Here is a 72,089-nt window from a genome sequence, read left to right on the forward strand (position 1 = left end):
TGTGGCCTTCTGTTAGTGTCTGTGAATTTTAAGATGTAGACACCTCTTTTAGTTTTATGAACTGGCTTCATTAGGGAAATCCCCTCAACAGTCAGCCAGCCCAGAGATTCTCAGCAGCCTGTCTGAAAGGGTTTGTTGATGGGATTGCTGCTGGAATACTCAGGCAGGCTGATCTAGTGTCTGGGTCAGTGAGTGTGCCAGATTGGGGCCAGGGTCCATAGGGCCAAGCCTGGATCCTGAGTCCATAAGTAAGGGTTCTGGCCTGCAGCCTGGAGATATAAGGGCTAACCTGGAGCCTGAGGCTGTGGGGACTAGCCTAGTGCTGAATTTTGCTAGTGTTCCACAGTGAAGTTAGATACTTACTTCATTCTTACTTCATTCTCTTTTTTCTAGGTGAAGAGTATCTTCCTTGTGCTACCTGGGTTCAGGGACTTGGTGATGTGATAATGTGAAACTGTTCTTACTTCCATCAATGCCACTTTTTTTTTTTCATTTCTGTGCTCCACTGAAGCAATCTAACCTCTCACCTGGATTCTTTAGCTGCTATGAAAGCATTTTCATGCATGGATAGTTGTTTGAATTTATGTTTCTGCAAGGGGATGAGTGCTAGAAAGTCTTTCCTCTCCATCTTGCTGATGTCGCTCCATCCTAATAGCCTTTAATAAGATGTTTATTTATTCCATTTATCGTGTCAGAAGTACCTCTATGGTTTGCTCCTTTGTAGATAATTTATCTAGTTTTAAATGCCCCTAAATGGTCTTACAACGTTCTGGTCACTATAGGGAAAGATAATGTCATATTTCTTGATATCTATGTTTTCTTCAGTTGAACATATGATTTTCATGCCTATCAGGAAACTGTATTTCTCAGTCTACCCCATAGTTAGTTGTGATCTTGAGACTAAGTTCTGGCCAAGGGAATGTGGAAGACAACAATAGGTGCGGTTTCTGAACTTTCTTCTTAGTGAAAGTCACATGGTTCTCCTTCCACCATTTAACTTTTATGAGCTGGATCCACATCTTGGACCATGAGGCTGAGGGGCCTATCCTAGAGATAGAAGAGCAGAAGCACAAATGTTGCCTGAGTCCAAGATGACTGTTGAGCTGCCATACCAATGGTGAAATATTTACATCAAGACTTTTAAGTGAGAAAGAAATAGATGTTTATCTTATTTAACCCATTTTATTTTGGGTATCTATTACATATGACTATGTATTATAACACAGTCACTTAGCATTATTAATTCCACTATAATGTAGTATATGTATATATACACATATTAGATACAACCCTGAACAAATGGTATTGATTCCAAAAACCATAAATAAAATTGAATCCAATTTATTCTTTCTCACAACGTGTGGGACTCACTGTATGTGAGTATGTTACTGTATTTATATTTTCTAAGGCTGTACTCAAGACTGTTTTGAAATCATGGATAACAGAATACAGAAATTAGCCTTAACATTTTTAAACTGCAGTGTTTTATTCCTTAAGAATTATATTTTAAAGCACATTACTCCTTTGATATGAAAGATCACCTTAACAGACTATTTCTGCAGAGAAAATTGCAATCCTAGGTTTTGTTACAGAGGTTTAACTCCATGGTGAAAAAACTGCTTTGCATAATACTGAAGTGGTCTTCAGTTTGAGTGAAATTGCATCCATGGAGATTATGTTTCACTAGAGAAATGGTTTCTAAACATAAATACGTGTGTACCCGTGTTTAATCACTTACCATCTACAAACCTAGGCAGAAACCTGATGATGAAAAAAAAAAATGAATTTTAATATTTCTCTCATGGTGGCAGAGATTCTAAAGTGGATAAGAGTGACAGTGTTAGAGCTCAATTTGTACTATTCTGATAAACACATTCTTCAAGACCAGGAATCGGCAAACTATGTCTTGCTGGCCAAATCCAACCCAACACCTGTTTTTGTATTGCTCATGAGCTATGAATAATTTTTAAATCTCTAAAGGATCGAGAAGAAGAAGAAACCCAGAGAGTACAAAAAATATTTGCAAACCATACATCTGGTAAGGAGCTAATATCCAAAATATATAAGGAATTTTAATAACTTAAGAACAAGAAAGCAACTTGATTAAAAAATGAGCAAAGGACCTGAACAGACATTTCTTAAAAGAAGACATACAGATGACCAATAGATTAATTAAAAAATGCTCAGTATTCCTAATTATTAGGAAAATGCAAATTAAAACCACAACAAAATATCATCTGCACAGTTAGAATGGATTTTATTTAAAAAAATGAAATATGACAAGTGTTGGCAAGGATGTAGAGAAAAGGGGATCCTTATACACTACTAGTGGAAATGTAAAGTAGTACAGCCATTATGGAAAACGATATGGGGGTAGAATTACCATATGATCCAGCAATCTCACTTCTGGGAATATATCCAAAGAATTGAAATAGATATGTTGAAGGGATGTGTAAATTTTCATGTACATTGCAACATTATTTACAACAGCCAAGATATGGAATTAACCCAAATGTCCATCTAACTGATGAATAAAGAAAATATTTTTAAAAAAAGTACACTATAGAATACTATTTAGCCTTTAAAAAAAGAACAAAATCATGTCATTTGGAACAAACTAGACACAGAAAGACAAATACGTACTTTCCACTTATCTCCAGTTTTGCTTTTCAAAATTTCAGTTATCTAGGCTCAACCATGGTCTAAAAATATTAATGAAAAATTTCAGAAATAAACAGTTGATAATTTGTAAATTGCATGCCATTCTGGGTAACATGATGAAATCTCTTGTCTTCCTGCTTCGTTCCACCTGGGATATCAACCATCCTTTTGTCCAGCAAATTCACTTTGTATACACTACTTGCCCATTAGTCACTTAGTAGCCATTTTGGTTACTAGACTTAAATAACTTAGCACACATAAGGTTCAGCAATATCTGCAGTTTCAGGCATCAACTGGGGGCCTTGAAACATATCTTTTATGCATAAGGGCGGACTGCTGTACTGGATGATCTCACTTACATGTAGACTATTAAAAAAGTTGAATTCACCAAAGTAGAGAGTAGAATGATGGTTACCAGAAGCCTGGTGTGGGGGTGGGGAGGTGGGTGGGAAGGCAAGGTGGTTTGAGGGCTGCTGGTCAAAGGGGACAACGTTTCAGCTAGACAAGAGGAATGTTTTAAGTTTTGGTCACACAGGGTGACCATAGTTAATAGTAATGTATTATATATTTCAAAATACATGAGTAAATATCAAATGTATCATCACAAAAAATGTTAAATAAGTAGGTGATGAATATATTAATTAGCTTGATTTACTCATTCCACATTACATATACATACCAAAATACCACATTGTACTCCATAAATGTAATATATTATGGTTTGGCAGTTAAAAATAATACAAATTTTAAAAAGCAGCAGCAAGAGAGATACATGTGGCCCCTAATGTCTAAAATATTTACTGCCTAGTCCTTTACAAATAAATCTGCTAATCCCGCAGACTCAATAACCCAACAATATGGAATACGCTGAAGTTAGTGTATATTATATAGATCGTCCTTGCATATAGTAGAATCGTAATAAATGAATTAATTAGTGGAGGGACGCTATTTTTCAATGATAGTAAAGGCTATGGAATACATATCATTTATTCACCAGTGTACGCCATGATTTGGTGTGTGTGTAGCAGGTAAAAGCAATGGAGGTTTAAGACATACTTGAAAATGGAGGGAGTTGTTTTGTTTACATTTAAAGCTATAGCATAGGGTTTATATAATTTCATCAAATAGCATTGTTTTATGGTTTATATTCTGATTGGTGGTTGACATTGTGTCTATAGCAAATTTGGGCCAAATTTGTAAATTCACTTGGCATTTTGCAGTGTCTGGTATATAGCACATTTTAATGTTTGTTCAATAGGTAAGTGAATATTTAATACTGTTATCATACACATCATTCATTCAAAGATTACTGGTGTTTTTTCCAGTGAAATATTAACCTTGGAAGTCAGTCATTTTATGCCAGATAGTTGCTTTTTCTTGTCTTCATCTAACAAATATTTTTCTCATATATTTTCTTAATTTCAAAATTCCTTTAAAAAGATGACAACAACAATCAATTATAATTGACTTAAGAATAATTTCTCTGTTGTGTGAGCCATAAGGCCTATGTGACTTAAGGGAGAAATGTCTAAAAATGATCAAGACCATAGGTGTTGGCATTTCTTAGGGTGATAATGAGACATGCCTTTTCTTTCCCTATGTTGGTGCAATTGTCTAGTGCATACTCTTTTTTCAGAGGGATTTCAAGAGATGATGTAACACAAAACTCAGCCTCATAGGCAAGCTTTGTTCACAGACTTCTCATTTATGATAAACTTTAAATATTCATGATCCTTTTCCCTTTCCCAGTGATATTTCCCACTTTAACCTATAAAGTAAAGGGAGGCTGCACCTGGAATGGAATTTAAATAAGTTTTTAAAAAAATTTGTTATGACCAAAGCATTCCCTAAGAGATACTTCAGTCAATTTCAGGAGTTTGAGCCTAAAGGAGTACTTTCTTCAGAGTAAGGTCAAGGCAGAGAAAAAAGAAACATCACAGCTGTGCACTGCTCTGCTGTCCAGATAGAGTCTTTGAACATTTTCTTCTCTTCATCAAAGAACAACTAGGAAGGCAACACACAGAAAATAAAATCCATTAGACCTTGGCAAATGTTATGAAAAATGAAGATTAGGATCAAAAGTTTAAAAGGACAATCCAGGCTTAAAAGAAAAATATAAAAAAACTTTCACTGCCTTCTGTAGCACATGAGAAGGTGTTAAAATTGTTTGGTCTATTGGTCTACAGACACCTGGATGATACTTGTATTATGAGTTCAGCATAGCAGAAACACACCTGACCGATACAGATCATTTATAATCTGCTTCTAAAATAGACTCAATGGCAAACACAGCTTACTGAAAAGGAGAAATACAAGTGGCTCTTAAAAAATTAGTGGATTTTTAAAACATTTTTGAAGATTTGGTAAGTGGAAATCTGAATAAAGAAGTACTTGTGAAAAGACAACTTTAGATAATCAATAGTAATAAAGAAGGTAAAAATGAATTATTTCTTTAGTCATTTAGCGAACACCGATTGTCTCTTATTAATCAAAAACAGAGCTAGGTGCTGACATAAAGAGATGAACAAAACAAAAAATAACTGGTTTCAAAGGAGTTAAAAACATATTAACATGGATATGGAAAATCTACAGATTCAGGTCTCATTTGCAATAGCTAAACTTCTTCCCCCTGCCATGGGTCTTTAGAAATAAATTTTCATTTCATCTCATTGAGTTAACAATTTTGGATGTATGCAATTAATTTTGCATTTATCCACCAATGCAATAGATACCCTGTGTGGGAATAGCTCAAGGCTGGGGACTAAAGATGAGGAAGACATTTCCGTCTATCAGGGAATCTAGTCAGGTACTTATGTGCTTAAATAACAAAGTTTTTAATAAAAAATGCCATCATATTACTAAAACTATTACCAAAAATATCTAACCCTTATGGAATGCTTATGTGATTTATATCTATTATCTCATTTAATCCTTATATCAATACTGTGACATAAGTACAAATATTATCTCAATCTTATAAGAAAACTGAGGCAAAAGGAAGTTAGGTAACTTGTCTAAAGTCATGGTGAAGGTTGATTCTAAAAACGCCATATTCTGTGCTCTTAATCACTACATTCAGAAGAATTTAGTTGAGATAGTGATTTTTCCTGATGAAATAATAAGAAAAAAAGCTTTATGGAGGAGTTATTATTAACATAGGAATATAAAAAATATCTTGAACTTTATATTCCCAGCTAAAAAGAAATAGATCGTAGCAGACCACCTTCTCAATGATAGCAAAAATAAAAGCTAGATAAAAACTTAAACTTGTTTGAACCCACCAGAAAGTAATCAAGGCAACCAAACTTGGAGACCCAGGATTCCAGAGAGAAGGAAAATTTGCTAAGAGTATTTTTCTTGGCAGCTTTTCCCTTTGAGTCATTAGTTAGTGCATATACAATGTGGGTAGAAAGGCTCAGAAGCTAAAAGAAGGCAAATGCTAAGAGGCAGAGAATTTCAGTGCTGTTTGGAGATTTTTAAATGAAGTTCAAAGCCCAGCAAGGGGGAAAACCACAATAAACTTTCTAGGTATTTCTCTAACTCTCCTGAAATAGCATATACTAGGAATAATAGCAAATTAGAAGACCAGGCCTAAAACCAGTTATAAATAGCGTAATATCTAATTGCATTAAAGTGACTGACTTTTATACTAACTGGCTATCAGAGAGTTGCAAGACAGAGGATTAGTGATTTTGAAAGATAAGTTAGTAAAAAAAATACAAAATAGGATGGCAAACACAAAAAGGATAATATGACTTGTATAATACATAGAAAATACGTATATATGTGACAGACTCTCAGGACTGCAAAACAGACCGAATAAGGGGCAAAAATTACCCAGAACTGATGAAAGACATTAAGCCACATATTCAAGAAACACTATAAAGCCCAATCAGAATGAGAACAAAGAAATCATTTTCAGGCACATTATGGTAAAGTTAATGAAAACTAATGACAAAGAGCAAAATCTTAGAAACATCTAATAAAAAGATAAATTACTTTCAAAGAAACAATTTTATAATTATTAACTTGCTTCTCAATGAAGACAATAGCAGTTAGAAAAGACTGACATGGCATCTTTAAAATGCTGAAAAAAAATAGTTGTTATAGTAGAATTCTCCTCAGAGTAAATATTCTCCAAAAATGAGAGTAGAGAGATTTCCTTATAAACAAAAACAAAATATATATAAAACAACAATAATAATAATGTATTGTGACATGTAATCAAAACACATGACAAAATAACAAATGGAAAAGGGGTAACTGAAGTGTTCTAACATCCTTGCCTTACCTAGGGATGCTAATTTATATGAGATTTAGAAGTGAGAGATCTACAGAAGAGCCACCAAAAGGACAAACAAAATAGAATTTTAAAAGTGAATTAATATAACTTAAAAGTTAATAGAGGAGAAAATACGATAACAAAAAAATACTTGATAGGCCCAAAAAAAGAAAAGGAGAGAAAAGAAGTCTAGACCAAGTGGGAGAAATAAAATAAAGCATTAAGATGGTAGATTTAAATCCAAATGTATCAGTAATTACTTAAATTAATAATAGTTACTAAATGTCTATTAAATTATCCAATTAATAGTCAAGATTGTCAGAATAAAAACCACTGCCAATTATATACAGTGGTTTTTAAAAGAGATAAAAAATAACTACACAAAAATTGTAAAGTCAAATAAAAGAAAAAAGGTATAACATTCAAAGGATAATCAAAATAAACATGTAATTATGCTAAGATAAGAAATAGTAGACTTTAAGACAGGAAGTATATTGGAGGTAAAGAGGGGACATTTTGTAATGATAAAAAGATCAATTTAAAATTTAAAATTTGTATGCACCTAACTACATACCTTAGAAAGCAAAACTGAAAAAAATTAATGAATAAATAAGTACACAAATACAGTGAAAGATTTTTAACACAAAATTCACAAAAAGTCATAGGATAAGGCACATAAAAAAATCAGTAAAAATATAGAATACTCAAAAAGTAAGATTAATAAGCATTGGCCTAATCGATCATATAGAGCACTGCATTCAACTGTATAATATATAGGAGTACACATGCAATATTTCTCAAAATGTTTATATCCTGGACTATATGTACATGAGGCAAATCTCAACATATATCAAATAATTGAAATAATACAAAGTGTGTTTTTTTACTACTATGGAATTAAATTTAAAATTAGTGACTGTTAACCCCCTAAAGTTTGAAAATTAAATAATCCATAATTTTTTAAAGAATCAACAAAATAATAAAAATATTTTGAATCAAAATATAACCAAAAAAGAATATATAAAATTTGTGGTATGGAGTTACAGCCATTTTTAGAAAAAATTTTATAGCCTGCAAATTATATATTTAAAGATAAAAACCTGAAAATTGATGATCTGTATGTATCCATTTGAAGATGTTAGCAAAAGAGCATAAGTTTAAACCTAAATAAGGCAGAATGAAGAAAATAATAAGGAATCAAATTTAATAAAATAGAAAACAAGCACACAATAGAGAAAATCAGAAAAATCAGAAGTTGTTCATTTCAAAAGCCAAAATTTGATAAATACATATGAAGACTAACCAAGAAAATGGGGCAAAAAGTTACAAATTACCAATACTAAGTAATAAAAGGAGGGGCATAACGATAGAGCCTACAAACATTAAAAGATATTCAATGACTATCATGAACACCTTTTTTCCTCAAAATTAAAAATTTAGATAAAATAAATGAGAATCATATCTGTAATTTGTTTTCAAAATGTGCAAAAGGAAAAACAATTTTCAACTAATCTTTAAGGCCAGCATAACCTGATACAAAACTTGATAAAAACATAAGTTACTGGTCAATCTTTGTTATGAACATTGATTAAATATCTAAAAGTGATATTAGCATTCCAAACTCAACAATGTATATAAAGGATAATATATTACCACCATGTTGAACATTTTGTAGAAATGCAAATTTCATTTAATATAAAAAAAATCAAGAAATTGTAAGTCTACAGTGGAAAAGCTTGGGAGACCCCAGTTTAACCAAGTGATCAGAGTTAATGTTGCTATTATTGGGAAAAGATATACCATGTTCAGAGATTGAAAGATCCAATATTTTAAGATGTCAATTCTCTGTATATTGATATATAGACTAAAATTCCCCATTTGTGTAAAGTAAAATTATTATTCTAGAAATTATATGGAAAATTAAAGGACTCAAACTAGCCTCTCTAAGATGTAAAGTCGCAAAACATATTACCACATATGAACATTATAAGCCCATAGAGATTACGCAAGTGTTATTGAAATTAAGGACTGAAAAACAGATTAGTGGATCAGAACAATTTAGAAACGAAACTACATGGTCACTTGATTTATTACACATAACCCTGCAGAACAGAATCTTTTCAATACATGGTGCTGGATAAATTTAGTGTCCATATTAAAAAAATAAAACTGCCAGCCACTTCACAATTATAAATAAATTCCTCATATAGATTTAAATTCAAAAGATAAAAAAATTAAAGTATCTATATAAAGCTGTGCTAGTCAATAAGGTAGCCATTAGTCACATGGGTATTTAAATTTACATTTCAATTAATTAAAATTAAAAACAATTAAAAATTCAGTTCCTTAGTTGTATTAGTCACATTTCAAGTGTGCAATAGCTAGCTTTTGCCACAATCCTGTGGCTAGCAGCCACTGCATTGAGCAACAAAGATATGGAACATGTCCATCACTGTAGAAAGTTCTGTTGGGCAGTATCAGCAGAGGTTTACATAAGATACCATCTTTATGACTAGGGCTAGGAGAAAAGAAACTAACCGTAAAGGAAGAACTGACAATATATATAGAACTCTTAAAAACTGACAACAACAACAACAAAAAAGAAAAATGGACAAAATCATGAAATGTTTATAATAAATGATAGACAAATGGCTTTTTAATATATAAAAGAAACGCTTAATGTTACTCAGAATAAGAGAAAAAATGATAAAAGTACACTGATGTGTTATTTTTAACTGTCAAATTACTGGCCAAAACATTGGCCACAGGCTGTTCAACAGAGGTAGGGGAATGGGCACTCTCCTAGTGGGGGTGCAAAATGGTACAGCCACAGTAAAGGTAAACTTGGTAATATATATGGAAATTATATATTCATTGCCACATGACTCAGCAATCCCACTTCTAGGATTTTAGTCTGAAGATACAAAAAAAAAAAAAAAAAAAAAAAAAAAACCATAGGTACAAGATTACTCGCAAGTAAAAATTGGAAGCAACCTAAATACCACACAGAAAGTCGAATACGCTCTGGCACATTCACACATTGGAGTACTATGTAGCTGCCAAATATTAATTAGTAAAATAACTAATCAGTACAAGCAATGATAAAAAAACTCTTTAATGTCACATTAAAAATCTCTTTAATGTGAGTGATTTCTAGGATGCATTGTTATATGAAAAAAGCAAGATGCAAATGAAAAACCTATAATATGCTACCTTTCTTCTAAGAAGCGAGACGAAATTAGAATATGTATGTCTATACTTGTTTAATTTCACTGAAACAAACACAGGAATAATGAACTAGAAAGTAATAAAATTGATTACCTACAGGGTTGTGAGTTAGGTGGAAGGGGTATAGATGTGAGTGTGATTTTTTTTTTTGCATATATATTTTATATAGTTTTCATTGTGAACTATGCTTTTTTTTAAACAAATTTTAGAAAATTAAATCAACAAAGACGAAGAAAAGAAACTTCAAACTGGAGATAAGCAGAAACAAACTTAACTTTGTAGCTCACTAAAAAAAACTACAAAAAAGAAAAAAAAGAATTAATCCAGGTAATTTTGGAATGCTGTATTGTGACTATACAGCCTCAGAGGGATATATTCTAAGGACTAAAAAAATGCAAAGAAATTCCTTACTGTTATTAAAGGGTTTGTTTTGCTAGTAGTATGGATGTAGCAATTCTGAAATTATGTTTTACATATTATAGGATAGAGCAAATATGTTAATGTTGTGGGCGAGACAGGATGTACAAATGGTACAAGTCAGAAACACAGGGATGAAGTACAAAGTCATGAAGCAGATGAGATTGCCCAGGGTATAGTGAGAGGGAAAGACTGTTTTTAAGAGGTAGGAGAAATTCCTACATTTCAGCAGTGGACCGCTTTTGAGGAACTCATGGTGTGTTTTTTCTCTTCCCCTTTTTCTTGTCAGGTTGAATAAATGTGTTATAGACAACAAGATGACTCTTTAAAATGCAAAAAAGTCCAGGTGCAGTGGCTCACGCCTGTAACCCCAGCACTTTGGGAGGCTGAGGCAGGCGGATCACCTGAGGTCAGGAGTTTAACACCTGCCTGGCCAACATGGCGAAACCCTGTCTCTACTAAAAATACAAAAAAATTAGCTGGCTGTGGTAGTGGGCACCTGTAATCCCAGCTACTTAGGAGGCTGAGGCAGGAGAATTGCTTGAACCTGGGAGGCGGAGGCTGCAGTGAGCCGAGATCGTGCCACTGCACTCCAACCTGCGCAACAGTGTGAGACACCATCTCAAAAAAAAAGAAATTGCAAAAAAAAAAAAAAAAAAGAAACCTCTCAATGATGGTCAGGCAACGTCTTTTAATATAATGTGTAAGATACAAAAAAAATCTCAGTTCAGGGTTTTATTATGAATATTTTTGGAGATACTGAGCAGTTGCCTGAGGCAAGATTTTTTTTTTAATTAGACACTTCTGACAACTCACGTTTTAAAAATAAGCTGTACATTAAAAGATATGAATGAAGAATATTATTGATTTGAGTAAAAAAGTTCACTCAGGTTCATAAAATGGAACAAGATCATGTCCTTTGCAGGGACATGGATGGAGCTGGAAGCCATTATCCTCAGCAAACTAACAGAGGCACACAAAACCAAATACTACATGTTCTCACTTAAAAGTGGGAGCTGAACAATGAGAACACATGGACACAGGGAGGTGAACAACACACACTGGGGCCTGTCATGGGAGTTTGGGGGAGGGAGAGCATCAGGATAAAGAGCGAATACATGCATTAGCTATTGATAGGTGCAGCAAAACACCACGGCACATGTTTACCTCTGTAACAAACCTGCATATCCTGCACATGCAGCCCGGAACTTATAAAATAATAAAATAAAATAAAATATTTTAAAAAGTTCACTCAGGATCAAAACGTGCATACACATTGGCTTGATTGCAAATACAGAAAGCACATTTGCCTTTTCTGAAGTGCCCTGGGATCAGTGCATCATTCATTTTGTGGGGTTGTCAGGCTGCTTGGTGGGAAGTCAGTCACCACATCAACAGACACAAACATTTTGAAAAGAATTCTTGGGGTTTTAGAGAGTCAATGAATAACCATCTTCTCTCCTGTATTCTAGTTTTGAAAACAATGAGAAATAATTGACCAAAAACGAGATAAAATTTACACCTTTATCATTGGTAAACATTTGATTGGCAGTAATGGCCCTGCGGTAGGTCAATGGTCCTGCAGCACTCTCAGTCCTTGGTGGTCTAGACACTCACCTAAAGGAACGTGTGGAATGGAAGAGGTGACACACTCATTGCTGAGTTACTTCGGTCAGGGTTGGAGATGGAAGAAAATATATAAATAAATCCTTGGTCATTTTTTAATAGATTTCCCAATCATTAAATGTGGACACAACAGTCAGTAATTTCACTTTAATTTCATAAGAAACAATGAGTAAGAAAATGAGACAAGATACGAGGAATGTTAATCTAGAAGCAGTCCCTCTCCTTGGAAACATGAATAGGAACTAGAATCATATTTTAAATTCTTGTGGTTGCCTTTGGACTGCAAATATCAAGAATTAACAAGTATCTGTTTAATGAATGTGACCTAGTTTCAAGTAAAACTGATTTGGTTAGAAACCAAAACTATTCATTAAAAAGCGATGATATTTGATAAATACAAATATATTTCTTAGAATTACTGCAAAGTTTTTGGCCTTAGAATTATTGTAAAGTTACTGTAAGCAACTTTTACATCTCATGGGCTTTTGAAAAATACATTTTTTAACTATAAAACTGGTAAATTTGGCAGTATTAATGATGTAAAGAAGAGTCAGAATTGTGATATTCCAGGGCTAAATGTATCTTGCAAATTTTAAGAATGTTTGAGTAGTCATGTAGAATGACACCCTGCAATAATAAGCCTTGCCATAATATGAATTTGGAGATACAGTAGCACAATTGGAGCTTGACTCCTATTCTTCACAGTAAGCTCACCTAGGCCATTTCATTAGCCTTGTAATTTCATGATCCTGAATTTTTTGTAATCAAAAACGGTTCTGGTAGAATTTTATTATATATATTTATCAAAATTATATATTGACTAGCATAAGGCCTACAATTCTGCATCATTTATGGCTAAAATATATTTACTATTGTTTATTTGTTTTGTTTTTTGAGACAGAGTCTTGCTTTGTTGCCCAGGCTGGAGTGCAGTGGCATGATCTCGGCTCACTGCAACCTCCACCTCCTGGGTTCAAGGGATTCTCCTGCCTCAGCCTCCCGAGTAGCTGGGATTACAGGCACCTGACACCAAGCCCGGCTGATTTTTGTATTTTTAGTAGAGATAGGGCTTCACCATGTTGACCAGGCTGGTCTTGAACTCCCAACCTCAGGTGATCTACCTGCCTCGGCCTCCCAAAGTGCTGGGATTATAAGCATGAGCTACTGTGCCGGGGCATTATTAGATAGATTAACTAAGCTATATTTCTCTGTGATAGGTTTGCAGATTATACATTGTTTTCTGATAAAATAAATGATTAGTGAAAATATTTCAATGTCCCTAATCAAAATGGCAGTTGTTGATGATGACGTAGATTGAGCATTGTATCAGGATGTGTCTAATTATGCCTCATGTTAACAGAATAATAAGCCTACTTAAGGAAAAATATCTTAGTTTGGGATTTCTAGAAACAGTGCCTGAGATGGGGGTTCTTATGAAAGTGATTTACTAAGGAATACTCCCAGGGATTTATTGAAGGGAGTGAAGATAAAGAGGAAGAAACTAAGTAAAGATACAGTTTTAGGAGAAGTATAGACTCAATCAGATCACACTGCAAGTGCTGAAGAGTATATCACATTACAGAGTTTGGTCCACCCAGAGGCCAGGAACTGGGCTTTTAAAGACCCTGCCAAGCAGCGATCACGTGCCAGGGTAAATCCCAGGCTTCTTCCAGCAAGGCAGCGCCTATCAACTAAGGGCAATTTTCGGCAGAAGGTGCAAATGTGATGATCCTTCCCAGCCAATGCCTGCAGAAGTAGGGGTACAGACTTCACAGGCTGCTAAAGGGAATCTGGGTGAGTACCCAGGTAATTTTTAATTATTAATAATTATTAATTATCTTGACTGTATTATGTTATATAGCTAGAACTCAGCTCATCTCCCTTAGCCCCCAGTTGAATTTCTGAGCTTTGCTCTTGCTTAAGACTTATTTAGAAACACCTAGGCTTCCTTTTCTGTATCACATTCATGGGGCACAAAGTGCAATCTATTTTATCCACTAGTAAGGAGTTGCACGGCAACTATATTTTAAAGGTGCATGTCTCCTTTTGGATAATGTAAAGATAATACTTGAATATAAAAAGTTAAAGAGTTTTGAATCCACTTGGATAGTTTCTCCACTGATGGGAAACCTGCACCTCTTTTTACGGTTACTTTGGAAATCTGGAAGGTATGTGTTTAACAAAATGGATTTTTCACATAAGTGGAAATTTCATTATTTATTCAGGCTCACCACCTTCTCATTGGTTCATGGAATGTTAAAATTGTTCTCACACGTTTTTAGATGTTATCCATTCTGGATAGGAAATATAAGCTGAAATTTGGTGACGATGTATGCAGAATATGGCTGGTTATTTTCCAATTATCTACTCTTCCCTTTTTCTATTTTAATAGAGCTCCTGAATTTTAGCTGGATACATGACCACCCAGAATAAAGATTATATATTTCAAGTCTCTATTGCAGTTATATGTGGCCACATGACTAAATTGTGGTGAAAAGGATTTGATTGGAAATGATAATTTCAACTTCTGAGTCCTGACCTTCAAAGGATGAATGTCTCTCCCCCACCCCTTCCCTTATCCTTTCTCCCTCCTGCCAACTGGAACACAGATACAGTGGTGATTTGTCTTGGATCAATGAATATAAAGCAAGTTTCTAAGTATGGCATGGTAACAAGATAGAAGAAATCTGGTCCTAGACACAGCAGAGCCTGCATACCAGCCTGAGATACTTCAAACTAGTTTGTTACATGTGACAGAAGTGAACTTGTATGACATTAAGTCACTTCATTTTGGGTTTCTGTTTCAGAAGAATGTATCCTCTATCCAGCAAGCCTTTTTCAATAAAATCATTATGTACTCCACCTACAACAAGGTAGGAATGAATCCCTCTGATATTTTAAAAGAATAACTACAAGCAACATTTTGACCTATTGCTTTTATTTAAATGCTTTTTTATTACTAGAAAATTGGAGATAAAGCAATGACCCACAAAAATATTTTATTAACAGATATTTAATCCACAGTTTGAATGAGAATCAACTATTGTTATACTGTGTTACAAAGGGATATATATTAGTTCAGGTTTATGAAAAGCTCTGAAAATGGTACACACATAAAAGCACAAGGTATGTATCTTAAAAAAATGAATTATGCAGAGAAAGTTTATCTAGAAAGAAAGAAGAAAAACATATATATATATATAAAGAAAATAGAAGTGAATGTTAAATGCTATTTCTACAAATTATATCTACACACCTCAAAGTCACAAACTATTGTTAGGAAGCATTATGGTCTCATGCTTTATAAAATGAGTTGTTTGAATTTAGGATATCTATTAGACATCAATTCTCAATAGCAACAAGATCTTTGAAAAAGTAGTATTTATTTATGTTTATTGTCCTAAAGATAGGACATACACCAACACAGAGAAAGAAATTAACTTTCTCAGTAGAAACCTCAAGTTCGTTAAATTACAACATTTTAAAAGATGCTGTCAAGACTACAGGTTGCATTTTAAATAGGTTGAATTTAAAATATTTTTTGTTATACAACAACATAACCTCCTCTTTAATATACTTGGTTTCAGGAAAGAAAGCAAAGTTCTGTGAATAACTAAATCATCATAATGAAACAAAATAAGTAGAAAGCAAGAGTGTTTTGAAAGGTGAGCTGAATTATTAACTTCAGACTATTTTTTTTTAACAGCATATAACATGAACTAGGTATTTGTTGTATCAATAATTCACCCTAGAGCAATCCAACAGCGGAAAGAAAGCAATAGTTTTAGTAATTTCCCTGTATTAGAATGTGAGCTAAAACAAAATGATTAAGTGTAAAAAAGAAACTGCTCATACTATGTTCTCATTTTATGAAAATTGTTACTTAGGTATCAGATCATTCAAATATTTAGAAATTACTTTTTTTTTGCATTTCTGTGGACTGAGTTTCTGCTAAAGTTTATGAATGTTTTGAGCCATGACTATATTCCTGGAGCTGAGTAAATCGTAAGAGATAGAAAGATGAGTGGGACAAGATGCTTCCTTCAAATCTATTGGAGGGGTGAAGACACACAGTGGGGGTGTGTAGACTGGTACAGGTATTTGAGAGGGCACTATGTCGGTAGTCAGCCAAATTAAAAATGCAAGCATTATACAAACTAGGAATGTCTCTCCTCCTTACATGTTTCAGGGAAAATTTTATGTGCCCATTAGAAAACATGTAGTAGAGTATTCACTACAATATTTGTAGTAAAAGAAAGTTGGGGGCAATTTAAGTAACTGTCACTAATAGTGAGTGTTCACTATAAATGTTGTAAAGCAGTTGAAGGCAAAGGAACAGATGCGTATAGATAGATATATAGACCAAAATGATAGACCAAAGAAACACAACTTGGGTGAGAAAGTAAAAATCAAAAGTCTAAAGTATAATAACATTAATGTCAGGTAGAACATATACATGCAAAATAATATTTCATGTTTTACAAGGAAACCTAAAAATGAATGAAGAGACCTTAAACACTCAAATAAATGACCATTAGAAAAGAAGAAAAGTGAAGTGCAGAACGAGAATAAGAGGAGAGAAATAAATTAAACAAACAAAATAATTAATAAATGAAAAAGAATAAATAAGAAATTCAAAATGAGGGCCATTCATTGGAAAATGATGGTATTTGATCATGAGCTAGCTGAAGTGAATAAACTCTCCACCACTAATGTAAATATAACCCTGAAATTTAAACAACTATGAGTTGGGTTTCTGAAAATAAGTAGTCTAGATATTCGGAAAAAAATTTATTACCAAACAGTTGAAATTGCCAAACTTGAAAATCAAAACCCTAGATGAATTTGCAAGAAAAAGAAAAGTAGGAAAATACTTTTTATTTTATTTTATTTTATTACCAAATAGTTGAAATTGCCAAACTTGAAAATCAAAACCCTAGATGAATTTGCAAGAAAAAGAAAAGTAGGAAAATACCAATGTGATAAACAGAAACTGATGTTGAACTTACTTTGAGAAGCAGAAACCTGTTTGTTTTTGTTTTTGTTTTTAACGTAATAGCTATATGGGGAAGGAGGCAAGGCCTTGGACCCACCTGAGGTAGTGTTGGAACTGAGAATATCATTAAAAAGCCCATATCTTTTTTCTTTTTTAAATTTATTTATTTTTTTTAAATTATACTTTAAGTTCTGGGGTACATGTGCAGAATGTGCAGGTTTGTTACATAGGTATACATGTGCCATGGTGGTTTGCTGCACCAATCAACCCGTCATCTACATTAGGTATTTCTCCTAATGCTATCACTCCCCTAGCCCCCCCCAGCTCCCAACAGGCCCCAGTGTGTGATGTTCCCCTTCCTGTGTCCATGTGTTCTCATTGTTCAGCTCCCACTTATGAGTGAGAACATGCAGTGTTTGGTTTTCTGTTCTTGTGTTAGTTTGCTGAGAAAGATGGTTTCTAGCTTCATCCATGTCCCTGCAAAGGACGTGAACTCATCCTTTTTTATGGCTGCATAGCATTCCATGGTGTATATATGCCACATTTTCTTTATCCAGTCTATCATTGATGGGTATTTGCATTGGTTCTAAGTCTTTGCTATTGTGAACAATGCTGCAATAAACATAAGTGTGCATGTGTCTTTATAGTAGAATGATTTATAATCCTTTGGGTATATACATAGTAATGGGATTGCTGGATCAAATGGTATTTCTAGTTCTAGATCCTTGAAGAATCGCCAAACTGTCTTCCACAATGGTTGAACTAATTTACACTCCCACCAACAGTGTAAAAGCGTTCCTATTTCTCCACATCCTTTCCAGCATCTGTTGTTTCCTGACTTTTTAGTGATCACCATTCTAACTGGTGTGAGATGGTATCGCATTGTGGTTTTGATTTGCATTTCTCTAATGACCAGTGATGATAAATATTTTTTCATATGTTTGTTGGCTGCATAAATGTCTTCTTTTGAGAAGTGTCTGTTCATATCCTTCGCCCTCTTTTTGGTGGCTTTTTTTTTTCTTGTAAATTTATTTAAGTTCTTTGTAGATTCTGGATATTAGCCCTTTGTCAGATGAATAGATTGCAAAAATTTTCTCCCATTCTGTAGGTTGCCTGTTCAACCCGATGATGATAGTTTCTTTTGCTGTGCAGAAGCTCTTTAGTTTAATTAGATCCCATTTGTCAATTCTGGCTTTTGTTTCCACTGGCCTTGGTGTTTTAGTCATGAAGTCTTCACCCATGCCTATGTCCTGAATGGTATTGCCCAGGTTTTCTTCCAGGGTTTTTATGGTTTTAGGTCTTACGTTTAAGTCTTTAATCCATCTTGAGTTAATTTTTTAATAAGGTGTAAGGAAGGGATCCCGTTTTTGTTGTTGTTGTTGTTGTTTTGAGACAGTATCTCGTTCTGTCACCCGGCTGGAGTGTAGTGGCACAATCTCAGCTCACTGAAACCTCTGCCTCCCAGGTTCAAGCGATTCTCCTGCCTCAGCCTCTCAAGTAGCTGGGATTACAAGTGGGTGCCACCATGCCCAGATAATTTTTGTATTTTTAGTAGAAACGGGGCTTCACCATGTTGGCCAGGATGCTCTTGATCTCCTGACTTCGTGATCTGCCCACCTTGGCCTCCCAAAGTGTTGGGATTACAGGCGTTAGCCACTGCACCCGGCTGAAAGCCCATATCTTTAGGTAATAGAGAATTTGTAGCTATAGTGTTATCCTTATGTGGGTGTGCCTGAGTGATACAAAAATCTCAAGTGAAAACATTATTTTAAAGTAGAATTAGGTTTTTCATGCCCAGAGTGCCTGGCAGTAACAAGCACACACCCTCTCTAGAGCACTATACCTCAATTCACACTCCAAATATTTCACAGATTCAGTCACTTATACAAACCAAAATTAAAATCACATGAGGAAATAAGGTATGAGAAAGAATTGAAGAAAAAAATTTTACAAAGAATAAACTCCTCCAAAAGTTTTATATTTTAGAATAATTAAGCAAAGAATATAAAATGACTATATTAAAAATGATTAAAGAGACAAAACGTGGGTTCAAAGCATGAGTAATGAAAAAAAGACCATAAAAATGATCAGATAATAACTTCAGAAAAAGTACTGCATGTAACTCCTAGAAATGGAAATATATATAGAATGATTGGAAGAATCTGAAACCAATGTTGTAGATGAAAGAATACACGTGATTGAAGAGTAAATTTGTTAAGTGGTAGATTAATCAAAAGAAATTGTCAAATGAAGTACAGAAATAAAGGAAATGGAAAATTAGAAAGATGTTAACAGGCATGAAGATAAGAATAGTTATTCAAAGATACACCTAATTAAAATTTTAAAGGGAAAAAATAGGGAGAATGGAGGCAAGACAACAATGAGAATGAAGATTCTAGACTGATTAAGTGTAAGAATTATCAGATTCAAAAGGCAGAAATGAAACCTCAGTAGATGACTGAAGGAGACCAACCAGAAAATCTTAAATTTAGCCATAAACAATCAACTATACTAGAAGCTGACTTTCTCATAGTAATGATAAAAACCGCAAGAAAGAAAAATAATAGCTGATGGACAATGACTATCAACATAAAATTCTGTACCCTGTAAGATTATCAATCCGGGATATGGTTAAAATAAAGACATTTTCAGATGAGAATTTGTCAAGTATAGACTTAAGGAAATTCTCAAGGTGGTAGTTAAGGAAAAAAGGAAAATAATCAGGTTATAATGATGTGAGATATAAGAAAGCATGGTGAGCGAATAACTTTAAAAATCACATGTATCATTCTTAACAAATATTGGCTGTGTAAACAGTAATATTAATCTCTACGTAAAATGATAAAGATTAAAGATGATATTTACTACCCATGACAGACAATATGAAGTTGGAATTACTGGAGTTAAAAGAGTTCTGAAATATGTGTATTATACTGAAGTGTAGAAATGTTAACTGTAGATTTTAAGTATACTGTATTAAAGGTTTAGTAGTAAGAGAATATGAATACAGTAAATAATTTTCAAAAATAAAGAATAAAAATAAAATGAAACATCAATTTAAAGAATGCAGGAAAATTAGATAAAAGAAGCATAGAAACACAAGGGAAATATAAAGCTGAAAAAAGACGGCAAACTTAATTCTAAAGATATTATTAATCACATAAATGTAAAATGACTAAATTCATAGGTAATTTACCTCAGATCTCAGATTTCAAATATTTGATGATCTGTTTTATGAAATCAAGTTAACCTTATTCTTTAGCCTGTTAGGGCATGTTCTGACTCCAAGACTGGCGGAGAAAAGATGAATTAACAGAGAAAAAGATTTTGGTTTGATTTACAACAAACGACAAACAATAATATTTTCACAATTGTAAGCATTCAAGAATGGAGTGGTCTTCCTTTTGAGACAGTGAATGCCTCCTCCCTGAAAGTCACTTGTCAAGTATGTTAGAGAAACTGAGGTTTGTTTGGGAAGAATAAAATACAAATGGCCTCTGTGGCCTCTATAATCTTAAAAGCACATATAAAATTCTAACTATGCATTTATTCCAGGGAGATTTATGTACTGTGTGGGTTTTCTCACATAAAAGACAAATCCCAGAGTATCTCTCTTCTTGCAGAGTTCTAATCTGTACTTTCTTTTCATAACTCAGCCCCTCGGTCATTTACCATTCATTATGCTGCTATTTGGGATCTCTGAGAATTCCAACAGTTCCCTGGCCTCAAGTAGCTCACACTTTTGATGAAAAACTGACATATGTAGACAGTTGTTCTATAGTGCTGTGAGTTCCAAGACAGAAGTAGGAAAAAATTCTGAAAGAAGACAGTGGAGAGCTCATTAGTATCTCCCAGTAAGTAGGCTACAAGGAGGACAAATATTCACAGAGGAGAGTTTGAATTTATTATGGAAGGGGAGTAAAAAATTGCCAAGTGGAAAAAGAGAAATAAGGAATATCAGCCACACTTTAGCTTCTGGATGTGAAAACTGCATAGATTTAACAAACCGCAAATAATTTAGTATGACTGGAGGACAAAGACCTATGGAAACAGAGAGGTCACAGATCATAAGGGGCACATTAAGAATTATTGGACTTTATCCTATAGTTGATGGAAATAGTTGAAGAGTTTTTAAGGAGAGAAATTATTCAAAATTATGAAAGTACATACTCTGGAGACAAATCATAGAAGATATTTCTAAAGTCAAAAAATTATTATTTTATTACCATTCTCTCAATTTGGATTGTTTGCCCCATTGCTGTTCTCTGTTAGTGCATATAATTGAGAATCAACTTGAGTACATTTCTAGCTTCATGATCATCATTATTCTGAGGAACATCCATCATATGAGAAGTTTCAGAAAATTTCTTGTGACCCTACTTAATTTTGTTGCTAGTTATAGATGCTTATTGACAGCAAAGAAAGGAAAAAGGCAAAGTGTGTTTAACCAGGTTAAAATGTTAAACTTTGTAAATGTTATTATAGAAGCATGACTTCTTCAGAGGGGAAAAACCTTACAGACAACCTTTAGAAGTTTCAGTGTACATCATTTCCATAATAAGGCTCCACTGTCCTTGTTTGAAGTACTCATTCTGCCCACACTATAGCCTGCACACCAGGCAACCCAATAGGGCTTTGTTTTATCTGTGTTCTTGGCTCCCAGTTCCTAGGAGGCTCCTCAACTCATTGATCAAAGTGCTACCTATTTGTTTGCACTGCAGCACCACTAGGGAGTTTCCCAGTGACTTGCTGAGGATTGCACTGCAGTAAGCAGGGAAACTTTATGAGGCTGACCCTTCATGTAAACCTCTAACATAACATTAACCTGCCCACTGGCCCATATCACAGTGGTAAAAAAGAATAATATTCTTTTAGGCTTCTCAGAAGAAATTACTACTCATAATTTTCACAAAATGCACTCTGTCATCTAATCGTGCTCTTCTCCATGCTCCTGCCTTCCATGAGAAATATCAGAAAAGGAGAGAGAGCAGCATGGCCACTAGATGCAGACAAATGGAACAGCTCCCACACAGGACTGAGACAACTGGTGTACTCTGAACAGATGTTCAGAGGGAAGGTTCCAAGAGTGGACAGAGGGAAGACACAGAAAGTGGGCTGAAGCAGGAGAAAGCTGGGAACTCTGCATGGACTACCACACACCGGGACCCATTTTTGAACCACAACAGCTCCAGGGTAATGGGTGAGTTGAACTGGCAAGGAGCAACCTGCTCTTGCTACAGGCCTCTGGAAACCCAGCAAGAGGGGACCTCTCGACCACCATGGACAGTTTAGGTGGCAGGGAGAGCTGTTTAAAGAAATGGTAGCAACAGCAAGCCAGCTGATGTAGAGTCCAGAAGATTTGGTGCTGGAGCATCTATAGTAGAGACCAGCCAGGGAAGGCCATCCCCCTGGGCTCAACTTGCTCCTATAAGAGACTTCAGCCCTACGGGAATTGTTGGACCTGATTGCTGCAGAGCAGTCTTGCACATCAGATGGGGCTGGTTCAACCCATGTATCCTTTGGTCTGGTGACCTCTCCTGGGGCTCCAGCCTGGCCATGCCTGCTCACAGGGCAGTCTCAAGGGCCCTGGGGGCCCACATCATAGCTTCTGTGCTGGTGGACTGTGCCTGACCTGTGGGAGAGCTCCAGCAAGGTGGCTTCTATGGCCATGCACCAGATCTCACACTCCCTTCACATACTACAGCTTCCCCTGGGCCCGTGGCAACTCCCCACATCACTCTGTGGGCACATGTCTGCATGAGTAGGTTTTTCTTTACCTACCAACATGAGGGAGTACAGTTTACCACCCATCCCCCTCCGCTGACTGCCATTGCAGAAAGAGCTTTGGTAGCCACAGACCCAGCAAGCCGTGCCTCTACCAGTGCCCCACTCTGCACTAACAGTAGGCAGAGAACAGTGGATCCTCCCACACCCTAAGCAATCACTTCTGCTTGCAGGGCACAGAGAAGGCACCCAGACCTGCACCTACCAGTAATCTGTTCCCAAGCCAACACCACCTCCAGTGCAACTGCTCATGCAGTCTCCAACAGGGGCCCCCTACAGCCCCACTCTCACAGTTCTGTTGCCTCCACCACTGTGGTGAAAGTCCACAGGGAGGCAGGCACCCCTGCATCCACTAGCACTCTGCTGCAGCTGCTGCACCTCAGTCCACTACAGCGCAGCAGACTCCAAACCTTGAGGAGCCAGAGAACAAAGTCAGGGCTCAATGCAAGTCCCCCCATGCCAGAGTTAGAGTATGCAGTACAGGAACTGGAAGCTGAGTATTGAACCCCTAAAAATCTGCCAGAAACAAAGCCAGTTGACTGAATACACATTGCACCACAATCAAACCCTCAAGGTCATCAAATAGGATAAAAGAAAAAAAAATTATCCAAAGGTCAGCAATCTCAAAGATTGAGGGTAGGTAAGCCCATAAAGATGACAAAGAATCAGTGCAAGAATGCCAAAAGCTCAAAAAGCTGGAGTGTCTTCTATCATGCAAACCAGCATATCACCTCTCCAGCAAGGGTTTGGAAACTGGGATGAACTGGATGAAATGAGAGCAATAGAATTCAGAATATGGATAGAAAGGAAGATCATTGAGCTACAAAGATATATTGAAACCCAATGCAAGGAAGCTAAAAATCATGATAAAACAGTGCAGAAACTGACAGACAAAATAACCGATATAGAAAAGAATATAAACAACCTGATAGAGCTGAAAAATACACTATAAGAATTTCATAATGCAGTTACAAGTATTAATAGCAGGATAGACCAAGTGGAGGAAATAATCTCAGAGTTTGAAGATTGCCTTCTGAAATAAGACAAATAAGAATAGAGAAAACAAAGGAACGAAAATCAACTAACATACCTCTGAGAAATATGGGATTATGTAAAGAGAACCAAATCTATGACTGATTGGTATCTCTGAAAGAGAAGGGGAGAAGGGGATCAATTTGGAAAACGTATGTTAGGATATTATCCATGAGAACGTTCCCAGCCTAGCTAGAGAGGCCAACATTTAAATGCAGGAAATGCAGAGAACTTCAGTAAGATAATTCACAAGCAAATCAGCCCCAAGACACATAATCATCAGAAATCCCGAGGTCAAAATGAAAGACAAAATGTTAAAGGCAGCAAGAGAGAAAGGTCAGGTGACCTACAAAGGGAAGCTCATCTGACTAACAATGGGCCACTCAGCAGAAATCCTATAAGTCAGAAGAGACTGGGGACAAATATTCAACATTCTTAAAGAAAAGAAATTCCAACCAAGAATTTAATATCTGGCCAAACTAAGCTTTGTAAGCAAAAGGGAAATAAGATCCTTTCCAGACAAGCAAATGCTGAGGGAATTTGTTACCAACAGAGCTGTCTTACAAGAGTTCTTAAAGGAAGCACTAAATATGGAAAGGAAAGATGATTGCCAGCCACTAGAAAAATACACTGAAGCAGAGAGACCAATAACACTATAAAGCAACCACATAAACGAGTCTGTGTAATAATCAGCTAACATCATGATGACAGGATCAAATCTACACATATCAATACTCACTTTAAATGTAAGTGGGCTAAATGCCTCAGTTAAAAGAGACGGGTGGCAATCTGGATAAAGAATCAAGACCCAATGTTAATGCTGTCTACAAGAGATCCATCTCTCATGCAATGACACCCATAGGCTCAAAATAAAAGAATGGGGAAAAAAATCTACCAAGCAAATGGAAAACAGAAAAAAGCAGGGGTTGCAATCCTAATTTCAGACAAAACAGACTTTAAAGCAACAAAGACCAATGAAGACAAAGAAGGACTTTAAATAATGGCATAGGGTTCAATTCAACAAGAAGACCTAACTATCCTAAGTGTATATGCACCCAACACAGAAGCACCCAGATTCATAAAGCAAGTTCTTAGAGATCTTCAAAGAGACTTAGACTCCCACACAATTACAGTGGGTGACCTTAACACCCCACTGACAATATTAGACAGATCATTGAGACAGAAAATTAACAAATATATTCAGGGCCTGATCTCAGCACTGGATCAAATGTACCCAATAGATATCTGAAGAACTCTGTACCCCAAAAATACAGAATACACATTCTCATTGCCACGTGGCACTTACTCTAAAATCAACCATATGTTTGTACACACAACACTCCACAGCAAATGCAAAATAACTAAAATTATAACAAACAATCTCTTGGCCCACAGATAAATTAAATTAGAAATCAAGACTAAGAAATTCGCTCAAAACCATACAATTACATGAAAATCAAATAACCTGCTCCTGAATGACTTTTGGGTAAAAAAAGAAATTAAGGCAGAAATTAAGAAGTTCTTTTAAACTAATGAGAACAAAGATACAACATACCAGAATCTCTAGGACACAGTTAAAGCAATTAAGAGGGAAATTTCCCATTAAGATGGAAATTTATAGCACTAAATGGTCGCATCAAAAAGCTAGAAAGATCTCAAGTTAACAACTTAACATTACAACTAAAAAAACTAGAGAACCAAGAGCAAATGAACCCCAAAGCTAGCAGAAGACAAGAAATAACCAAAATTGAAGCTGAGCTAAAGGAGATAGAGACATAAAAAAACATTCAAAAGATCAACAAATCCAAGAGCTGGTTTTTTTGAAAAAATTAGTAAAATAGATAGACTGCTAGGTAGACTAATGAAGAAAAGAGAGAAGATCCAAACAAACACAATTAGAAATGACAAAGGAGATATATCACTGACCCCACAGAAATACAAAAAACCATCATAGAATATTATGACATGTCTATGCACATAAACTCAAAAATCTAGAAGAAACGGACAAATTTTTAGACTCATACACCCTCCCAAGACTGAACCAGTAAGACATTTAATCCTTGAACAGACCAAAAATGGGCTCTGAAACTGAGGCAGCAATAAATGGCCTACCAACCAAAAAAATGCCAAGTACCAGATGGATTCACAGCTGAATTCTACCAGATGTACAAAGAAGAGCTGACACTATTCCTATGAAAATATTCCAAAAAAATTGAGGAGGAGGTACTCCTCTCCAACTAATTCTATGAGGCCAGCACCATCCTGATATCAAAACCTGGCAGAGACAAACACAAAAAGAAAATTTTAGGTTAATATCATTGATGAATATCGATGCAAAAATCCTCAACAAAATACTGGCAAACCAAATCCAGCAGTGCATCAAAAAGCTTACCCACCACAATCAAGTAGGCTTTATCCCTGGGATACAAAATTGGTTCAACCTATACAAATCAATAAATGTGATTTATCACATAAACAGAACTAAGAACAAAAATCACATGATCATCTCCATAGATACAGAAAAAAAGTTTTATATAAAATTTATGTTATAAACTCTCAATAAACTAGGTATTGAAGAAACATACCTCAAAACAATAAGAACTATATATGACAAACCCACAGCCAACATTATATTGAATGGGCAAAAGCTGGAAGCATTCTCCTTGAAGACTGGCACAAGACAAGGATGCCCTCTTCTGCCACTCCTATTCAACATAGTTTTGGAAGCCCTGGCCAGGGGAATCAGGCAAGAGAAAGAAATAAAGGGAATCCAAATAAGACAGAAAGTCAAATTATCCCTGTTTGCAGACAATATGCGCTTCTATCTAGAAAACCTCATAGTCTCAGCCCAAAAGCTCCTTAAGCTGATACACAACTTCAGCAAAGTCTTAGAATACAAACTCAATGTGCAGAAATCAGTAGCATTTCTATATACCAACAACCATCAAGCTGAGAGCTAAATCAGGAATGTAATTCCATTCACAATTGCCATAAAAAATACTTAGGAATACAGCTAGCTAGGGAGGTAAACAATCTCTACAATGAGAGCTACAAAACACTGCTCAAAGAAATCAGAAATCAGAGATAACACAAACAAATGCAAAAACTTCCATGCTTATGGATAGGAAGAATCAATATTGTTAATACGGCCATAGCACCCAAATCAATGTATAAATTCATGCTATTCCCATTAAACTACCATTGAAATTCTTCACGGAACTAAAACCAACCAAGCAAACAAAAAGCAAAAAAAATCCCCTATTTTAAAATAGTTAAAATAGTTAAAAAAAACTATTTTAAAATTCATATGAAACGAAAAAAGAGCCTGAATACCCAAGGCAATACTAAGCAAAAAGAACAAAGCTGGAGGCATCACACTAACCGACTTCAAATTATATTACAGGGCTATGGTAATGAAAACAGCATGGTACTGGCATAAAAACAGACACGTAATAGAGAATTGAACAGAATAGAGAACCCAGAAATAAGGCCACATGCTTAGAACTATCTGATCTTTGACATATCTGACAAAAAACAAGCAATGGGGAAAGAATCCCTATTCAATAAATGGAGCTGGGATAAAAGACTAGCCATAGGCAAATGATTGAAACTGGACCCCTTTCCTACACCATATACGAAAATTAACTCAAGATGGATCAAAGACTTAAATGTAAAACCCAAAACTAAAAAACAAACAAACAAACAAACAAAAACCCTGGAAGACAGCCTAAGCAATACTATTTAGGATATAGGCACAGGCAAGCATTTCATGATGAAGACACCAAAAGCAATTGCAACAAAAGCAAAAATTGATGAATGAGTCTAATTGAAATAAACAGCTTCTGCACAGCAAAAGAAACTATAAACAATAAAAAACAGCCTACAGAATGGGAAAAAATTTTTGCAAACTATGCATCTGACAAAAGTGTAGTATCAAGCATCTATAAGGAACTGAAATTTACAAGAGAAAAACAAGTGAACCCATTAAAAAATGGGCAAAAGACATGAACAGACACTTTTCAAAAGAAGACATACATGTGGCCAAGAATCATGAAAAAAGCTCAATATCACTGATCACTAGAGAAATGCAAATCAAAACCACAATGAGATACCATCTCACACCAGTCAGAATGGCTACTATTAAAAAGTCAAAAAATAGCAGAGGCTGAAGAGGTTGTAGAGAAAAAGGAATGCTTATATACTTTTGGTGGGAGTGTAAATTAGTTCAACCATTGGAAGACAGTGTGATGATTCTTCAAAGACCTAGATAGAAATATATTTGACCCAACAATCCCATTACTGGGTATATACCTAAAGGAATGTAAATCATTCTATTATAAAGATACATGCATGCATATGTTCATTGCAGCACTATTCAGAATATCAAAGACATAGAATCAACCTAAATGCCCTTCAGTGATAGGCTGGATAATGAAAATGTGACATATATACACCATGCATACTATGCAGCCATAAAAACAAATGAGACCATGTTCTTTGAGGAGACATGGATGGAGCCGGAGGCTGTTATTCTTAGCAAGCTAATGTAGGAACAGAAAACCAAATACCACACGTTCTCACTTATAAGTGGGAGCTAAATGATAAGAACACATGAACACATAGAGGGAAACAACACACTGGGGCCTAACAGAGGATGGAGGGTAAGAGGAGGGAGAGGACAGGAAAAATAACTAATGGGTGATAGGCTTAGTACCTAGGTGATGAAATAATCTGTACAACAAACCCACGAGTTTACCTATGTAGCAAACCTGCACACATACCCCTCAACTTAAAATAAAAGTTAAAAAAATCAGAAAAAAAATCCATCCCTTTTGTTTTTTATTCCTAATTGACTTCCATATCATTTAGTTCCAGCCCGCTTAGACTGGCTCCTATATTTACAACAAAAAATTCTGCCATCAATACTGCCCTTGCTCTCTTGATTAAAATCTTTCCATTGATGCTTGAAAACAACTCGGTCACAATGTATATTTGATCCATATAACATTTCAACACCAGTGTTTCTGAATATAGAGTAGTTCTTTTGTTTGGATGCTTACCTGCCAAACCCACATTTACATGCTCGAGTTTGCTTTAAAATTTCCTACTATTTGTTTTACTTTTCTGCAAACTTCAGAACTATTCCTTAGAGACCACCAAACAACTATAATTAAAGAAAGGCTTTCAAATAAATACTTTTCCAGTTTCATTATTGGAAATGTGTGTGACAAGTCTCTAGCATCAGCAATAGTGAAACCAACCTTAGAGATGAACTTGTCAGGCCACCAATGGGGTGGGAAAAGGAAGACACCTTGGTTGGTGATATTTGTACTCAACATGGAAAACATTCAAGAACACTAACCAACATCATCTCTAATTACTGTTGTGATTAGTATCAAAGAACTGGGTCCCAGGAGGCTTGCTTTTCTGAAGAAAATACAGTGCCATATGTTGTGACTCTTTTTTTTTTGTACAGTTCTCTTATGTTAGTAAGGATTTCTCTGTCCTGCAATTGTCCTTTCAAATTTTTCTTTATTTGAAATATATTCTAAAGAAGCAAATTTTTCCGGTTGCTTAGAGTTGATCTTTTTAAAAAATAAATTGTCATTTCATTTTTTAAAAAAAATCTCAATTTTATCCTGGAGGTGTATAAGCAAAATGTAGCTCATTTAAAGACCAAATAGAAGAAAAAAGAGAGTTTGATAGAAGCCTCAAGGCCTTTTCTCAACATGGAGTCTGCTTGTCAAACAGTGTTTCAGTAATTAATAAAGTTTAGTCCTGCTGACCAAAATATTTTCTGCTGAAAAAAATATTTGTTGTAAGTCTTTCTATTTAAATATGAGATAAAAGTTTCTGAAACATGAGGCAGCATGACTTAGTAAAAAGCATACAGTATTGGATACTAGGTCTTCTGACAACTATCTTATAGATATGCTTTATCTTTTAAGTAAGATACCGTATATTAATAGTACAGTGTCCAGTATATATTAAGTGTAAGGATTTATCATGTTATTTCCTCTAGAATGTTGCTTTTACAAATATTACCCTATATAGACTCCTGAAATCAGATCCAGCATGAAAAAAAAAGCTTGGAAAACATCATTTCCATCCTTAAAATAAGAAGTTGATTATTCAATCCTCTATAATTTAAAGGAAAAAAGGTTGATCAAACTGAAAATTAATTACTTTCCTTAGACCCATCAGAGATGAAAGGTCACAGGGCACACTACTACCCTGAAATCTGGAGAGGCATGTGAAATTAAGGTCACAAATGAAATTTGTTTACTGAGCAGAGAAACCATTGGAATCATATTTTGGTGAATTATTGGAGGCTGAGTGTGTTTAAGTATTACAGTGAGAAAGTGCTACAGGCCACAGTCTCAGGGGAGGCCTACATTTTTATAGGTTTACTCTGAAAACCCTGTCAGGTCCTCATATTGAAGTTCTGAAAAAGATCTCATGACTGGCAAAAGGAGAGTTAGAGAAACCATTGTGAAATATCCCCAGCATGTTCTCCATTACAAAGACATACTTTTTAGAGAAAAAGACTTTACAGGAGCCTTATCCTACTTGAGGAAAATGCCTTTCTCTTGTTACAGCCGCCACACCCTCCCTCTTAACCTTCTTGTCTCATCTCATCAGTGAAAAGGGGTGTGGGGGGGACAAAAAACCTAAGAAGCACTTGGAATAGTCGCAGACCAGGGACACAGGCTGAGATTTAATCATAAGATTATTGAATGCTTCTCCTCCCCCACACTTTACCATTACACCAATGTAACAATGGATTATAGACGGAAGAACTGCAAGACACAGATTATCCTGGAGAAGTACTTAGTGAAGACTGAGGTCAAGAGGGGAGACAAAAACAAGGGCATTAGATTAATTTAAAGCCTCTGGAACCTACAGCTGTAGCCAGATTAAGATAAAATCTCACACTAAAGACATATTTACCTTAATTCCTATTACTCTTATTTTTGCAATCATTTTTATTATTCATTTATCATGCTCAACTTTCAAGAAAAATTATAAGGCATGCTAAAAGGAAGACAATACAAGGTATGAAGAGAAAAAGTACACATTGGGTTCAGGCTCAAATATGACACACATGTTGGAATTATTAAATACGGAATTTAAAGTAATTATAATTAATACATTAAAGGCTTTAATAACAAATATACAATGTACAAAAACAAATGGGAATGAAAGCAGATAGATGAGAACTCTAAGAATGTTAAGAAAATGCTAGAACTAGAAAAATGCCTTTGGTGGACTAATCAGTTAACCGAACATGGCCGAGAAATGAATTAGTGAGTTTGAATATGTATCAGTAGAACTTTTCCAAACTAAAATACAAAGAAAAACAGAATAGTAATAATTGAACAGAAGAGAAAAATCCAAGAACTATAGGACAATTTCTAAAAGTATGACCTATATATCATTGGATTATCAGAGAGAGAAGAGAGAAAGAATGAAGCAGAAAAATCTTTGAAGTATAATAGCACAGAACTTTCCAAAATTAGTGACAGACACTAGGAATCTCAGATAATGTGAAGCTTATAAATACCAAAAAAAATGACACCTGGCCACATCATATTCAAATTGCAAAAACAAACAAAAAACAAAAAAACAAGAAACCATACCTATAGAAAAACAAATAACGATTAGACCAGAATTTCATTTAGAAATCATGCATCCAAGAAGAAAGTAGAATAAAGCAAAGTGTTGAAAGAAGAAAAACATCAACCTAGTATTTTATATTCAGCAAAATCATCATTCAAAAGTGAAGGAAAAATATCTTTCACAGACAAAAAAACCTGAGGGAATTTATCACCAGTAGACTATCTGGCAAGAAATTCTTCAGGTACAGAAAAAAGGATAGGTCAGAAACTCAGATCCACATAAAGAAAGGGGGTGTTGGAGAAGGACTAAATGAGGGTAAAAGATATATATTTTTTATTTTTTCTATTCTTAATTGATCTAAAAGATAACTGTTTATAATGATAATAGTAACAATGGATTGGGTGATGATAGCATATAAGTATATGAAACAAATGACAATATTATCGGAGATAAGAAGTAAGAATTAGGAATACTCTGTTATAAAGTACTTGCATTAGAATGAAATAGTATACTTTAAAAGTAGACTTAGGTTAGTTAAAAACATGTATTCCACAGAGTGAAATCAAGAAGATAGTAGAATAGAACTTTCCAGCTCTCTTTCCCTTGCAGGAGCATCAGTTTGAACAAATATCCATGCACAAAAATATTTCACAAGGGCTAAGGAATCCAGGTGAAAGATTACAGCACCTGGGTATAGCAAAGAAATAGAAAAAGTCACATGGAAGAGGATAGGGAGGACTGTTTCACAAGACCCACATCACCCCTCTTCTAAGCCCAGTCAGCACAGCACAGGGAGAGATAACCTTTAGGTTGTGGGGAGGAGACTAAAATGAGCACCTGATTTCACTGTGGACCTCAGGACTAGGCCCACTCCAGTTTATACCAGTGTGAAGTTGTCCCCTCTAGCACCCAGCCAGTCCTATAGTTGCAAGCTGTAGGCCCACTCCTGATGTCCCAGACTCCAAGCCTGCTCCATTACCAGGCCAACTCCTATGTTCTCAGGCTCAGGCCTGACTCTGTGATTCTAGGCTTTAGACCTGCCTTAGCATCAGGCCAGACCAGCCCAGGTTCCAGACCAGCCCCCGAGTCCCCAGTTTCCAGCTTGACCCTCACAGCCCTGGACTCAGGTCTGCCCCTGGAGACTCAGACTCCAGTCCTGCCCTAGTTCCAGGTTAGCCCTCATAGTCCCAGGTTTCAGGATAGCCTTATAAATCAAGAATCTATAAAACTCTGTGTTCTCAAGCTCTAGCCTGCTGTTTGCAGCTTCAGGCTCGACGAACATCCTAGTGCCAGGTTAACTCTTGCAGACACAGACTTCAGGATGGTCCTTGCATACATAGTGTCAGGCCTCTTCCTACTACCCTGTGGATCCAGACTTCAGGCCTGTCTGTGGGGATTGAGGTGACTGGCTCGCCAAGTGAACCTGGTACCAAGCAAGCTACCATGGCCTCAGGATTCAGGCCTACTTGGCTACCATGGCCTCAAGTTCCAGACCCTGGTCCTAGGGCCACCCTTGTGGAACTAGGTACAGGCCCACCTTCCAACTGACCCAAGCACCAAGTCAGCTCATCCAAAGATTCCAGCAGCAAGCCAGCTCAAGGAACCTGCCAGGCAGCCTGCCCAGAACCTATAGGTTGTCTGACTGGTTGAAGGGCTTTTCCTGCCAAAAGTAGTCTGTAAAGACTGGCAAAGTTGTTCATTTCTTCAAATGCGCAGACATCAATGCAAGGACACAAACATCATTAATAACCAGGGACACATAACACTACCAAAGGAACAAAGTACATACTGATAACTGGTTGTAAAGAAATAAAGATCTACAAAATGCTTGATATAGAATTCAAAATAATTATTTTAAAGAAGTTTAGTGAACTACAAATGAATACAGATAGACATCAAATGAAATCAGGAAAATAATATGTGAACAAAATGAGAAATTCAACAAAGAGATAAACTTACTAAGTACCAGACAGAAATTATGGAGGCAAAGAACACAATGATTGAACTGAATTCAACAGACAGCTTCCACAGCAGACTCAATCAAGCAGTGGAAAGAATCAGTGAGCCTGAGGACAGGTCATTTGAAAATACTCAGAGAAACAACAACAATAAAATGAATGAAAGAGTGAAGAAAGCCTATGGAACTTGTGGGACACCAGCAAATGAACCAATATATGCATTATAGGAGTTTCAGAAGAAGCAGAGGAAGAGAAATACGGAAAAGCAAATTTAAATAAATAAGAACAAAAAACTAAAGACTCCATTGAAAAACTATTAGAACTAATAAATGAATTCAGTAAAGCTGTAGGATAGAAAATCAACACACAGAATTTAGTAGCATTTCTATACACTAATATATTAGTCTGTTTCCATGCTGCTGATAAAGACATACCCAAGAATGGTCAATTTATAAAAGAAAGAGGTTTAATGGACTCACAGTTCCACATGGCTGGGGAGGTCTCACAATCATGGTGGAAGGTGAAAAGCATGTCTCACATGGCAGCAGACAAGAGAAGAGAATGAGAGCCAAACAAAAGGGGTTTCCCCTTATAAATCATCAGATCTCATGAGACTTATTGACTACCACAAAAACAATATTGTGGAAAACAGAACCATAGGACTGGTTCTCCCACTGGGTCCCTCCCAACATGAGGGAATTATGGGAACTACAATTCAAGATGAGATTTGGATGGGGACAGAGCCAAACCATATCATTCTGCTCCTGGCCATGCCCAAATCTTATATCCTCACATTTCAAAACCAATTATGCCTTACCAACAGTCCCTCAAAGTCTTAACTCATTTCAGCATTAAGTCAAAAGTCCACAGTCCAAAATATCACACAAGAAAAGGCAAATCCTTTCTACCTAAGAGCCTGTAAAATCAAAAGCAAGTTAGTCACTTCCTAGATACAATGGGGATACAGGCATTGGGTAAATACAGCTGTTCCCAATGGAAGAAACTGGCCAACACAAAGGGGCTACATGTCCCATGCAAGTCCAAAATCTAGCAGGGCAGTCAAATCTTAAAGCTCCAAAATGATCTAATTTGACTCCATGTCTCACATCTGGGTCATGCTGATGCAAGAGGTGGGTTCCCATGGTGTTGGGCAGCTCTGTCCCTGTGGCTTTGTAGGATACAGACTTCCTCCCAGCTGCTTTCATGGGCTGGCATTGAGTGTCTGCAGCTTTTCCAGGCACACAGTCCAAGCTGTCTGTGGACCTACCATTCTGGGGTCTGAAGGACAGTGGCCCTCTTCTCAGAGTGCCACTGGGTAGCACCCCAGTGGGGACTTTGTGTGTGGGCACCCATCCCACATCTCCCTTCAGCACTGCCCTAGCAGAGGTTCTCCATGAGAGCCACACCCCTGCAGCAAACTTCTGCCTGGACATCCAGGCATTTCCATACATCCTCTGAAATCTAGATGGAGTTTCCCAAACTTCAATTCTTGACCTCTGTGCCCCCGCAGGCTCAACACCACATGGAAGCTGCCAAGACTTGGGGCTTGCACCCTCTGAAGCCATGGCCCGAGCTTCACCTTGCCCATTTTAGTCACACCTGGAGCAGCTGGGATGCAGGGGACCAAGTTCCTAGACTGTACACAGCAGAGGGACCCTGGTTCTGGCCAGTTCCTCCTAGGCCTCCAGACCTGTGATGGGAGGGGCTGCTGCAAAGATCCTGACATGCCCTGGAGACATTTTCCCCGTAGTCTTGGTGATTAACATTCTGTTCCTCATTACTTATGCAAATTTCTGCAGCTGGCTTGAATTTCTCGTCAGAAAATGGGATATTCTTTTCTATCACATTGTCAGGCTGCAAATTTTCCAAACTTTTATGCTTTGTTTCCCTCTTAAAACTGAAACCATTTAACAGCACCTGAGTCATACCTCGAATGCTTTGCTGCTTAGAAATTTCTTCTGCCAGATACCCTAAAGCATCTCTCTGAAGTTCAAAGTTCCACAAATCTCTAGGGCAGGGGCAAAATGCTGCCAGTCTCTTTGCTAAAACATAACAAGAATCACCTTTACTCTAGTTCCCAAAAAGTTCCTCATTTCCATCTGAGACAACCTCAGCCTGGATTTAACTGTCTATATCATTATCAGCATTTTGGTCAAAGCCAATCAACAAGTCTCTAGGGAGTTCCAAACTTTCCCACATTTTCCTGTCCTCTTCTGAACCCTCTGAACTGTTCCAGTCTTTGCCTGTTACAAAGTTCCAAAGCTGCTTCCACATTTTCAGGTATATTTTCAGCAGCACCCCATTCTGCTGGCACCAATTTACCTTATTGGTTGTATTAGTCTGTTTTCATCCTGCTGATAAAGCCATACCCGAGACTGGGCAATTTACAAAAGAAAGAGGTTTAATGGACTCACAGTTCCATGTAGCTGGGGAGGCCTCACAATCATGGCAAAAGGTTAAAGGCACATCTCACATGGCAGCAGACAAAAGAATAGAATGAGAGCCAAGTGAAAGGGGCTTCCCCTTATAAAACCATCAGGTTTCGTGAGACTTATTCACTGCCACAGGAAGAGTATGGGGGAAATTGGCCACATGATTCAAGTATCTTAAAATAATTGGGACCCACTGGGTTCCTCCCACAACATGAGGGAATTATGGGAGCTATAATTCAAGATGAGATTTGGTTGGGAACACAGACAAACCATATCAACTAACAATAAACTATGTGAAAATAAAATCAAGAAAACAATTCCACCTACAATAGCAAGAAATAATATTTGAGAATAAGTTTAACCAAGAAGGTAAAAGATGTGTATATTGAAAACTATAAAACATATATGAGAGAAATTGAAGAAGACACAAATAAATGGAAAGATAGCTTGTGTTCATGGATTGGAAGTATTAATATTGTTCAAATGTTCATATTACCCAGATCAATGTATAGAGATTCAATGCAATCCATATCAAAATTCCAATGTCATTTTTTCACAAAAATAGAAAAAGCAATGGTAAAATTAATATAGAACCACAAAAGACACTGAGTAGCCAAAGCAATCTTGAGCAAAAGGAACAAAGCTAGATGTATCATAATACTTACGGTATTTGTACTGTACTGTAGTATAGTATAACATTGTATTGCAATTTCAAATTATACTACAAAACTAAAGTAATCAAAACAGCATGGTACTGGCATAAAAATGGGCATATAGACAATGAAACAGAATAGAGCAGCTCAGAAATGAATTCATGCATTTAAGGCCAATTGATCTTTGACAGAGATGTCAAGAATATACAATGGAGAAAAGATGGTCTCTTTAATAAACAATGGGAAAATTTGTTTTCTACATGCAGAAGAATGAATTTGGACCCTTATCTCACACCATAAAAAAAAATCCACTGAAAATGAATTAAAATCTTAAACATAAAAACTGAAACTCTATAACTACTAGGAAAAAAATTGAGAGGAAAACTACATAACATTGGTCTGGGCAATGATGTTTTGAATATGATCCTAAAAGCACAAATAGATAAACCTGATCATTTCAAACTAAAAACCTCTGTGCAGCAAAGGAAATAATCAATAGAATGAAGAGAAAATCTACAGAATAGGAGAAAATATTTGTAAGCCATACATCTTATAAGGGGATAATATTTAAAATATATAAGAACTAAACAACTCAATAGTGAAAAAACAAATAACCTGATTAAAAAGTGGATGAAGGATCTGAGTAGACGTTTCTCAAAAGAATACATACCAATGGCCAATAGGTGTATGATATGATTTGGATTCGTGTCTGCACCCAAAACTCATCTCATGTTCAATTGTAATCCCCAGTGTTGGAGGTGGGGCCTGGTGGGAGGATTGGATTGTGTGGGTGGTTTTTCATGAATGTTTTAGCACCATTCTCTCGGTGCTGTTCTCGTGATAGTGAGTGAGTGAGTTACTGTGAGATCTGGTTGTTTAAAAGTGTGTAGCACCTCCCTGCTGTGTGCTTTTTCTGAGGCCTCCCCAGAAGCTGATGCCACCTTGCTTCCTGCGGAGCCTGCAGAACTGCAAGCCAATCAAACCACTTTTCTTTATAAATTACCCAGTCTCAGGTATTTCTTTATAGCAGTGCAAGAACAGACTAATACAGTATATGAAAACATGCTCAATATAACTATTCATTAGGGAAATGCAAATTAAAACCATAATAAGATACCACCTCACACAGGTTAGAATGGCTATTAATCAAAAGACAAAAGATGACAAGTGTTGGTGAAGATGTGCAGAAAAGAAAACCCTTGCACACTATTAGTGGGAAGGTAAATTAGTACAGCCATTATGAAAACAGTGTGGAGGTGCCTCAAAAAATTATAAACAACAAAACTATCATATAATTCAGCAATCCCACTTCTGAGTATATATCCAAAGGAAATAAAATCAGTATGTTGAAGAGACGTCTCCACTACTGTGTTCACTGCATCATTATTCACAATAGCCAAGATATGGAATCAACTTAAGTGCCCATAGATAGATGAATGAATGAAGAAAATGGCATATATGTATATAAACATATACATATACATGTATATACACACATATATACATATATGTGTATATATATGTACACACACACATATATATTCTACCACATGAAAAAATACTCACGTAAGAAGTATATCTTGTAACTGCAACAACCTGGATGAGCCCAGAGGATATTATGGTAAGTTAAATAAGCCAGGTATATAAAGGCAAATACTGCATGATCTCACTTAAATCTGAAACCTAAAACAGTTGAACTGAAAGAAGCAGAGTACAGAATGATAGTTGCCAGGGGCTGGGGAGTAGGGAAAATGGAGGATGCTGGTCAAAGGGTATGAAGTTTCAGATAGATAGGATGAATACGTTCTTCAGAATGATTGTACATCATGGTGACTATAATGATACTGTACTCTACACTTAAAATTTGCTAAGAAAGTAGAAATATTCTCACCACAAAATAAAAAAGATAATTATGTGAAGTGACGGATATGTTAATTAGCTTGATTGTGGTAATCATCTCACAATGTTATACATATATCTGAACATTTTGTTGTATGTCATTAGTACATAAAATTTTTATTTGTCAATATACATCAATACAGCTGGGAAAAATGCACTTTGTAAACTCTAGGGCAATTACTATGTTTTTTAAGTGATAATTGATGTGCTAAGAGAGAAGATAAAATAGAATTATATAAAATTGTTAATTAAAACCAGTAAAGGCATTAAAAGATGATAAACAGAAACAAAGAATAAATGCAACCATTAGAAAACAATTACAAATGAGTTAAACATTAATCCAACTCTACCAGTCATCACTTTAAATGTAAGTGGTCAAAATGCATTAATTAAAGATGCAGATTGTCTGAGTGGACGAAAAAATAATCCAACTATATTTTATCTGTAACTATATGTTGTCTACAAGAAATCCACTTTAATTATCAAGACACAGGTTCAATGTAAAGGGATGGAGAAAGATAAACCATGGTAACAATAGTCAAATAAAAATTGGAGTGTCTATATTAATTTCAGACAAGCAGACTTCAAAACAAAGGTAACTATTAGGAATAAAGAGTGGTATTACATAATGATAAAGTGATCAATTCTCTGAGAGACAAAACAATCCTAAATAGGTAGACACCTAACAACAGAATGTCAAAATATGTGAGACAAAAATTAATCACCCTGATAGGAGAAATAGCCAAATTAATTGTTATTGCTGGAGACCTCAACACTACTCTATAAGTAATTGATAGGTCAAACATGCAGAAAGTCAGTAAGGGTGGATTTGACCTGAAGAGTCCTATTGATCAATTTGATCTGATTGGTATTTATAGACAACTCTTTCCAACAACAATAGATTACACATTTTTCTCAAGCTCACATGACATTCACTAAGATAGACAACATTCTGTATCCTAAAACACACTTTCCCAAATTTAAAAGAATCAAAATCATACAACATATTTTCTCAGACCACAATGGAATTAAACTAGAAATGAAAATAACAATACTAGTTAATGGTAAGAATGAAGCGCAACAGTAACTCTCATTCATTGTTGGTAGGAATGGAAAATGATACAGCCACTTCAAAGACAATTTGGCTGTTTTTTAAAAAACAACATACTCTAACCACATAACCCAGCAATCACATTCCAAGGTATTTACTTAATTAGTTAAAAAAATTATGTCTACATAAAAGTTTATAAAAACTTTATTTACAATCTCCCCAAACTGAAAGCAACCAAGATATATCTTTCAATAAGTGAATGGATAAACTGTGATTCATAAATAAAATAAAATATTACTTATAAATAGAAAGAAGTGAGCTATCAAGTCACAAATGACATATATAAATTTTTTAACTTTTATTTTAAGTTTATGTACATGTGCAGGTTTGTTACATAGGTAAATTTATGTGACAGGGGTTTGTCATATAGATTATTTCATCACCAAGGTACTAAACCTCATATCCATTAGTTATTTTTCCTGATCTTCTCCTTCCCAACCTCTACCCTCCCATAGGCCCCAGTGTGTGTTGTTCCCCTCTATGTGTTCATGTGTTCTCATCATGTATCTCTCACTTATAAGTGAGAACACGTGGTATCTGGTTTTTTGTTCCTGTCTTAGCTTGCTAAGGATAATAGCCTCCAGCTCCAACCATGTCCCTGCAAAGGACATGATCTTGTTCTTTTTTGACATATATGAATCTTAAATGAATATTGTAAGTGAAAGAAGCCAGTATGAAAAGGCAACTTATTGTATGACTCCAATTAAGTCACATTCTGAAAAGAGCAAAACTATAGAGACAGCAAAAAATTAGTGGTTGCAAGTGTTATTTGGTGGGAGCGAAGGGAAGGATGAATAATTAAAGCACATAGGATTTTACAGCGGTGCAAATGCTTAGTGTGATGTATCCACCATTACAGCATAGTATTCTATACTGTATTATCCAGTATTCTATACAGTATTATAATATACTATAGTTATACTGTACAATATTATACTATGCAGTATTATATCTGGTCAGAATATTATACAATACAGAAATTATACAATATTATACTATACAGTATTATATCTGGTATAGAATACTACACTGTAATGGTGGATACCATCACACAATGCATTTGTCAAAATCCAAAGTACTTTACAGCACAAAGAGTGAACCCTGATGTATGCAAAGGTGAAAATGAATTTAGGAGGTTTGGGGAACCCAGGATAGAATGCAGAATGTGATAACCACCTAATTGTATTCTAAACATATGAAACAACCTTACTGAAGGGAGTGGGGGAAAGGGTGCCTACCTAAGTAGCTTTGGAAATGAGAAAAGTCAGTAGGGCTGAAGGCACAAGAAACTAAGGTACAGGTTAGTAATTCTGATGCCACTGTTCACATATACTGAAAGTAAGCAACTAACCAAGTGGATGGTGTATGATGTGAGCCAGGTTACTCCACACCACAATGGGAGTCTAAAGATAAGCAAGGGTAGGAGGCTGCAGTGATGTGTGTTGCCAGAGTGGAGAACATCAGAATGAACTCATGTGTAGCTTAATATGGATACAGATAGTTACATACACAATATTTATAAATCTGTATATGTTCATATACATGCCTTAGCTTATACACATGTAGTTCCTTGATCTGGTCAGTTGACAGGGCCTAAAATCAATGACACTCTAGTATCAACAAGCACATCAAGCTCTTGATCTTGGTTTCTAACATTCTCCAAGAAAAGGGGAAAATGTCATTATGAAGAAATGAGTTCAGACTACAACAAAAAATATATAAGATAATCCTGGAGCATCTTACAGTGCTAGAAAATAAGGAATTTTTTTTAAAGCCCCACAAACCCATAATTATGGGAGTATGTTAAAGTGAGACAGGACCAACTGAAAGAGCTCTCAATGACCAACACTGGAACAATTTGAGCAACAAAATAAAGTTGTATTGGTTTATAACCTGGACTATAAAATAAATATTAATGGACTCACACAGGCACGAATAAATAAATAAATCAGTGGATAGAAGAAGCAAATCTCTTACTTCGAAGAATTCCAAATTATTTATGTAGCTACTGTCCCTCAAGGAGGTGGAGCATAACGCCCCACTCATTAGGTGCACAGTGACTGAACTTTCTTCATTCCATTATGAAAAGCAGGAAAAAAGATTAAACTTTAAAACGGAAAAAACTGTCAAGCTTACCTCAGCCAGGTGGTGAACATCAAGAGTGGTAAATCGGCCAGGTGCGGTGGCTCAGGCCTGTAATCCCAGCACTTCGGGAGGCTGAGACGGGCGGATGACGAGGTCAGGACATCAAGAGTATCCTGGCTAACACGGTGAAACCCCGTTTCTACTAAAAAAATACAAAAAAATTGGCCGGGCGTGGTGGCGGGCGCCTGTAGTCCCAGCTACTCGGCGGGCTGAGGCAGGAGAATGGCGGGAACCCGGGAGGCGGAGCTTGCCGTGAGGCGAGATTGCGCCACTACACTCCAGCCTGGGAGACAGAGAGACTCCGTCTCAAAAAAAAAAAAAAAAACAAAAACAAAAACAAAAAGAGTGGTAAATTATGTTGATAGCACATAACCACAATACGATGTGATGAGGATGGCATTCTATCTCTGGGTCATCCTCCAAAGAATCTGTAACTCCAGTGTAATTAGAAAAACATCAAAGAAGTCCAATGGAGTAACATGTGTAAAATACCAAAAAACAAGGTAAATCTAAGAAACTGTCACAGCTAACACAAGCCTAAAGAGGTAGATGGTTGAATGCAAAGTAGCATCCTGGATGGGATCCTGAAACAGAACCAGGACATTTGGTAAAATCTAAGGCTGTATGAATAAAGTATGGACTTCAGTTAATAGTAATGTATCAGTATTGGTTCATTAATTGTAACAAATGTACCATCTGTTCACTAATGTAAGGTGCTAATTTAACAATAGGGGAAACTTGCTTTGTGGGTATATGGGCACTCTATCTTCCAATTTTTCTATAAATATAAAACAAAACTAAATTAACTAAAATAAATAGTAAACCAAATAAAAATAAACTAAAAATCTCGTAAGGATAAATTTTAAAATAAACTCAAAAACCCTAATGATTAAAATGGAGTTTAATTTAAAAGTATTTTACCCTATGGAGAGTTCAATGTTTAATCCAAGGAAAAAATTTTTATTGTGCAGTTTCAAGCAGCAGTAGGCAATTTCATGTTTGTATGGTGATGATCATGTCATGTCATAGTCCTCAGCATTTGTCATTAACAAGCAATTCAGCAAGATACTCTGGGTAATGCCTTTTGCAATGTCAGAGCATATCAGTTGAAGTGTATCTCTTTGCCAATTAGCATTCTAGGGTTGCAATAACAGGATGAAAAAAATAAATGTGCTAAAATTGATACCCACAATAACAGGATTAAATATCAACATTTATTTTTTCAAATACATTTCACATATATTAGAAAAATTGTAAATATTTTATATTAAAAATACTTTTGTATTATATACTAGAAGGAAAACCAAAAAATATAAAATTGATATAAAATTTTGGATTCATTTTCTTCTGTGGGGTTAGAAATTGTAGTTTGTGTGTTGCCCATATTGAGCTGGCTCCAATGTCTAAGAACTACACTGTCGCTAATTGTTGTAAATCATGTTTGCACAATTTAAGTAAAACATCTTTTAAAGGTAGAAAAATCAATTTATTGCCCTGCAAAGGGCAATAAATGACTTCTGCATTGAGGATAAAGTACTGAAATTGCTCATGCTACTCTGGTGACTCAAATTAAGCTGTTGGTCTTTGCTACACTGGCAGGTGTTACCCTGAGCTACTGCCATGAATGTATTTAAAAATCTACTAAAATAAAGCAACAGCTACTCTTATGTCCTAAACATGTTCTTTTGAAAAATAAGGGTGGGGGGGAGGGGGGAGGGATAGCATTAGGAGATATACCTAATGTTAAATGACGAGTTAATGGGTGCAGCACACCAACATGGCACATGGATACATATGTAACTAACCTGCACTTTGTGCACATGTACCCTAAAACTTCAAGTATAATAAAAATAATAATAATAATAAAAAGAAAAAAATAAAAATACTTTCAGTCAAAAAATAAGAAAAATAAAGACTTCTCTCTTTTTTCTTGCATTGTTTTTGATGAGACATATGCGATTATTCTGATCTTTATTCCTCTGTATATAAGGATTTTTTTCTCCAGTTGCTATTAAGATTTTTTATCATAAGTTTTTAAAAATAATTTGATTATAAAGTACTTTGGTATGGTTTTCTTCAAATGTCTTGTGCTTGGAGTGCATTGAACTTCTTGAATCTAAGTGCTTACAGTTTTCTTAAAAAAATTTTTTTGAACATCTTTAAGCTGTTAGTTCTTCAAATATTTTTACTGTGTTTTAGGGAACCTTAACATTGGGCTGCTTGAAATTGTACAAATCATTAATGTTCTTTTATATTTTTATTAGTTTCAGTTTGGATAGTTTCTATTACTATGCCTTCAAATTCATTAGTTTTCTCTGATATCTAATCTACCACTAATTCCGTCCAGAACACTGTTTATTTCAGATTTTGTAGTTTTCACCCTTAGATGTCCAATTTGTGCCTTTTTTTAATCACCATCAATAATACTGTTATAATTACTGTTTTAATGTCATTGTTAGCTAGTTCTAATATTTGTGTCAGTTCTGGATTAGTTTTAATTGGCTTTTCTCCTCATTATGGATTATCTTTTCCTGCATCTTTGTATGCCTCTTACTCTTTGATTGGATGCAAGATATTGTGAATATTACTTTGTTCAATGCAAGATATTTTTGTATTCTTATAAACAATTGGTTACTAAGAAATAGTTTGATACATCCAGGTCTTTCTTTTAAGAATTTTAAAAAGGAGATTTAGAGTCTACTAAATGTAGGAGCAGGTCAGCATTCAGCATAGGGATAATCATTTCCCATTACTGAAGCACCCGATGTGCCATGAATTATGTTTTTCCAGACTGGGTGACGGAAACAGGAACTGTTCTTGGTCAATGTGAACACTGAACATTGCTCTCTGCAATCCTCTGGGATGATTCTACCCATCCATGAGGAGTTTCCTCATACATGTGCACTGACTGGTACTCTGCTGAATATTTGAGGAGGACCCTTCAAGGTCTCTGGAGTTTTTTCTCTGTGTAGCTCTCTTTTTGCCAATATTCTCTCTGACAAAATCTAGCCACTTTGTTTTCCTCACATTTTTATCTCTGTCTTCTCAGAGAGTTGACAGGTTTTACCCAAGGTTACTCTCCATGTACCATGGTTTCCCCAAACAATTAAGGCAACTACACTGGGGAAATCAGAGCACATCTCACTTGCTTCTCATCTCTCCGGGTTTATTGCCCTTAGTTACCAGATATCTAGTGTCTTAAAAATGGTTTTATCATATATTTTGTCTGTTTTAGTTGTTTCAGGCATGAATAGGTTCCATTTGTTCCCTCCTACTCTATCTCATTTGATAGCAAAACACTTATCCCCTTTTCAGGATACAAATTGATAACCTTATACCACTTTATACGTCAATATGTCAACTTACAATGAGTCAATCCTAGGTTTTACGATATGTATACTTCGTGTGCACACCACGTAGACTGTGGATCTCCCCATTCGCTTTTCTGCTACTGGCTGGGTGTTTCCATCAAACAAATGAAAGGTAGCCCTTACTTGCAAAACTCTAAGAACTCTTATTTTAATAAGTATCAAGTGTTAACATATGGGAATTTAATGAAAGCTTAAAGGTTATATTGGATTGCAGTATGTTTTCCAATTTTATGATAGGAAAATTGACGTTTCTTCCATTAATTTTTGTGAAACAAATTCTATCAGGTAAATCAAACCTCAAAATTTAAAGAAAAAAATGGGGAATAAGAAATTAGGTCATGCCACAGTAGCTGTAAATTGTGGGAGAAAAATATCCTGATTGCTCAGCTCAAGTTTGAGCTTTAAATCTTTTACTAGCTTCTTAGCTTTGCCTGTGAAGTGTTGAGTCCTGGCAGGTGGCTCACCACAGGGACTAATCTGGGAACATTCAATTGCACAGAGAGCTACTAATCCCTGGAGGTTAATGGTGCAGACTGAACTGATTGTCTGGCATTACCCACAGCCCTAGGAAGCATTGTTGGGGACCCAGGACCAACTCAGCAGGATGGAGATGGGATTGGAGGTATTGTCACCAGCCTGAAGCCCCAGAGGCATGCATAAAGTTAGAATGGGTTGCTAAACTTGTCTTTAAAAACTGGAAAACAACCTTACATGATCGATTATCTTTCAACTATTTCAATAATAAGATTAACTAAAAAGCAGGCTACATAAGTATGGAAGAAATAAATAATCTACTAGAGCAATTATACTGTAAAAATTTCTCCCAAAGTAAGGAGAGTAAACTAGCTTGAAACTGTTAAGTAGCCTTCTTTGTTTCTCTTGCTATGTGGGAAATTCCTTGCAACCAACCATGATGGAAATTTATTTGATGCCTCATATTTTTTCTCATGAAATTTCAGGAGCATTTTGTATTCTGCAGTATAATTTTTCTGTATGTGCTTTAATATAAAAAGTATGTCTTCAATTACTTACTATTAAATTACTTAACTTGCCCTACTTCCAAATCATTAGATAAAATTGTAACTCCAGGAAGATGTGGTGCATTTATCTCATGGCATCCTGCACCAGCACACAACCACATCCCCTTAGGTGCATGCATAATCTAATCTGAGAAGATCTTTATGAGAATAAAGTGCATCAGGTCTAGGAAATACTCTTCTTTGTGCTTTGTGAGGGCAGTCTTAAGCCTAATCTTTAATAAAGGTGCACAAAAAATATTTTTCAACTCTCTGACTGATTAAATTTTGTTAATTGATTTTTGAACTTTAAAGTTCTACTCACAAATCTCAATCTTATGTTTCAAAATAACAAGTAAAATACCAGCAGTATAATCTTTATTTATACTCTACTTAGACGTGTGTGTGTTTGTGCATAGTCAAAGAAACATATTCAATGTATGTGTATTTCCTTAAAGAAAATTGCCACAGATAAACTACAGGGGTATTTGCTTTGTTTCATTTTTATTTTTTGTTAAGTGTCTCTCTCTTTATCTTAGAAACTGTGAATATACATACGAGTTTCTGTAATATTTGTTGAAAGTCATTAAGGTTGCTTTAGTCAAGCAGATATCTATTTCTTTTTCTGTGTAAGACAGAACCAAATGAGAACCCTAGTGTCTCTGCAGCTGGTTCACTAGTTGAAAAGCTTTTTTTCATCCTTATTGGAGAAGTCAGATGAGTTTTTTTTTTCTCTTGGTAACTCTCCTGTCTAGACACACTACTCTATTCTTTTTTGCCTCCCCTCAAGCAGGATGGGAATGATTTTGTTTTTGTCTCTGATCATATTCTCCATCCCACAGTCATGCACCTGTAATGCCCTGCTCTGAGTTCCTGCTTCCCTGATCCCTGCAAACTATTCCAAGCTCAGCCTTGCACCTCCTCTGGACTCTCCCGTCCACACATGTCAATGGCTGTTTCCCTTGTGTGAATCTCTATAGGAATTTTTGTTTGCAATTTTCATTTGACATTTTTACACTTATCAGATTGTATGTTGTATTTTTAGTAATTCTTTTGTGAATGTATATTCAATCTCTCCAACTAAGCTAATGAGTTCCTTGGGAGAAGTTGTCTATGTCTTGAATGGATTCCTTCGCTCTCAGTTTTTAGTGACAATGCACAAAATAGGTATTGATAAATATTTGAATAATAAATTTTATGGTTTTACTATACATTTTCGCTTTGCCAGAGGCTATGATGGCTGAGATTCAGCATCTGCTTCTATGTGTTCATGATAAATGGGAACTATTGACTTGAAAATATGTCATCAATTGCAGACACGAAATGAGTTCTTTAAAAAAATACTAGTTTTCAATTTTTTGTAGAGACAAGGTCTTGTCATGTTGCACAGGCTGGTCTCAAACTCCTAGACTCAAACAATCCTCCTGCCTTGGCCTCCCAAAGTGCTGGGATTATAGGCCTGAGCCACTGCTCCAGCCTATAATTTTTTTTTTAAATCAGTCGAAGCAATTTTATATGATTTAGGCAGCTGTTTTTAAAAGCCACACAAAACTTTTATCTTTTTCTGACCTTGAAAGAGCATGAATATATACAAAAATATAAGTAGGACATTTTATTGTTGAATTAAATTAATCTGTATACAGCCAAAAGTAAATTTAACTTTTAAATCTTTAATAATTCCTCAGTGAGTAGCCTGGGGAAAAGTCATTTAAGAGAAGTTATTTGATCCCAGGTTATATTTTCTTACATTGATTTAGTATAAGAAGTTTAGCCAGACAAGGATTCCAATGTAAAGAAAGTTTGCAGGAGTACAGTTCTCCTGGATGTTTATATTATTTAAATGTTAATTTCTCTCCCAATGCATGACTTGGCTGCTGACATCAGTCAACTATGTCAACATGTGTAGATTTTTTTAGGAGGTTTTTTGGGGGGGGTTTCTATAGGTCTTTATGCTTTCTCAGTACGAAACTCTAAGCATGCCATAAATTCAGGTTGCTGTGTCTTAGCACAGAGGGAGAACACCAGCATGAGTACTTAGAAGCATTTAAAAATATATCCCTTTCCCCTCTGCCTTTGTCACATATCTTCTCTTTAGCACCATCCCTTAGAAATCAAGTTTTTAAAATAAAACTATCCAGACAGTGTGGAAAAAAAGAGAAAGCAGGTTAAAAAAATACAAGGCCAAAGTATGATGAGAAAAAGAAGCAGGTTATTTGAGAAAATTATTGAGAGGAGTGATGGGAAAGGAAGAGGCAGAAACACAAAGAATTTTGTGGGAGTTAGGAGTCAAGGTCTGAATACTGAAATTACTTTGGAGAAAATGGATAGAAGACTGGGTCAAATAAATATAGAAATTAAATTTTATTTGAAGAGAGGTTTACTACCAATTTTTTTTTGAAGAGAAGATCACTTGGTATCTTTCAGACTTGATGAAATTTCCAAGCTAACATCTTTATGAGAACCACAAGACAGGAATAAGAGAGAGGCTATGTGGCAATTTGTTTGTTTTTGTTTCAACTGCTTCTATGAAACGTGGGATGAGAAAAACTCTCCTGTTTGGATGCCAGGATACGAGTAATATGTATTATCTTAACTTTTATAGCAGTAATTTCAAAGAAGATGAAGCCAAGGGATTAAGAAAAAAAAAATGAGACATACAATAGATACTTGGGAGAACGATTTTAAACTTGCAAAAACAGTAATGTCATCGTATTTTTCTGTTGCTGGTTAATTTTGTCTGTGAAGCTTATGAAAGACAAACTGTCCACAGAAAATTCAATCCCTGTTGGACAGTTCTGGTTTTGCAGGGAAACAGTAAAAAATTGAAGCAAAAGCAGAACAAAAAGAATAACCAAATCTAAAACGTCATTAACCTTCCTTCTTGGAAGGAAGGAATGAAGGAATTTTTCCTCCTTTTCTCAGCTTCTTATTAAAGGTCTGGGAGGTTGCAAAAGTTCCACCTTATGGTGGTTCTTGCAGTTTGTAATTTCTTTGTTGACAGTGAAATTTTATCTTATTTCTTATTTACAGAATAAAAGAAGTATTTGTCATGAGTTGGACTTGTCTTTATTTGCAGAGATTTTCTCCTAACCATATATTAGTCAAGACTGTGGCTGTAAATAAGAGAAACCTGTCTGAGCTATCTTAGGCAAAAAAGGAGAATTTATTGTATATAAATGCAGAGGTAACTCACATAACTCAAGAACAGAAATGCAAGTGGATCTCAATAGATGATTATAACTAGGAGCAGGAAAGGGATCAGGAATCTCTGTTTATTGCCTCTAGTTTCCTCTATATATCCTTTTATCTTCTTTCCATTTAAACATTCACCTTCTATCTGTATGCCCATGTTCATTGCAGCATTGATCACAATAGCCAAGAAATGAAGCAATCCAGTATCCATCGACAAATGGATGGATAAAGAAAATGTGGTACATACATACAATGGAATATTATTTAGTCTTAACAATGAAGGACACCCTGACACATGCTACAACATGAAGGGACTTTGAAGACATTATGTTAAAAGCAATAAGCAAATCACAATAGACAAATACTATGTGACATATAATTCCACTTATATCAGGTACTTAGAGTAGTCGCATTCATAAAGACAGAAAGTAGAATGGTGGTTTCTCAGGGGAGGGGAAAGAGAGACTAGGGACCCATTGTTTAATTTGCAAAATCAAAAGAGTTTTGAAGATTGGTTGCATAACATTGTGAATATATGAACACTACTGAACTATATGCTTTAAAGTGGTTAAGTTAGTAATAAACTATATGCTTAAAAATGGTTAAGATAGTAAATTCTGTTATTTTACCGATGTTTTTTTCTCATTCAAGTTTTATTTTAGAATCAAGGGGAACATACACAGGTTTGTTACGAAAGTATATTGTTTGATGCTGAGGTTTGAGGTATAATTGAACCTGTCACCCCATTAGTCAGCATAATACTGAATAGGTAGTTCTTCGGCCTTCACCGCAGTTTTTTTAAAAGTACACAAACAATTGTAGGTATTTAATTTGTTACTGTGCACATGAATATACTAAACAGGAAAAGGTCATTAAGCTGTGGATATACACATTGTTTACAGTTCAATGAGAATTGGCCTCTGTTGGCTAGCAATAAATGTCAAACTGTTCAACATTGATTAATCATGAAGGAATATTGCTTAACAAAGAATAAAATATCTTTCTGAGGTTACAAGCAACAACTAGCTTTCTCTGACTTACTGGTTGACATGATGCAAAATGCTTTCCCATCCTCAGCATCTGACTTATATGATAGTCTAGTCACTTACAAAGATGACAACTGTATTAGTCCGCTTTCATGCTGCTGATGAAGACATACCTGAGACTGGCCTATTTACAAAAGAAAGAGGTTTATTGGACTTACAGTTCCATGTGGCTGGAGAAGCCTCACAATGGCAGAAGGACAAGATTTCAGGCACATCTCACATGGTGGAAGACAAGAGAAGAGAGCTTGTGTAGGGAAACTCCCGTTTTTAAAACCATCAGATCTCTTGAGACTTATTCACTATCACGAGAGCAGCAAGGAAAAGACCTGCTCCCATGATTCAATTACCTCCCACTGGGTCCCTCTCACAACACGTGGAAATTCAAGATGATATTTGAGTGGGGACACAGCCAAACCATATCAACAACAGTCTTCCAAATACTAGGTAAAGAAAATCTGACCCAGTTTGTTAAGGTGTGTTTACTCCTTTATCTTACCTTATTGGAGGTAAGACAAAAGATAGGTAAGATCTTACCTTAAGATCAGGAAGGGTGGTTCATATAATACCAGTATGGCTTCCAATTGGTTTACCCTTGTGGATCTGAGGGAAGAAATAAGAATGTCTGCCCCATAAGAAGCTAGGAGACAGATTTTGGAGTCCCTGAGTCCCTGACTTGATTACAAGACCCAGAGAGAACTGTGGGAATCCCTGAGATGGCAGCCTCATCATAAACGGTGACTGCTAGAGATAACAAGGGGGAGAAGCCTTGGTGAGCATCCTGGACCATTTTGGTTCCAAAGAAAGAAAAAGGACCTAATGAACAAAACGAATGATGAGAGCAGAAAGCTGAAAACCTGGTCTAGTTCTCACTAGATAGATGTAAATGAAAGCGGAGGCCAGCGATGAGAATTCCAACATCAGACACATGTGGGGGAGAATTCCAACATCAGACACGTGTGGGGAGGTCAGAACTGAAAAGAAATTCTAGAACCAAAGAGCAAGAAGTTGAAGAGTTTGAGATAAATTGTGTCAATAAACCCAGATCAAATTCTGTCTGATTAAAATAGCACCATGAATCACCCTAGCACATTTAAAGGGTATTGGCTCAAATCACTGCTTCTATTTGTTAGCTGCCAATTTGGTCAAAAACAATTTGCCTAAAACCAAACTAGTAAAAAATAATAAAACATGACTATTCTTCTGTAATTGGTTATTCTTGTATTATTAATGTGGAAATAATGTGGAAGGTGTTTAGAATTGTAATGGTTTGTTTTTTCATTTTTCAGGATTTAGAAGATTTTTCTCCAGTTTTTTAAACTTCTGTTTTCAATTTATGATGCATTTTCATCCCATTATGTTTGCTTTTCTGATTTAGCAATACTTTTATGATTTTGTACCAAATTGCTCAAATCGACCTAGTCTAAATCTGTTTTAATTAGTCATTTGCTGTTTTGTAACAATTGTATGTTCCAAGGAATCTGCAGAATTAAAAACGTGATGTGGCAAAAGATGATTCTGAAGAATAAAGTTACTGGATATGGCTGAAGTTGTGTTAATCACCACATTGACTTAGAACATTCTGCATTTATCATTTCAATCATGGAGGCTTTCAACTATCAAGTTAATGTAGTGATTAACTGGATCAGAAAAGCTAGCATATATTTCTTTTCCTAGCTTTCTTCAGTGAAGTTACCAGGGGCCCAGAGCCAACTGCTATCCAGAGTTTTACCCATGAAACATTTATTCATTGTTAGGTCAACAAATTTTAGCCTAAGCTTATAGCTGTCTGAGAAGCCACACTGAGACTTTACATGTTTTTCATTACAGCTTCAATCTGACAGCAACCTTGAGTAGTAAAAATGCTTCTCTGTAAAATTTGCTGAAATACATAAGAAATGTGCAACCAAAATGGAACACAAAATAGGATTAAGTAAATGAAGTTAACATCACTGGCTGAAAATGAATCTAAACATTTTAAAAAGTGAAATTACATAGTAAGAAGTATAACTTATAAAAATATGGATAAAATTCTAAGAATTATAACAAATTTCAAAATTATAAAATAATGTTAACTGGCAGTTGGAAACATTGATTTTTATAATAATTAACTTTAAGACAAATGAGCAGAACAGACATAATTGACTATATGAATTAGAAACGAGAAAGAAAAGGAACCTTTGTTCCCCTGAAAATTGTGGGGAATAAAATGATAAAAAAGCTTAATTACTCATGAAAGCTAACAAAACTTCTTCAAGTGCATCAAAATTACTAAAACGAAAAATCTGTATTAGATGATTTTTTTGACCAATTTATTCTTTGCAACACTTAGACTTTGAGAAAATTGTTTTAGGTCAACTTGTTTTTGACAATTCACTTTAAGTTCCTGGTTATTCTCAGCAGCCCAGTTCCATCTGGCATTCTTTTTCGTTAAAAGCAAATTTTTGTCAATGGGGTAAGAAGACTCACCCTTTCCCATTAGCTGTTGGAATAAAATTGGGGAGAATATTCTTCTCGGGATTCATCAGTGGTTAGCAGTTAGGAGACACTTAAGATCATGAAGTCCAAACCTTGCTTTACAGTGAGAAAGCAGAAGCCTGCACATATCAGGTATCTTGCCAGAAGTCATAGTAATGCACTGATACAAATAAAACTAGAGGTTAGAACTCTTGCCTCTCCTACAGTTTTAAATACTGGAAAGCAATGACGTGTTGTAACAATGGGTGCACTCTTTGGCTCAAATTTTAAGATATGACTTAAAAAATCATGATAATAACATTGTTCCCCACGCTAAGAAGGTGAGAAATTGTTGTCCTGTCTGGGTCTATTAAGATATCAGGATAATAAACAAACACTTACATAACACTGCACATCTGTCAGAAACTATGCTAAGGGGTTTGCATACATTAATATGTTTAATCCTCAAAATAACACTAGGTAGTAGGTACTATTATTATCTCCATTGTGATAAATTGAATGCAAAATACCCTTTCACCCAGATAGTCCTATAACTGCCCATTTAGTATAACATTGTAGGTTCTTCTGTCAAGCAGTAAAGTCTGTTTTCCTAAACTCTGAATTTGAGTTGATCTTCTGATTTGCATTGGCCAATAGAATGCAGTGGAAGTGATGTTGTACCAGTTCTGAGCTCAGGCCACAACTTGCATATTTCTGCTGTCTCTCTCTCAGATGGCTCCTGCCATAAGCCTGAGCTAACCTCCTGGTAGTTGAGAGACCACATAAAGGAGATCTGTCGCAGTCAAACTATCCTAGATTAGCTTCCATCCAGTTAACCTCAAAATATGTAACAGAACCAAGCCAAGAGCAGCAGGTGATATAATTTATGCTTGTGAAGCCATATGGCATAGTGGTTTAAGAGCATGGATGCTGGACTCAGACTGTAGATCCATGGATAAGCCCAATTGAGACCAGAAGAATCCCTGAGTTGAGACCATAAAAAATATCTAAAGAAACCAGGTAACTGTGAACAAGAATAAATGCTCTTTGTTTTAGGGCAACAAGTTTTGGGTTGATTATATTACATAGCAATAGATAGCAGGTTGTCAGCTATTCTTCTTTTAGAAATTTACAAAGTATAAAATAACTAACCCATGGTTCCAAAGCTAACAAGTAGCAGATCTGGGATTTGAACCTAGGCAGTCTGACTGCAGTCTCCATGCTTTACAACCTGCTATCATCCATCCCATTAGTCTTGAATTGTTAACAGTAACAAACTGGAATAATGAATTCCCGTGTCTTTCCACTTGCAAATTTAAGTCTGATATCTATCTTTTCCTTATAACATTACATCACTCCCATTTCACTTCACTGTATGCCTTTTTCAATTATGATTCAAATTCTGCTTCTATTTATGCTGCTATTGGCTACAGTGGTAAACATCTTACCCATTCTAACTCATTCTGAACCCAGGGGAGATTCCAGTGAACATAGATGACGAATCTGCTATTGACCAGTTCATAATCACATTTTCTAATGGCTCTACCTGCTTAGAAAATCTGCCACTACATGACAAGTGTAGCATAAAAGGATGGTTACTCCATGTTTGGACCCTAACTTCCTAAACCATGTACCTCTTCAGTATCTCATCATTGGTTTCTGTTTCTCTAAACCTCTCAGCCTTTTTGTTTATCTTAACATTGCTTTCTCACTTTGCCACTAAGATCCACGTACTTCCTCTTGGGTCAAATTCGTTTCACTGCAAGTGACTAAAATCCACTAGGTTGGCTTAAGCAGAAAAGGATAATTCCTCTCAGAGTATTTCACAGAGCCCAGGGCAGAGATGCAGCTGGGCCTCCAAAAGGGACAGAGTTTGCTTCTTTCCAGGCTATATTTTTTTCTCTACAGACCAGATTTGATTGGATTGAATGATTGGGGCATATTACAGAACACATGGAGCTGACATTTCCCAGTTTCCTAATAAAAACCCACCACTTCATCTGAGACTGAATTTCTTTCCCTTACTCAGTTTGGTTTAGGGACCAATCATCCCTGAAAAAAAACAATTAGGGTCAAAGAATGAAATAGGGAGAAAGGTCATCAATTTTCTCAACCATGTCATATACCACTTCTGGCCCAATCAACCTTGGTCATAAGGAAAGGATCACAGAATGGCTGTCAGGGGCACACCAATGTTACTATGTGGATTTGGAGGCTCTTCTGGCTATTCTTAGAGAATGTGAGGATGGTCAGGTGAGGTGGCTTGCTAGACATCTACTATCCTGTCTTCCCCAGACACAATCTTAGCTATTTCTGGTTATGGCAGGGAAACCAGAATAATGTGGAGAAAAACAGAACAAAAGAAAAATGGTTTTGGGATTCTGATGGTCTGTGGTTGAATTTCAGTTTGTTCATCTGTGCAACAAGTGACAGATTGCTTTATATCCTTGGGTCTCAGTTTTATCTATAAAATAAGATTTATCAACCTCTTTAGATAAGGCATACCATACTTATCTTACTCATCTGTTAGGATTCTCTTTTGGTATTCACTCTTACATTTATGCTCTCTCTCAAGTCTTCTTTGTGAAACAGGAGGAGGCTCTGGACATTGACACAGAGTCAGTATTCCATACTTTAATATGGATGATTTGTAGTTAAATTTTTTTTTAACGAATTGAAGTTTCTCTACCTATATTGACAATACTTTGTTTACAGTTTTGTATTTGGTCTTTTAGCCCTTCCTTTGTTAATTATGCCAACATTACTGTGAACCACATTACTCTGCTTTCTCCTGAGATTCCATGTATATATCCTACAATATTTTACTGTCTCAAATGTGTTCCATGCTCTTAGAAGGGAGGGGCACTTTTTCTGAGGTCATTTTTGTTCTCTCTGGCGCTTGACCCTGGGCTAGCACATAGTAGGAATTCATTAAGCCCCTGTTGAACCACGATTACATTGAAAATCAACTGTCGTATGTAAATGGATTGCTGATGGTCCACAAAGAAATCAATTGTGGTGTGTCACTGAAATAGGATTATCTTTTCATCAGAGCATAATGTTGGTTCTTTGATCCGGAGGAGTCTTTTTTCCTCTGACAAAGATTTAAGCACACTGGGTGCTTTCTTTCAATTAATGCTAATGGCAGGGTTTCCAATGAATACAGCAAATAAGAAGGATAAGAGACAAAGACAACTTCCAAAGCTACTTTTATTAAAAAGTAATCTGCAGCTTATCTTAGCTCTTTCAACATCTAATATCCAATGATGCTATTTGAATATTTTCCCCACCAGCATCCCTAAGGTTCTGAAGCCAGGACATCACTGAGCTTCACTCTCATTTCTGGCTCAGCAAAATGTGCTGCACGCACAACAGACTCACCTCCTCCTCCTCCTCTATTCCCTCTTCTGTTGCTCTTTGCCACTTCTCCATATTTATGAGAGGGGAAGGATGAGGGGTGGCTGTCACGGCCTTATTATCTGTTTCTACCAAGTATGCCTCTTTCTGCCTTTTACACTCTGTCATTGTTTCTTTTTCTGCCAGCCCAAACCCCAGTTTTGTGTGTACCAAGGTAACTCTGCCACACTTTGGGGTTGACGACCTTAAATTGGAAAAGAGAAATACAAGCACATGCCAATACCACACATATAACTGTGAAAATCTATCTTTCTGCACCTGAGACCAGTATCTAGGCTTGCATTTTCAAAAATATGGTAGTTGCTTACCAGCTGTGTGAATTTGACCAAGTTTCTTAACCTCTCTCAGCATCAGTCTTCTTGCCTATAAAATGGAGATAACAGTAACTACCACATAGGTATAATATTAAGAATAAAAGAAATAATTATATACATCTGTTATAGTTTCTGGCACATTACTAAGCGCTCAAAATTTTTAGTTATGTCATTGTTATTATTATTAATTATATTATTAGTCGTTAGCATAATGCTATTCCAAGAACGATCATTGAGTTTAATATAAATTAAAAATCCTGCGCAAAACCCTGTAGAAGATATTAAGATCCAATGAGATGGTTCCAAGTTTAAAGGAGATTGTAACCTGGTAGGGATGAGATACATATATAAACTAATCATACTATTAGGCAGAATATAGTAAATGCTAGAAATAAGTTAAAATTCAAAATTAATGGGACCGAGCAATTAATCACAAGCAGTTAAATCTGGTAAGGCTTTATTAAGGAGGTATTATTTTAGGTAAACTATGAAGAATAACATGGGATGAAATAGATGAAGAGGGAGAAAAATCATTGCAGTTTGAGCAAACAGAAGGGAGTATAAAATGCACAGCCTATGCAAGAAATGTTAGATAATAATTTCCCATTCATAAAATATTTTATTGCACTTTTATTTACTGATTTATTTTGGTAATAATTCACATGCAAAGAGAAAGGAAAGTGCTTCAGGGAACATTCTGGAACAATGTTTTCAAAAGTATGTTGACTAACAGAGATTCCAGGAAAAATGATTTTGTGGTCATGTAAATTTTTATGTTTTAAAACATTTTGCTATTCTTTCAGGTTCTGTTAACAGTTTCCTCAATATTTGCAACCTAACAATGTGTATTAGTCAGCGTTCTCTAAAGGGACAGAACTAATAGGATAGATGAATATATGAAAGGGAATTTATTAGGAGAATTGACTCACACGATATCAAGGTGAAGTCCCATAATAGGCCATCTGCAAGTGGAGGAGTCAGGAAGCCAGTCCAAGTCCCAAAAGCTTAAAAGTAGGGAAGCCGATAGTACATCCTTCAGTCTGTGGCCAAAGGCCCGAGAGCCCCTGGCAAATCATTGGTGTAAGTTCAAGAGTCCAAAAGCTGAAGAACTTGAAGTCTGATGTTTGAGGGCAGGAAGCATCCAGTATGGGAGAAAGATGGAGGCCAGAAGACTTAGCCAGTCTAGTCCTTCCATGTTCTTCTGCCTGCTTTTATCCCAGCCACTCTGGCAGCTGATTAGATGGTGCCCGCCAAGATTGAAGGTGGACCTGCCTCTCCCAGTCCACTGACTCAAATGTTAATCTCCTTTGGCAGCACCCTCACAGGCACACCCAGGAACAATACTTTGCATTCTTCGATCCAATCAAGTTGACACTCAATATTAACCAACATACCATGGAACTCGTGTTATGTATTTTAGGGTATTGTTATACCAGCACCTCACTTTTTTCTTTTCAAAATCCTGTGTGACACAAAATAAGCTAAGTTATGCTGTAGTAACAAACAGCCTCAAAATCTGGCATACAATAACACAATATTGATTTCCCAGTCATGAGTACCATATCAAAACAGATCAGTAGAGAGGAAACACTGCTCATTATTGTCAGTCAGCAACCCAGACTGATTGAAGATCCATCTAACTTATGCTTCTGCAATGTCCAAGACAGGAAAAGGGAAGTGGTTCTAGTGGTTCCACCAGCAAATGTCACATGTCACTTCATTCACCTTTTTTTCCCTAAAGCAAGTCATATGACCCTATCTAATTTGAAAGAGTGCAGAGGTAAAACTTACCACCTCACAGAGGAAAGGAAAATTGAATATTTGTAAATAGGCCAAATGACTACCATAATTAGATTATTCAAAAGTAAATGAAACTGCAGAATTTCTGAGTCTTTAATATATTAAAGTAAAATGTGACTCTCCCAGAGGGTGTTACACTAGGCAGATTGCCACTCTTATTTCAATCTGAGACCTTTTTTGTCTTCAATAATTTCATGGCATTAGTGTTTCATGAAATTCATATTACGAAATTGTATATACACTAAAGGCTATTTTTAATGACTACGTCTAGAAACAGAAAGTGAGATAATATTGAATTCACAGACCTGAATAACTGGTAAAATAATATGAACGTTCTTCAGTACAATACATAGATAATCCACATTCTTTGCTACTTGTTGATCAGCTACTATATGCCAAGTTTTGTACCGTATACTTTCGTGTGCATTTTCCTATTTAATTCTCATAAAGAAAAATACCAGGAAGATAAGTACTATTACTCCCATTTTATAGTTGAGAAAATTGGGACTTAAAGAGATTAAATAACTTACACAGGACCTCACTAATAAGCAGCAGTGCCTGCGTTTGAATCTTGGGCCACGTCGTACCTGAAGCCATCATGCCCTTTTAGTACAAGGCCGAGTGTAATCAGAACCTGTCTGGGATGACTGGTGTGTCATTCAAGATTCTCCAGAGAAACAGAAGCAATTATATGTATATACATATTGTATTTGTATGTCTGTGTGTGTACAGAGAAAGAGATTTATTCTAAGGAATTTGCCCACCCAATTCTGGGACTGACAAATGTGAAATTTGTAGAGTGGGCCCGTGGGCTGGAAATTCAGATAAGAGTTGATGCTTCAATCTTAAATGCAAAATCAGTAGGGCAGGCCAGCAGGATATAAACTCAGGCAAGACTTCTATATTATAGTATGAGGGAGAATTTCTTCTGGAAACCTCAGTTTTTTGCTCTTAAGGCTTTCAACAATTTGGATGAAGCCCACCTACATTATGAAGGATAATATGCTTCACTTACTGTCAACCAGTAGTGAATGTTAATCCCATCTACAAAAATACCTTCAGAACAGTGTTAGACTAGTATTTGACCAAAGAGCTGGGCATCATAGCCTAGCTACCTTGCCACATAAAATTAACTATAACCAATGGAATAAAGTAATTTCTCTACCAAAGAAAAAAAAATACATAAAATATATAATCCACATTTTAATCTTGCTATATCTAAGATTAAAAGTTCCATTCAGGAGAGAGAGTTTTGTCTTTGTTTCTCTACTTCCGTTCCTCATCATCTAAATTAATTTCATCCTACGGTGCAGCAAAGCTGCCAGGATGCGGCTTTCACACCCCTACCCTCACCTGTTCTCCAACAAGATGCCCAAAGGAGTCAGCATTAATCAACCCTCTAGTTTTAACTTGGTGTCATTCTTCCTTCATCTCCCTTTCTCCAGTTTCCCAACACTAACCCTTTCTATCAGAGCAATTTTTTTTTTAAAAGTTGCTTTTTAAAAAAGTAGTGGGGCCCTTTCTTTAAATAGTCTTTCTCAGTAGCCCCATGTGTAAAACAGGTGATCAGATCTGCTTTTAAAGTTGGAGTAGAGATCCTGGGACTCTCCCACTCCAATTTTACAATCCCATCAACTTCTCCAAGCTGCTATTCCATCCAGGGAAGGTAAGTGAGTATTATATTAATAATGCCCAGCTGTTCCCTAGGCTGATATGAGGGTCCCAGAATGCCTATGGGAGGTTGCCCCACACAGCATCATATTAATCCCAAGTTGTCCCTGTGAATGGGGCTCTGACTTCTGCTGGGCCCTATATGAATGTTCCTGCTTTTGCCCTGTATATGTTTTCCAGTTACTACCAGCGACTGCTTCAGAGCTTGTTATAAACTACCCAGTATGACTCTGTTATGGAAGAATTTACAAGAGCTGCCCTGAAAATGCTGTGCTTTGGATCAATGACTTTTCAAGTGGCTTAGTGCTACAATGGCTCCATAGCCATGTGTCAAACATGCGCAGGAAAAACTAATAGTTATTGTTTGTTTACAATAGTCATGATTTTCTTGTACTAATAACACATTTACTTCAAAAGCGCCTCATGAAAAGATGATGTCAAAAGGGCTTGTGGCCTGTTGTACAAAACCTGACAGTTGGAAATTTTTATTTCAGAAAACAAAGGCCTCCTTTTCCCTTGAATGAGTAGAAAATTAACAGTTCCAAAACAACAAAACTGACTTAATTGCTATATCATCGAAACATATTATTCATGCTTTAAGCTCTAAGTTAATTCCCTCCCCTATAAAAAGTTCTATCAATATTTTAGAAGTCCTCATTTTTCATAATCGATGTGCATTTTGTCAGCGACTGCATTCTGAGAATAAATCAGTAAAATGGAAGTTTTGTGTTGAGTGGCCTATGACATGGCATGAATACCCTTTATTCACCTTCTGAAAAGTGTGCCAAGGTCTCTGAAGAAGATGTAAACTGTAAGGACAAAACTTTCACATTCTTCACTTCTCCTGTGTTAGTATTTGTTTCATTTAGACTGAAAGAGTCCTGGTCAGACACCTTACCTATATTACATACTCGCTCCGATACAAACTGTTGCCACTGCTCCTAATGCCACAGTTAAAGTAAATAGCGATGCTCTTTTGATAAAGAGGTTCCTTGAGACCCTGTGGTTTGTCAGAGCCTGGTACTGTTAACTGGTTCCTTGCCTGTCGTCCTTTATGCACTCCTAATGACAGTCAGGGATACCTGGTAGCCATCTACCAGTGAGTACAGTAGCCACTGTAAATTGATGTCTGGGTGTGATGACATGAGGCCCTGCAGAAAGGCGATCACCCAGGAAGTCATGTGGTAGTACTGGGTCCCAGAAATGGTGTCTGAAAAAGCACTAAATAAAGCAAAAGACCTACTTTAAATGTGTAGCTGAGTCCCAATACCAGTTGTAGTAAGCCTTGGGCTAGGTAGGGATAGGGTGGAAGGGAAGGTTACAATGGGGGTTGGCTGGGGAACTACAATTGTAAAAAGGTCTTACCCTTTACACCTTCTCTATTTTTTTTTTATGGTCTTGATTTCACACCACTCTGACTCATAATTTTGTATTGTACTTTTCACCATCAGGTCAGCATATTTATTTATAAAGTTGTTTAATCTGCATTGTATCTCCCTGCTACCATATCTATAGGTACATTTCTCACATACCTGTAGAATAAACTAGACATAGCAAGGCTACAATGACAAGGCCACAAGGGATGTGCTGGTGATGATGACGATGATGAAGATGATGAAGATTTTTAGAGGGTTCATCTTCTTTGTGCCAGGCATTATTTTAAGTACTTTACATGCAGACCCTAGACATACAATTGCACAGAGTGACCCCTGCAACAGGATGGCCAGGAAAGGGGACAGGTGAGCTGAGATCTAGCGGAAGCTTTGCTTGCCATGTTCTGTCTCCTAGAGAAGGGATATGTGCACCCTGAGAGGCACCTTTGTCTAATTTCCACAATGTGCTTCTGGCCAGTAGCAGCTATGTTTATATGAATTCACTCATTTTATCACCACAACAGTAGTTTGAAGTATTGTTATCAAGTATGTTAAGAGGCAGCTGGTGTTCAATAAAATCCCTAAAAATATAAATGGATGTGTTGGGATTTGAAAACACCAATAAGAGGAGAGTTCATGCTTTGGTGAGCAGCAACCCAGGATACAGGGCCACTGCATCCTGACACTGCCCTTTTTCTCTGTGATGGCACTTGAAATGTTCACAATAGCATCTGCATCTCTGTTCATGTACCCACCTTATAGTTAAAGTAAACTGCACTTCACAGAATTTCTGCAACATGCTCTAAAATATATTCTAAATGCTTTCTATTCTTAATCTTTAGCAAATGGACATCAAATATGGGGAGAACATAGGTTCTCACCGGTAGCTATGAGAAAACAAAATGTACTTTTAGCTTTTTATATTTGGCAGTGTCACTTTACTTAATCACACACTATCCATACCCAGATAGCTGTCTGAATGCACTGAAATGGTTTGTAAATCTTGGTGATAAGTGGTTTTTATTTAAATGTAGAAATGACACCTTTGTCCTCAGATAGTTGAATTAGAAGGTTTCTATGAGGAAACAGAGTAGTAAGAAGGACATCAATGTGATTTCGCCACCTTGTGGCAGCTGATTAATTTTCAGCTTCTTTAGATCTCTGCTGAATTTCAAGGACTTTCTTGCTGTTGATTATCTCCAGTTCATTTCTGAGGCAAAAATTCCTATGTGAATTTATCCCTAAGATTCAGCCTCTTTTCATTCTCAGGGACATTCTCTATTCACAAGTTGTGCACGACACATCAAGCACATCATTGCTGATGGCCAGTACCCTCCCATTTCCTTGGTGGCTAAAAGCACAATGTAATGTATTAAAGCCAGAAGGAGTGCTATGCAAATATCAGTTAAAAGCAACCTACACCCTATCTTAGGACACTGCATAGTTGTCACATACTCAAATATTGCTTATCACTAGAAAGTGGGTCATGGTCAAATCTCAATTAAACATTTCTATTAAGACCTCCCACCTGCTACCTAGGCAGCATGCTGGATTCGGTGCCTTGCAGGTGCTCCAGTCGTGTCAAAGCATAGGGGTGACTCTCAGAATCAGAAAACAATAGTAGTAACATCTTCTGTGATTAAAAATTCATAACAACCTCAGAAGGAATGAGTCTGTGGGAGGAAAATGCTTCTAAAGAAAGGCAAACTTCTTCCATACAGGTCTTTGGCAAACACAATCATCTCAAGAAAAGAAAGGGGATTAGAGTTTAAATATATAATAAAAAAGAACCGAAAAGTAATAAAACTTCAAAAGCTGTAATACACTGTGTTAATGCCACAAATGTTTCTATGGTATTTCAAAGTAACTAGAATCAGTACTTTTAGTAATTTATTCGAGTCAAGCTGATAAGAGCCTTAAACATACTCATTCTTAGCAAAAACATGCTGTGGAAGGTATTGATCTTTCTGATCAGAAAGGAGTATATTTAAATGAAGAGAGTACATTCTTGAAGCCTTGCAGATTTACAATTTTGAAGCTTTTAATATAATGTGAGGATATACCTTCAACTTTACTGAAAGGAGATGACTCCAAGCAAAGAAATATCAAGGAAAAAGTCTGAAAAGAAAGCGGGTTATCTCAGGTGATTGTTCTGTGTCATCGAGAAAAAGAAGAAAATAAATCTGACCAACATCTGAAGACAAACTCAAACCACTTCAAGCCATGGGGCAAAGGGACAGGGAGGACCCTGGATACTTGAACAGACCCTCTGGACTGGGGCATCTGTGAGCAACTTATTAGAAGAAAAAAGGGTTTGCTATGACTTAGTGATAAGTGTGTCACAATGAGGGGCTTTTGGAACACAACTTTCCTAAGGCCCACTTGCACAATTTGTGGGCCTGGGAGGGGTTTCCACAGGAGGCAAACTATTTCTTAAGGATGAGAGAAAACTAGAGAGGAAAAGAATAGAGGCCATCACACGAGATGAATTGAAATTTGGACTCACAGCCAGACACTGAAGACCACAGAAAAAAAGCCCCAAGGACGTGAAAACCTATTACTGTATAATAAAAGGCTTCTGGCCAGCGAGTCTTAGAATAGATAAAAATGAAGCAATAATTAGCAGGATTTTAAATATCTCTCTAAAATATAGTACAAAGATTTTCCTCCCTTAGGAGGTCTATAACTAAAGACGGACATAAAACTGGAGGAAAGTTCTGTTTCCAAGTGTCTGAGTGGCAGTCTGAGTAATTTACCAGGTTTCTGGGAAGAAAAAGAGGAACTATCCAAAATTTTAGTCAATATTTATCTCTTAGGTTAATAAATCTTGCTCTTGACCTCAAAAGAAGTCAATATTTCCTGATTATTATATGCAAGTGCCTCCTGGGCCTTTCTATTTGTCCAGACTCATTATGGAATGAGTCACCAGTTTCCCAAGAGCCCCTTTCTGAGGCATGGGTGTAGACTGAAGAATTGCTCGAATTTCAAAGGTGTGGGGGGGCTGCCAATAATTGGTGCTATCACTCAACGTTTACCTGAATCTCTAATTCTGACCTGTTTGCTTTTTCATTTTAGGCTTTGGGGCTGGTGCTCAGAGATGAAGTGGGGCTGAGATATATTTGTGAAGCATTCAAAGGCTGTAAAAGAGACAGTAGCATGAGAGGCAAATGCAGAGGAGAAGAAAGTATGTAGAATTTAGAGAAAGAGGACCTAACTTTGAATCTGGCTTATGCCACTGAGTGACTATGAATTAATCACTCAGTTTCTTTGCAGTTTAGCTGTTGCCCCCGTTAAAGAGGGCTGATAACAAACTTAAAAGGTTTTGTGAGAATTAAACAGATCACAAATATGGAAATGATTTGTCAACTAAAGCATATCAGACATTGCCAATTGAATCCTAAGAAGAATATAAGTTTGAATTCGTCCCAGTGGTGAAAGCTTTAAATGGGAAAAATAAAGCAGATCTTTTTTCTGTCTCTTTAAAAAAAAATGAATTAAAAAATTTCATTAAAGAAATTCTGAGACATCTTGGCTCAGAAATGATCAAGGTCAATGATTCTTTTCTTTCACCTTCCTCAAAACAGAATTTTCATTTAAAAGGTGCAGAGATGCTTATGTCTTTAAAGTTCTGTTTGGTGCATCAAGTTGACTTAAGGAATCTAATTTTGCCAGGGCAAAAAGAATATAGAAACATGAGATAACTAAGCCCTGTCATGTGGTTTTCTAGGGAGTTCTGCAGTTTGCCAGTGGAAGTTCAGCAAAACTCTCGCTCATTAGCCCATTGTTAAAATGATGCTCACAAGATCTTTTGCACTTTGTCCCACCACAATTAAAAAAAAAAATACTGATATAAAGGGACTAGACAATGAAATTTGGTGTGTATTTGTTCGTTTTATCTCAGATATGTATACAATATACAGACATTTCTTTCAGTTCTACCAGTCTGCATTTCAGAAATAAGATGTCAGCTGACCAGATCAGAACTGGAGAGCTGAGCCCTCTTCCCAGTTTAACCAGGAACTCGCTGGATAATTGCCTGAGTCTTTTTTACCTTTCTGTGACTGAAGTTCTCAGGGATAGCATTTGCCCATCTTTCCCATCAAGCCCTGCCCAAATATAAAGAATGCTTTAAATATTTATTATTTCATAGACTAAAGATGCTCTGCACTCTGACGGAAAGCATGTGTTTGAGTTTCACATTTTAAACAGCCCTCTGAACAAACTTCATGATCAGATTGGTGAGTAAAGTCTTGTTGAGAACAACGGTTCCTTATCTATATCCTAAAGGTTCATTTATGGTTTACTTTCCATTTTCAAAAGTTAATTAAACATTTTTTAAACTGAAGTATCTAATTTATTTATGGCCATTGCAAAATTTAAAGAGATGTGGAAAGAACAAAATTAAAATTTTATTATCAAAATGTAATGTTTATCCTCCCCCCCACCTTTTTTTTTGAGACGGAGTCTGGCTCTGTCCCCCAGGCTGGAGTGCAGTGGCACAATCTTGGCTCACTGCAAGCTCCGCCTCCTGGGTTCACGCCACTCTCCTGCCTCAGCCTCCTGAGTAGCTGGGACTACAGGCGCCCACCACCATGCCCAGCTAATTTTTTGAATTTTTAGTAGAGATGGGGTTTCACCATGTTAGCCAGGTTGGTCTCCATCTCCTGACCTCATGATCCACCTGCCTCGGCCTCCCAAAGTGCTGGGATTACAGGCATGAGTCACTGCGTCTGGCCCCCACTTTTCTTTAGTTTACTATATTTTCTAAAATTGTAGAAGGAGCACATCTTCTTTATATGATGCAAATAGTACTAAGGTATTGGTTTTCTATTACTAGTACTAGGTACTGGTTGATGAGGAAAAGTTTACAATCTTTCCCACACTCCTGAGGTAACCGAAGTGACAGTCTGGTATGAATCATTTGGCACCTTCCTCCATACTCAAACAAACATGTACAAACAAATGATAATTTTAGATTTTTTTAAACAAAAATTGAGTCATACTATATGCATTATTCTGAAATCTCACATATTTTATACTGTTAAACAGTTAAATTTACATATCCATTATAAATTTATATGAATATATTTAAATAATTCTTTTTCCATAGCAGTGTATGCTTGATTGTATCAGTGTTGGGGCTTAAAATGACAAATATTTATATCTTATAGTTTCTGAGTATCAAGAATCTGGAAGAAGCTTAGCTGGGTGGTTCTAGCTTAGAGTCTCTCATCAGGCTGAGGTCAAGGTGTTGGCTGAGGATGCCGTCATGTGAAGGCTTGAATAAGGCTGGAGAATTTGCTCTCAAGATGGCTCTCTCACATGGCTGTTGGCTGGACCTCTTAGTTCTGCTGTTCAAGAAAAGAGGCCTTCATTTCTTGACACATTGGCCTCTGCATAGGACTGCTTAAATGTCCTTACCACATGGCAGTTGGCTTACCCTAGGGTGAGTAATTCCATGAGAACAAGGTAGAAGATTATCTTTTGTGACCTAGCTTTGGAAGGCTCACAGCATCATTTCTATAGTATAACTAAGGAACACCTAAGTTGTTTCTCCTTTTTACCAAGACAAAAAGAGCTGATAATTTTAGGGATGGATATTATCATTCTTTTCATATTTCCTTTTATAATAGTACAATTTGGCAGGGTCTAAAACTAAATAGGTCACACAATTTCGGGGTGCAATTGTGAAACTATAATTCCTCTAGGAATGAATATATAAAAGTTTCTATCAGAAGACAAGAGGAGCTTGTTGTTGATAAACAATACCTTTTATTACTCTTGATTATTGTAGTTTCTATATACCAGAAAACAAAGCTGTTTTATGCTGTCTATCCACTACCAGGTGCAAAACTTTTATTCACTAAATTTGTAATTATCATGTTTTGTTTCTAAGGGCATCTGTTTGAAAACCAGGATAAGAGTTGTTCCTGTAGAAGACTTCTCCTCTTAATAGTACAAATTAACATTTATTTAGCCTTTACTTTGGTGCCAGGTTATCTGCTAAATACTTTGTAGGCATTATTTCATTCAAACCTCTTAACAATTTATGTGTATAAACCATTTTTCAAACAAACAAAAAGAAAATGAATCTTAAAAAGTTGAGCACTTACCCAGAATCTCACAGCTAGTACACGAAGCAGCTGGGGTACTGACCACGTAAATCTGACTCCAGGGCCCAAATTGGCAATTACTACCTGATACGGTTTGGCTGTGTCCTCACCCAACCCTCACCCTGAACTGTAATAGTCTCCACCTGTCAAGGGTGAGGCCAGGTGGAGATAATTGAATCATTGGGGCAGTTTCCCCGTACTGTTCTTGTTGTAGTGCATAAGTCTCACCAGATCTGATGGTTTTAAAAGTGGGAGTTCCCCTGCACAAGCTCTCCGGCCTCACGCCATGTAAGACGCAACTTTGCTTCTCCTTTGCCTTCCGCCATGATTGCAAGACCTTCTCAGTCATGTGGAATTGTGAGTCCGTTAAATCTCTTTTCTTTTATAAACTACCCATGAAACATGCCTAAAGTTGAGAGTATTTGAAGACATTTGTAATATGTAATAATTGTAGGAGGGGAGGTCTTTACTTTCACAATAATTTAAAGCTTCTTTATCATCTGTTTTGCTTTGGCAATGAAGTTTTTCAATGTCAATAATTTCAAGGATAGATTTCTGCATGCAGGAAAGATTATTCAGAGTTTTAGTTTAGCTAAAAATATGTTTGAATTATTAGACCTAAAATTTGAAAGCTTAGCTCTTCCATAATGTTGTATTTATACGTCTAGGAAATGTAGCAATCACTTTTATGAGGCCTTTGATTAATGTTTAGTTCCATTTACAAACTAGTTAATTAAACTCCTTTAAACATTTTACGCCAAATTTATAAATTAAATGTATTTGATTTCTTATTTAGATACTTCAAATGTGTGATTTAAAAGTAAAATTTTCCAGAACATTTAAAATACCTCTAATGCTTCTAATAAATTAAACCTGGGAATATTATGAACCTTAAGTTCTCTTAAATGTTTTAATACTATATAAGCTATTGCAATGACTATATAAACTAAATAAAATTTCAACTTCAATTCACAGGCCTAAATCAATTACCTATTTACGCATTTTAAATTGAATCACACGTTTTACCTGTTCTCTAATAGACTAAAATATCTTAAACATTATAAATACCCCAAAGTCAAGCATGCTTCCTTAATATATACGCATATTAATACTGTGTTTGATTTTCTTAACTAGTTCTATAATTAAAACTTCCAAGCTAAGAAAATAATTATCTACTAGGGAAACAATTATAATATCCTAAGCAGTGTTGGGGCATGTTTTCCTAAGTAGTCAAGAGTGAATATCAAGAGATAGGGGCTAGGGTGGTGAATGAATTATTTCTAGTGACCCAGTGAGATGCATAGAGCCCTATTCATAGTCACTATATCTCATGGTCACCTAAATTAAAAAAAAAAAGTTTGGTCTCATAATCTAAGTACCCTTAACCTTGTGCTGCTCAAGAAATTCTGTTGCTCCCACCTAAGTTGCAACTTCATTTGAGTGGCTTTGTATTTCTTTTGATCTCAAGTTATTAGGACATCTTTTCACCTAGCTCTGTAGACTTTTCAACTTGACAGAATTCTGAATTGCTTAGTGTTTTTTCTACTTGTTAACCATACAGATCAAAATAAGAGCTGATTCAATCCCTCATGCCTTTTCTTGACAATGGGCCACAGCCATCAAAACCATCCAGCCAACATGCTCCATTTAGGATAGTGGTTGTTAAGTTAAATAACTCACACAAAACTCATATCACAGTGTCTAGAATATAGTATGTGCTCAGTAAATACTAGTAACTATTACTAGTTCTGCTAGTACACAGCTATTGTTACTGGGAGCTATTACAAAATGCTTAAAAATATTTAATTTTGGTTACAGGCCTACAGAAAAATTTCCTCCTAAGGTGTACTCATGTTTTATTTATGGAAACAAAACTGTGAGGAGGTGTGGCATGCACGTGTGTAGCTACACTCCCAAAACAGAAGTATCACTTTAACTGGTCATTGTTGATAGTGGTCAAGAAGTAGTAGCACAGGATGCCGGAAAGGAGAAGAAAAGTAGCTATCAGCTGCGAGTTGGAGACTTCCCAGAAAGGAAAAGCATAAAGCTAGAGATTTTATAATAGCCCAAGGAGCTCCTTTCACTAGGGAGGAGTCTGATAGCACTGTCCTTTTAGAACAGTTCTTGACCCAGTAGTCAGAATCCAGGATTCCAGTTCTAAGAGGCCAGTATAGAGGGAAATGAGAAAATCAGGCATAGAAGACCTACCACTGCAAACTGGGACCAGAGTGAGGTGAGTGAGGTGTCGAAGTCACAAAATGTTATTCCACTCTTCCAATTAGGAAGAGTGATAAGAATAAGAAGAAAATTCAGCATGACTGATAAAACTTACAGGATCATGGGTTGACTCTTTACTAAGTCAGATGGCTCTTATGGCGATAACTTAATTTTTCACAATAGAGGTTTTTGTTATTATGTCCTATATAACAAATAAGTAGCTTGGATGCAAGAAGTTCCAACATTGGTTAATTCAGAGACATGGCGTTATCTATAGCTCAAGTGTTTTCCAGCTTTTTCTTACTTCTTGTTGGCCTTTATGTTCAGACTTGTCCCTCATTGTCTCAAGAGTCACGGAATCATTAAGGGTCCCAGGCAAAAGAGCTGACCTTTAAATTAGGAAAGCGCAAGATTATTTATTAAAAAGCATGGGCAAAGTGTAGGAAACCACAAGGGATAATGCTGTTCCCCAGGAGTCCAGTAACAACATCAGGACTGCCACCATTCCCAAGCGTGCTAAGGCAAGAGGAGGGAGCAGCTACAGCTACCAGAACCAGGAAAGAGGAGGCATGTAGAGCAACTGAATGAGAAGAACTGTGACCCTCAGTACAAGGAAATAGCCATCATCTGTGAAGACTGCGGGGAGATGGGTAGAGGAATCGCTGCTTCTCTCACTTTCTATTTTTCCAGTCACCTGCCAGAGCTCCTGATGGGTTAAACTCAATGGGAATTCAGAGAGGAAGGGAACCCTTTAACTTGTCCATGTAGGTCAGCCTTCTCTGAGAGCAGAATGCAGAAGGGAGGGGAGTGCGTCTGGAGAGTGAAACAGAGGGTATCCAGCTTCACTGTCATGCTCTAGGCATCATATCCTCACACAGTCACTTCTAGGGACAGGAAGGAGAGTCTCTCTCGGTGTGTCTTTATTAGTATTATTATTATTTTAGAGAGACTGAAACTTTCTCAGAAGCTTCACAGAAAATTCTCTCACAGATCTCATTTTCTGGTCTTGAATTATGTGTCAATTTTCTAGCTGCAAGGGAACCTAGGAAAATAATAATCAGTCACTGTAATGGGCGTAGGGGAACAGGAAATCATGGTTGTGTGGGCAATCAGTAGTTGTGCATGTTATAAGAATGCATTTCTTTTCAAAACTTAGAAAATATCTAATAAATGACTATTATTAAAAAGACTGGCCACACCAAGTGTTGCAAGGGTGTAGAGCAGCTAGAACTCTCACAATCTGGTAGGAATGTAAAATGATACAACCACTCTAGAAAAAATATGGAAGTTTCTTAAAAAGCTAAATATACACCTACCGTAGAATCTAGTCATTCTAGTTGTAGATATTTACCCAATAGAAGTTGAAGCATATGTTAGTAAAAAGACTTACCAACAAATGTTTATAGTATTCTTATTTCTAATAGCCCCCAAATGAAAACAACCCAAATGTTACTAAACAAGGGACAGGATAAACCAATTATGGTATATCCACACAATGAAGTATAATTCCACAATAAATAGAATGAACTATTGGTACCTGCACTAACATGGATGAATCTCAAAATAACTGTGCTGAATGAAAGAAGTCAGCAAGAGAATATATACTATCTGAATCTATTTAATAAAAAATACTATAGAAAGTAAATACAAAGTCATCTGTAGTGATGGAAAGCAGTGGTTTCTTGGAGGGCAGGAATGAGGAAGGGATGGGTGAGGGAGTACAAAGGGGCACAGGGAAACTTGGATGGGTGAGGAATATGCTGATTATCTTGTGAAGGTTTCACAGTTCTATTCATATGTCAAAATGGATCAAATTGTACACTTTAAATATATAAAGTGTATACATTAAAATATATGCAGTTGATATTTCAATTATAATACAACAATGCTGTTTTTGAAAAAATTAATTTTAAAAACTAATCAAATACTTATAGAAATTTTAAGATGAAAGCATTGTGTAAGTCAAGGTATTTTGTGGCAGTCATGAATCTCAATTCGCACAGGTGTCTGAGCAGAGAAGGTCAGTTTCCCTGCTGAAGAATTCTCAGTAAAAGTCTATGAGGCCTGGCCAGCCAGAGCTCTGAGGACTAACCCCTTACACAGTCACAGGGACTGGCCAAGGTCTAGTATATGAAGGAAAAATTATATAAATTTTCTTTATGTTTTTCGTTGTAGATGATGTATACAAGTAGTTTCTGTATCACTTTTTATTTGAGCATTGAGCATCCTGGACTGGTGAATGATGCTTATCTTTTTCTTTT

General features: G+C 36.2%; 1 long non-coding RNA gene across 1 annotated transcript; it reads left to right on the top strand.

Annotated features, from left to right (window-relative positions):
* Window positions 1-15,019: 15,019 nt before the first annotated feature.
* LOC105738400 lies at window positions 15,020-51,265 on the top strand. The gene is made up of 3 exons (XR_001114208.2): window positions 15,020-15,087; window positions 15,802-15,879; window positions 49,592-51,265. It is a non-coding gene; the product is annotated as an uncharacterized LOC105738400 (long non-coding RNA).
* The last annotated feature ends 20,824 nt before the right edge of the window (window positions 51,266-72,089 follow it).

This window comes from Nomascus leucogenys, chromosome 12 (genome assembly GCF_006542625.1).
Source record: "Nomascus leucogenys isolate Asia chromosome 12, Asia_NLE_v1, whole genome shotgun sequence".
Classification (NCBI taxonomy): Eukaryota; Metazoa; Chordata; class Mammalia; order Primates; family Hylobatidae; genus Nomascus; species Nomascus leucogenys.